Raw genomic sequence first — 72,089 nt, forward strand, 5'->3', positions numbered from 1 at the left:
GTCCATCAAGGTTTTAGCATACAAGATCAATATAAAAAAATCAATTGCATTTTTGTATACTTGCAAAAAACAATCCAAAGATGAAACTAAGAAAAACAATTTCATTTACAATAGCATCAGAAAGAATAAAATACTAGGAATAAATTTAATAAAAGAAGTTCAAACCTTATACTCTGAAAATTATAAAACATTGTTGAAAGAAATTAGAGCTAAGTAAATGGAAAAATCTCTCACGTTTATTTATTAGAAGACTTAATATTGTCAAGATGGCAATACTCCCCAAAATGATCTACAGCTTCAAAGCAATAGCTATTAGAATCCTAGCTGACTTCTTTGTAGAAATTGGCAAGCTGATTCTAAAATTCCTATGGAATTTCAAGAAGCCCCAAATAGTCAAAACAATACTGAAATGAAAAACAAATTTGGAGGACTCAGACTTCCCAATTTCAAACTTCGAAAGCAAGAGTAATCAAGACATTGTGGTACTGGCATAAGGACAGACACATAGATCAATGGAATAGAATTGAGAGTCCAGAAATAAACCCATGTGCCTATGGTCAACTTTTTCAACAAGAGGATCAAAACTATTCAATAGGGGAAAGAATAGACTTCTCAACAACTGTTCCTGGGACAGCCGTATAACCACATGCAAAAGAATGAAGTTAGACCCTTCCCTTTCACCATATACAAAAACTAATTCAAAATGGCTCAAATACCTAAGTGTAAGAGCAAAAATAGAATATAAAACTCTTAGAAGAAAACATAGGAGTAAATCTTCATGACCTTGGCTTTGACAATGGATTCTTAGATACAACACCAAAAGCACGAGCAACAAAAGAAAAAAGATAAATAGACTTCTCAAAATTAAAAACTTTTGTGCTTCAAAGGACACTATCAAGAAAGTTAAAAGACGACTCATCAAATGAGAGAAAATATATCATATATCTGATAAGGTATTTTATCTAGACTATCTAAAGAACTCTTACCACTCAATAATAAAAAATACAAATAACCCAATTCTAAAGCGAACAAAGGATCTAAAAAGACATTTCTCGGGCTTCCCTGGTGGCGCAGTGGTTGAGAGTCCGCCTGCCGATGCAGGGGACGCGGGTTCGTGCCCCGGTCCGGGAAGATCCCACATGCCGCGGAGCGGCTGGGCCCGTGAGCCATGGCCGCTGAGCCTGCGCGTCCGGAGCCTGTGCTCCGCAACGGGAGAGGCCACGACAGTGAGAGGCCCACGTACCGCAAAAAAAAAAAAGACATTTCTCCAGAGAAGATATACGAATGACCAGTGAATACATGAAAAAATGTTTGACATCGCTTGTCATCAGGGATGTGCAAATCCAAATCACAATGTGATACCACTTCACACCCATTAGAATGGCAAGAATCAAAAAGTCAGATAATAGCAAGCATTGGCAAGGATGTGGAGAATATGAACCTTCATACATTACAGATGGGAATGTAAAGTGCAGCCACTGTGGAAAAAAATCTGGCAGTTCCTCAAATGCTTAAACATTGAGCTACCATAGGAACCAGTAATTCCACTCTTAGGTATATATGCCCAAGAGAAATGAAAGCATATGTCCATACAAAAACTTGTACATGAATGTTTATAGCAGCATTATTCAAAATAACCAAATGGTGGCAACAACCCAAATGTATACCAACTGATGAATGGATAAACAAAATGTGTTATCTCCATACAATAGAATAGTATAAAGCCACAAAAAAGAATTGAGTAGGGACACATGCTACAACATGAATGAACCTTGAAAACATGCTAAGTGAAAGAAGCCAGTCAGAAAAGACCACATAGTATATGATTCTATTTATATGAAATAACAGAATAGGGAAATCTGTAGAGACAGAAAGTAGATTAGTGGCTGCTTAGGGCTGGGAGTGGGGGCAGGTGGAGAGGGAGAAGAAGAGGGAGTGATAGCTAAAGGACAGGGGGCTTCTTTTTGACATAATGAAAATGTTCTAAAAGCGACTGGGGTGATGGCTGCCCATATGTGTGAATATGCTTGAAACCACTGAATTGTATACTTTAAATGGCTGAATTGTTTGGTGTATGAATTATATATCAATAAAGCTGTCTTTTTAAACGATAGTGATAATACTCTTTGTCATCTTCATATCTCAAAGCGTGGTTAGAATTATTAAATGAGAGAATTTATATAAAAGTACTTGGTAGCCTATGCAATGCTGTGCAAATGTAGCCTATTATATTCTTGAAGAGGATTAATCAGCTTTTCACCAGCACCTGTCAGTACAAAACTGCCTGTCATAAGCTGCCATTCCTAAACCTACCTTTGCCCCCAATTAGATTTCCTTTTCTTTCATGGTTAAAATTCATTGACAGAGCCCAACCCTTGAAATAGTCCCCCATAATGATTGCTTATGGAATGCTTCTTACCCTCACAGCCTTTTTAAAAGAGGAAGTAACGTTTCTTCCATATGTTTTCACAAAGCTCAACTCAAGTGTGCATAATTCCTGCACATACCAAGCTCCCGGTTAGTCAGACCTGGAGTCCACGTGGGCTGTGTAACAGTTTGGCTAGCTGGTGATCGTTCCTTTCCTCTCAAATTCCCAAACCCTGAATTACATTTTGGCCACCACTGTGCTCTTTAAGCTGGGATGAGCAGCCGTCTGAATAAGCAAAAGGAGACGAGAAAAAATTTGCTCAAAGTGGCAAGTTTGAGAGTAATACTGAAGGAAGCTGGTTCTCAGCCAGGTGAGCCTATGAGCACTGCACCAACACAGCATTTTTATACGAGAGAAGGAGGGAGAAATCAAGTTCCCCTTTCTGGTGGCATTTGATTTGCTTTGCCTCGCCTGTCCTGTCCCATCCTGCTGTCTAAATACCCCTTTCTTTTTTTATCCAATTGTACAGCCTTGGACCCCAGCCCACCCTTTTTGGCTTGCAAGAAGCTGATGCCTTCATCATCTCTTTTTTTTAAATTTTAAAATAGTATTTAATGAGAATAGCTTTTTTTTTTAAGCTGTATGTGCCTGGCACGGTGCCAGGAAATGTTATGTGACTCTTTCCCTTAACCTTCACAAGTACCTGAAGAAGCAGATGACAAAACTGAAGCCCAGAGATAGTCACTGAACAAAGTCACACAGCTAGTGGGTGTGGCTCTGGGATTCAAACCCCCATTCCTGTCTGGGCAGTGTGGCCCTTGCCCTTCAACACTATTATTTGTTGATCATTGAAAACAGGTGCCCTGTTAACATTTCAAAATGATAACACATCAAGGCATTTTCAGAACTTAGGAAGTGTTCTTACCTCTGCTCTTCCATATTAATGCAGACCCGGGAGTGTGTGTTACCCTCTTTCCCAGAGGCATCCCTTGGCTGAGCCTCAGAAACAAAAGCGATGGGGGACATCCCTGTTAGCAGACGGCAGTTTTTGCAGGAAAATTGTGGGGTAGTAGCGCCCTCACGTGGTCATTCTCATTTTCTCACGAGGCCTTTGGCGGGGAGAAGGGCTAAGAATGTGGCGGTCTCCGTGATACACGTGATCCCCGGGAAGCTGAGCCTTCTTAGGACCCGGCTGTGGACTTGGCTGTGGATCTGGCCTGGGCAGGTTCCGCGGCCTGGACTCTCTCACCTTGGCTGAAACCAGAAATGGAGTCAAAGTCCCTGCAGGGGTGTTTTAGATCCTTACACACTGGAATCCGGAAGGCTCTGAGCCTTCATGGCCAGGAAACTACCCCCTCCTCCCACCCCAAACCCCAACCATTCCTTGACCCACGTCTGCGTGTCTGCCTTTAATCCCGTGGAACACCAGCTTTTTAGCTAATGATTTGTTCCTTTGCTGAAAAATAAAATCACCAACTCTGGGGTAGGGATCGGGGTGGCAACACTTTAATTCTTATTAATTATTCACATCTTGGTGTGAAATATGTCCATCTGACACCTACCTGGTAACAGGAGCTTTAAGAGATAGGAAAGAACCTTAGGATAATGAGATCCAGGAGTAGGTGGGGACAGCAAGAAATAGACAATGGCGGAAGAATCAAAGAGGAGAGACAAGGGGAGGGAGAGGAGGGAAGGAGAGAACAGGGGAAGGGAGGGCAGGGGAGGAGGCTGGCCCAGACCCAGGTGCAGTCTGACTCAGTCCTCATTGCCCCAGCCTTCAAAAGCCTGGGGAAGCCACAAGGGCATTTTTGCTCAATGCACCAGACGTTTCAATGTTTCCTACTGGACTCCCATCATTGCTTGGTGTACAGTCTGAGATCTCCAGAGAAACAAAATTAATAGGATAGATGATGATAGATAGATAGATAGATAGGTAGATAGATAGACAGATACTAGATAGATAGATTTACTATAAGGAATTGGCTCATACAATCGTGGAGGCTGTGAAGTCCAAGATCTGCAGTTGACAAGCTGGAGGCCCCAGGGAGCCAATGGTGTGGTTCCGGTCTCAGGACCAGGAGAGCTGATGATGTAATTCCGGTCCGAGTCCAAGTCTGGAGGCAGGAGAAGACCAATGTCCTAGCTCGAAGACAACAGGCAGAGGGAGGCCAATTCTTTCTTACTCAGCCTTTTATTCTATTCAGGCTCCCAACAGACTGGATGAGGCCCACCCATGTTGGGTGCTAACTCTTCCACCAATTCAAATGTGAATCTCCTCCAGAAATCCCCTCACAGACACACCCAGAAATAATGTCCAACCGATTATCTGGGCACCCTGTGGCCCAAATTGGCATCTAAGATTAACCATCTCGCTTGGCCACAGCTCTGGTTAGCACACTGCTTATGGTTGGTTGTGCCCAGATTCACCTTAGACGGTAGACACTGAGGGCAGATACAGTTTCCCAACATCATATCCCCAGCGTCCAACACATTCAGTGCTCAGGATGTTTGAAAAGTATAAAAATAGACAAACTCACAGATTTGGGCCCAATATAAAGAAAATATAGCGTTTGTCTGATTACACAGCCGTGCCCTCTACAGAAGACAGTGGCCACTGAGGTGGGGACTATGCAAGTCATCGCATTCCCAGCGCTTAGTGTGGTGTTTGACACATAGTAGGAGCTCAATAAATATGTGACGACCCAAGAGGGAATGGATCCATCAGTGAGTGAGAGAATGGGGGCAGCCGTCCACCTCCCTAGCTGCAGGGCTGGATTTGCTTTTCACTTAGAGCTGACCAAACACCACTCTTACTTAACCTCTGGTCAGAATCTGAAACAAGCTTTTACAAACTGGTATCTTTGACATTATCTTCAGAGCTGAGAAGCCTTCACTTGTAAAATTCCAGTCTTGCCTTGTTATCACTGTGTTATCACCACAGTTATCCAGAAACTCTCAGAACCTCATTGGACCCCTTCAGGGGTAAAGCCAGGAAGACTTTACAATTACTGCTGTCTGTGAAGAGCCTATGACAGCACCTTGAGTCCTTCCAGGGGAGAATGAAAATTCTGATTAAATGCAGAATGTCTGTCTGTCACAGCTGGCAGGTCTGCTGTGCTGACAGAAGATTTGCCCTAATGCTGTGAGACGGTTTCCAGAACAATTTGGAGAAGGGTGAAGAGACCCAGTCCACGTTCATCTTAAGTGCTAGAATGCTGTTCAGGAAATAGAAGGAAGGGAAATCTACCTTGGGGGATTCTGTGCCTCGGTTTTGCTTGTGAGAAGCAGGAATGGCGGTCCCAGAGAGACTCACAGAAGTGTGGGGAGGTTACCAACCCCCAACTCCTCAGGCGGGAGGCCCGGCTCGGGGGAAAAAGGAACCCTCAGTTACTCAAGCTTCTGCCAACTCACAGAGGGTACAGGGTAGTAGCGAAGTCGTGGGCTCTAGAATCAGAACTGCTTTCAGATCCTAGCTTGGGCCATTACAGTAGGGGCACCAAGAGGTAGCTTGGAGGGGATTTAGCCATCCATGATTCTCTCAGACCTCAAGCTATTCCAAATGATGATCATAATCATCATTATAAAAAACAGTTGAGATATTCTCGATCTTTTTTTTTTTTTTTTTTTTTTTTTGGCGGTACACGGGCCTCTCACTGCTGTGGCCTCTCCCGTTGCGGAGCACAGGCTCCGGACGCGCAGGCTCAGCAGCCATGGCTCACGGGCCCAGTCGCTCCGCAGCACGTGGGATCTTCCCGGACCAGGGCACAAACCCGTGTCCCCTGCATCGGCAGGCGGACTCTCAACCACTGCGCCGCCAGGGAAGCCCAATATTCTTGATCTTATGCAAAGTATGAATATAACCTTATTCGAAATTTTTGGTATTTTTGTTATTCTCAAGCTAAGTGAACATGATATACTTTTTGTGCAAACACAGCTTCAACCAGAACAGTCTCCCCAAAAGCCCAAACCAGATCATCACCTTAAGCCCCTTCTACGTGTAAATTCTGGAGCCAACACTGGCAAATCACTTGTCTTCTGTAAGCCTGTTTCCTCCTCTGTTAAAACAATAGAAGCTAATATAGTTATTGAGTACTTTCTGTTTTCCAGGCACTGAGCTAGATGTTTTTATGTGAATTATCTAATGTAACCCTTTCAACAACGGTATAGTCAGTTCTTATCTCTCCATGCCTCAGTTTCTGAAGGTGTAAGACAGAAATAATAAAGCCTATCTCTTGGAGTTGGAGTAGAGATCAAAAAAGATGATGTGTGTAGAATGCTTGGTGCTGACAGTACTCAATAAATGGAGGTCATAATGGTTATAATGATGCTAGAGAGGCTGAAGATGAGGGCGGTGGGGGGAAGAGGCAGATGAAATCATGTCTTCTGGTAGGCAGAGGCTCTAGCTCGTACCTGGACCCTCCCTCAAGTGATCATTTCAACCACTTTCTCTCCCGAGCATAAGCCCTGAAATGTCTCCCCAACGTCTCTTACGTGTTTTATTCATGTAAGCTGAATCCACACATAACTGAAATAAAGAGGGGGCCTGCAACATCTGTAAAGTAGGTGGATCTGGCCTTGAATGGCCCCAACGTGGGCTGTCAATGTTTTGTTTCTCTCTCTCTCTTTTTTTTTTAATATCTTTATTGGAGTATAATTGCTTTACAATGGTGTGTTAGTTTCTGCTGTATAACAAAGTGAATCAGCTATATGCATACGTATATCCCCATATCCCCTCCCTCTTACATCTCCCTATCGCACCCCTCTAGGTGGTCACAAAGCACCAAGCTGATCTCCCTGTGCTATGCGGCTGCTTCCCAATAATTTCGTTTCTTTTTATGGCTGAGTAATATTCCATTGTATATATGTGCCACATCTTCTTTATCCATTCATCTGTCGATGGACACTTAGGTTGCTTCCATGTCCTGGTTATTGCAAATAGAGCTGCGATGAACATCTTTTAGAATTATGGTTTTCTCAGGGTATATGCCCAGTAGTGGGATTGCTGGGTCATATGGTAGTTCTATTTTTAGTTTTTTAAGGAGCCTCCATACTGTTTTCCATAGTGGCTGAATCAATTTACATTCCCACCAACAGGGCAAGAGGGTTCCCTTTTCTCCACACTCTCTCCAGCTTTTATTGTTTGTAGACTTTTTGATGATGGCCATTCTGACCGGTGTGTGTTTCTCTCTTGTTGACAGCTTCTCCCATCAGAAGTCCCCCACCCTACCCCAAGCAAGTTTCTAACAGGGATTTAGAGAAAAGCAAAGAGAACCAGTCAGGAGCAGGCCAGGGCCGGGAGTCCAGAGAGAGCCACAGGGTTAGGGCACGTGTGAATGAGATTTGAAGGCCAATCATACAAGGATGTGAGAACAAACTCGGCATAGGATAAAGGACTAAAGGGGTGTGTGATAGGGACTCATGACTGTCCAGCTGTATCCATTCTCCCCTTCTTCCTTTTGGTAACAGGCCCTTGAAATTTTACCAGGCATATGGCCACTCAGCTGGAGATTACATTTCCTAGCCTCCGTTTTTTTTTAATTTATTTATTTATTTTTGGCTGCACCGTGTGGCACGTGGGATCTTAGTTCCCTCACCAGGGATCACACTCCGCGCCCCCTGCATTGAAAGGGCGGAGTCTTAACCACTGGACCACCAGGGAAGTCCCCCCAGCCTCCGTTACAGCTAATTATTGCATTGGAGTAAGTTCTGGCCAATGGAACATGAATGGAAGTGATGTGAACAGTTTACAGGCCAGATGCCTGGCTCTTCCTTTTCTACCTTCCCATGGACTGAAACCCAGACCTGGTCCTGGTGAGGCAGCTTCAGCCATGAAGACAAAGGCAACGGCCCTGGGGTTAGTGAAGCAACAAGATAGAAGGAGCCTGGCTTCCTAGATGACCTTAGCCTGGGCCACTCACTTATCTCTAGATTTTTCTTTTTTTTTTTTCCCCACCCCCGGTACGCGGGCCTCCCACCGCTGTGGCCCCTCCCACCGCGGAGCACACTCCGGACGCGCAGTCCCCGCGGCCACGGCTCACGGGCCCAGCCGCTCTGCGGCATGTGGGATCTTCCCGGACCGGGGCACGAACCCGCATTCCCTGCATCGGCAAGCGGACTCTCAACCACTGCGCCACCAGGGAAGCCCCTATCTCTGGATTTTTCCTTGAGAGTTTTATAAACTTCTATCTTAACCCTTTGGTCCTCTGGTTAAAGCAGCATAGCTTGTACACATTTGTCAATTGTCCAAAATGAGCCCAACATCCAGGAATGGGATGAGTCTAGCTAGAATCCCAGTCAGAAGGCCACCAAGTCCAAAACAGTCTTGGGAAGTGGGAGCTGGATCATTCCCACTTCCGAGTGCTGCGAAGTGGATACTAAAATCAGCTTGCTAGGCTTTTCTTGTCACATCATGGACTGGGGTACTCACACTGTCCACTGACATTTGAAGCGTGGTGTTGATCTCTCCCAGAGCCTCCTTGACCTTGACCAGGTTGGAAGTGGGGAGTGGCCAGGCTAACTTGAAAGGAGGAAGACTGGAGGGTACCAGCCCTGGGCCTGCGGGTTGGGGCAGGAGTGGTAGAATGGGTAGGAGTGGAAGCAGAACACATAGGAAACTGTTAGAGAATTGGGTCAGAAAGCTTTTTATCAGAAAGCCTGTGTGTGTGCCGGTGGTGATGGTGGCTGTGAGCACCATGGTATCAGGAAAGTACATGATGTCAGGGGAAAGTGATCACGGTCCACGCTGCCTACACATCAGGAGAGCCAACAAGAAGGAAAACAGGGAGCTTCCCTTCCCTGGTGGCACAGTGGTTGAGAGTCCGCCTGCCGATGCAGGGGACACGGGTTCGTGCCCCGGTCCGGGAAGATCCCACATGCTGCAGGGCGGTTGGGCCCGTGGGCCATGGCCACTGAGCCTGCGCGTCTGGAGCCTGTGCTCCGGAATGGGAGAGGCCGCAGCAGTGAGAGGCCCGCGTACTGCAAAAAAAAAAAAAAGTTATTTAGTTATCTCAGTTAACCTGCCTCATAAAATACCTCATTCCCATATTTCTGTAATTTTGTCTGCATTCTGTGAAAACTGGTCCCTTCCCATACCATGACATCAAGAGCAAATTTATCCCATGCTCAGTATCTGGGGGGTCACTGCCTTTAGTCTCTCAATCTGGGTGGTGCTCCTCTCTCAGAGACTTTTTCTCAGGAAGACTTTTTCTTTTTTTTCCCTCTTGGGCAGCTTTCTTCTCAGGCAGGCTCTTCACTGAATTGCTGCAAACTCAATCCATGACTGGCAAGTATTCACGTAATTTTGTTCCTGGAATATCAAAGTATAATATCATACTGTGTGTCTGCGCCTTTCTCTCTACCTATTTCATCCTTGTCTTCAGCAGGAATTCTCCTTTCCTTTTGCTAACTTCTTTCATTAGTCTGAACGTTTGTCCAGTTCCTCTTGGAGGTTTCAGATGCCATCTGATGCCAGTGTTGGATTGGATAGGGCAGTTAGCCTCTCTGAGTTTCAGAGTTTTCATTTATAAGATGGGGATAGCAGACACCTACCACATGGGTCATGAAGAGGATTGCAGAGGATGATATACATGTTCCTGCTCTGTGCGTTTGTGGGACGTTAGAGGTGCTCAGTAAATGGAACTTTTCCACCCTGGTCGGGCCTGCCCCAGAGAGCCCCATGTGGATGTACATGGAAAAAAATCTAGCTGTGGTGTGCAGGCCCAGCTAATGTGAGAAGCCCTGGCTCTGGCCAGCAAGTCTTCAGGGCCCTGTACGTGAGACCCAGGCAATGCATATTGCTGAGGGGCAGAATTGTTACCTCACTCAGTAGTGTAAGTTATATTTGGAACCTGATGTGGTTAGAGATATTAAACACATGAATGTCATACTTCTATGATGTTTCTAAGCTGGCAGGTATCTCTGAGGCCATTATATATGACTGTGCAGTGCACAGCTCAGTACAGCTGCAAGTCGTGGTCCACAGCATCTCCCCCTAGCCGTCCAGTCAAACTCAGTTCCTGCCTCCCTCGCTCTGGTCTCCTCTATTCCTTCCCATTCCTCCTTTCATCCTCTCATGAAAAAGGAGATCATATTATTATGAGGTTTTTAAGTAGACCAAAGTAGATGTGTCTAAAAATGCTTCACTAACTGCAAAGTGCTATATAGAACCTATGTTTTATTGTTTTATTTTTCAGTACAGGAACTACCATATATGTGTCACACATCCATTAACCAGTTAAAGTGCTGGTTTTATTTATATGGAGTGGTTTGGGTTATTTTGTTGGTTGGTTGGTTGGTTGGTTGGTTGGTTTTGGTTTTGGGGTTTTTTTGCTTTTTTCGTTGTTGTTCTGATTACTGTTTGTTTTGATTTCCGGTCCATACTGAACTAGTGGTATTTTTAAAACCTAGCAGTCCTCTTAGCATAGCTGAGATAGAAACATGACTTTCCTGAGAGAGAATTCTCACCCTGAAGCATGTTATATAGACTTGCCCACATGAGAAGTGGCTCAATTACAAATTCACACCTGGCACTCAGGGTGTCTGCCCTTGTGACTTTTGATTTGGGGATTGCCTTAGAAACCACGGTGTGTTTCCTTTGTCCTAACATGTAAGACTTGTCTCTCCAAATTGGCAGGTGCATGGGCCTCTGATTGAATCTCAAATTCAACAACTACGGGGCTTCCCTGGTGGCGCAGTGGTTAAGAATCGCCTGCCAATGCAGGGGACACGGGTTTGAGCCCTGGTCCGGGAAGATCCCACATGCCACAGAGCAGCTAAGCCCGTGAGCCACAACTACTGAGCCTACATTCTAGAGCCCTCAAGCCACAACTACTGAGCCTTCGAGCCACAGCTACTGAGCCCGTGAGCCACAACTACTGAAGCCTGCGTGCCTAGAGCCCGTGCTCCACAAGAGGAGCCACTACAATGAGAAAGCCTGCACACCGCAATGAAGAGTAGCCCCCGCTTGCCACAACTAGAGAAAGCCCGCGCGCAGCAACAAAGACCCAACACAGCCATAAATAAATACATAAATAGATGATAGATAGATAAATAATTTCAACAACGGCAGAGGACTCTTTGAGGTGCCCCCCAGGACTCTATTAGAATCTCAGTAATGATGTCTTGCTTCCCAGCCTGAGCTCTGAACCTATTAAGAAATAAGACAAAAGACCAAGTAATTAGAGACCAAAATGTCACATTTATTATTGACAAAGGTGAAGTTGGAAGAGCTCATGTGTATCTATGGGCAAACAGAAGCAGGCTTAGGAATCACCATTCCAAGGCAGTGCTGGGCCAGAGCAAGCCTCCTGATGCAGGGGTGGAGCCTGCCCTGGGGATGTTGAAGGGGACGCACTCCCAGCCGGTGAGCCTGCTCCCAAGAGGGAAAAGGCACTGAGCCAAATTCCCAGTTTTCCCTCCCAAATTCACCAAGTAGAAGGAACTTTGCCATAGACCAGTCCTGGTCAAGGACTATTCTTTTCCCGCAAAGTCTTCTTGGGACAAATGTTTATAAAAATGACAATTTCCTTCTAGAGGGACATCTGGTTACCCTATGATCTATTCTGTTCTCACATAGTGATTAAAATACCTCTATTCCATCCTCTTTCTGGTGTTTACCGCAAACCCAAGTTGCAGTCTGGCATTCACACCTCCCACCACTGAAGTCACTTCTTCCGTTTACCTAACATCCAACACCTACTCACACCAGCTGTCATCTGAAGGCATGCAGGACACAGTGGCTGGAGTTCACATTTCCTCTTAAACTGCTTACATGATACAACCTGTTCCTCTTTTGTCCTCACCTAGACACATTCTGTTGGCGGTTTCCATATTTTGGGGTTTCAACGTAGTTAAGTGTCACATGGACCCACAACAACAATAAATGTAAAACCTAATCACCGTGTGTGTGTGTGTGTGTGTGTGTGTGTGTGTGTGTTTCTTAAGTCGTTCCATTTAAATGAGTCACACCATTAAGTAAATACACAGTTTCCTTTAAACCTTTCATCAGTTATGTAAGTACCAGAGAGTTCACTCTGACCCTGTGTTATGTTAAGGTTTTTCCCTTGTTCTGTAAAATTTTTGTTCTTGGATTACGCATTTTCAGGGACAGCTAATTCCTCCCTTTGCCTTCAGTTCTCCAAGCATTGTGTGTGTGTGTGTGTGTGTGTGTGTGTGTGTGTGTGTGTGTGTTAATGTCAGCATCCTAGTCCTACAAATAAAAGTCACCTTTCCTGTTTTTCCAGCAACTTGGATCAATTCCAACTTTCTCCTGGATTTCCCTGCTAGCGTTTGGTACGCATACTTAGCTGGACTGTTCCAATAAGCTTCCCACTCTGCTTCGAACGCATCCAAGGTAAAGGGCATCGCATTGGAAAGAACTGAACTTTCTGATCTTTCAGAAGCTCAGCCTTCTCCTTGGAGGACCGAGCTGCTGGGCAGATGTTTAAGAGGACCTGGTTGGTAGTTGCAGCCTCCTCTGTACTCCCAACCATCTTCTCAATAACACTTTTTATTTCCTTCTGCTATGTACACACCACCTGTATTTTAATGACTTGCTTCTCTCTCTTTCTGCTCACCTGCTCTGTGAATTTCTCCAGGGCAAAAATTTTGTCCTATTCTTTTGATCTGTTCCAGCTAACTCCTGACTCCTAGTGAGAGCTCAGCTAATATTTGAGGGAAGGGAAAAAAAAAGAAAGAAGTGAGGGAGGTCAGGAGAGGATGGAAGGGTCCCAGTCCCCTTGAATATGCTGTACCCCTGTCTAGAAAGCTGTCCCCACACATTTCCTACAGCCAGCTCCTTCCTTATCTGTCATTCCCATCCACGTCACCCCCTCAGAGTGCCCTGCCCTGACACCCTTCTTAAAGAAGCCACCACTCGGCCACATAGGTATACATACACACAGTCAGGCTGTATCTTCCTTCCCTGTTTTATCTACTTCATGGCTCTCCAGTCTCTGAAATTATTTTAGCTGCCTGTTTATTTACTGTCTGTCTCCCTGCACTATAACATAACCTCCTGGAGGTACTACAGATTTAGTATCTTAAATAAGCGCCTGGCGCATGGTAAGTGCCTAACAAGTTCCCATGGAATGGATAAACAGAGGAGAGGCAGGAAGGAGGGGACTATCTCCCCTCTCCCTTTTGCCCTGTTTAATAAACTTTAAAATGTGGAGTGATGGGAACCTCCACAGAGAAAAAGGAGCTATTCTTCTGCCCTTTGCTGACCTGCCCCTTGGCGCTTCAATGTAGACTACAGGGTGCAGAGGCATCGAGAGGGAAAAACAGGTGAGGGAAGTGAGGAATGTCTCAAGCCGTTTGTCCTCCAAGTTGCAAAGAAAGACTGCTGTGAGGACTGTGGCTCCTGAGATGCGGAGCTTCTGATGGGGTAACGGGGATCCGGTTTGCTCAGACGCCCACAGGAGTTTAAGCAGAGATGGGCGTTGTTTTCGATGCATCAGGGTACCCGTGAGTAGGCGGCATAAGGAGGCCTGGAGCCAGACCTGGGAGGGCGGGGCCAGGGGCTGCAATGCTGCTGCTCAGCCTTCTGAATTGTCCTCCTTTCTCCTTCACTCTGCATCTGCTTCCTTCTCCTCTCTCACTGCAGCCCTGTGCACAGCAGCCAAATACCGCTGCTCAAGAGGCTCAGAGGCCCATTTCCGAATTTCACGGGGAAGAATCTGATGGGTCCAGCTTGAGTCAAGTGTGCACAGCCCTTCCCGTGAGCTGGGGGTGAGGAGGTCACGTTGCATGGGCATGGCAGCCGGTTCAGGGTGCAGAGGAGGGGAAATGCGGCTGGGGATCAGCCGAGGAGACATTTACCTTAGGCAACAGATGGTGTGCTCCAGGCTCCAACAACATCTGAGAAGCAATTTATTGTCATTTCCTTTCAATTGTCCAGATACTTTCCATCTGTTTTCCCCGTCATTAACTCACAGTCACCTAGCACTGGAAGCATAAAATATAAGAGGCTGCTCTCGGAAATATTTGCTGGGTCACTAGGGCATTAAACACTTGTTTCCAGTGTTAGTAGATCTAAAGCATCAGTCATGAGTCAATGAAACAGACATTTTTACTGCCCTAAATTGGCCTAAGGATGCCTAATGCTACACAAGTCCTGGGGGCAGCTCTCCGCTTTCCTCTTCTTCGATCTTGGGGCCTGAGAAAACAATTCCTGGAATGTACCCACTGAATCCAGCCGCCTCAACCAAACTAGACAGTGTATCCTGAATGTACCCAAGAAACACGTTTCCGTGGGTAATTATGAAGCCAGCGCACACAGACTTCTGTCTTTCTCGCTGACTATTTCTGACTCATCCAGAGAGCTTCCTGGCTATTTAGCCCAGGCGTAAGTGATACAAGGTGACACCAGGTGAGATCATACCTTGGGGGGAGTTTAGCTATTTTTCAATTGATTTACCTTTAAGCAAATTCCTCCTCTGTTGTGGGAAGTCTATTCAATACCCTGGGGGTGGGGAATTTAATAACAAGGTGGCTTAAAGGAGAAAAGCTTCTCTGCGCATTCACGTAAGGAGTTGTCATAACTGTGGACGGAGACATATTTCCTAATGATGCAGCTGTGTGTCTGCGACTGGCCTGGCTTTTTGAGAGGTTTCGGGCCAATTCTGTCTGGTCCCATGGTACTATTTGCCCAGGTACTACTCCAGGGAGACCTCTAGGTGACCAAGACTTTGATCCTGAGGCTTTTATGTGTCCTAGGCTGTTGGAAAAGAGCTTCACACAAGGTATGGGTGGGGCAGAGAGCTGAACAAAATCCTGGGGCACAGGTGCTGGGCTTTGGACCAAGCTAATCACCACTGTGACTGAAGCCCATGAGCAATCTTCGTCACAGGTGAACAGGACATCTAATCTAGGTCCTCAGGACAGGTTAGGTCTCCAGGGATGTGAGCTGATGGGCTGTGTACCGTGTTCCAGTGGAGCACAGCTACCTCTCTTTCTGCCCTTGAGGTCCTTCTCTGCCCTTCCCCCAGGCTGTGGAATCTTTAGTCTGGGGGATAGAGCTGCTTTGTAATTATGCAGTTATGCATCCGGCTCTTTCTTACACCTGCACCAGTGACTTTTGAACTTAAATGCTATAAATTGGCCTCCTTTATTCTCTGGTTTAAGAATGACAACCTTCCCCTAAAGCAGTGGCTGACATTATCTAGTTTTCCGGGCTAGGAGGAAGATTCTCAGGGTGCAAGTGAAGAAAATCAGAGAGCCCAGCCTTGGAAGGGTTGTGAGGATTGAGGGGAGGGGCACATGTGAGAACACAGAAGTAATTTTTTTTTTAATTTATTCAGAAGTAATTTTTTAAAATATTATCCCACTCCATGTGAATTAGAAATTGTGTCCAGAATATGAGGCTTATTATTGTTGAGTTGTGTGTTCTTGGTCTCATGTTTCTTGAAGGCCGCAGGACAGACTTGTGGACCTTATATGGAGAACAAAGAAGGAAAAGTAGCTTTGGGCCAGCACAATTTGGGCTGAACTATGGATGTCCTGCTGAAAAGTTGACTAAGGAACCCAGATCTTGGGAAATGTCTTGATATTAGGCTTTGCATTCTTTTGTCTTTGGAAGACCATAATGCCAGACCTCACCTCCAGTAGCAACGGCTCCCCTGTCAATCATTTCTTGGGTGAGCTGACCTAGAGCCAAGTGAAGGGGAAAACGTAAGCAAATACCTTCTGCTTTTCCCCGGGGTGAGTCAGGCCTAGCTTCTGAGGATGAGCACGAGTGGAACCCTCCTGCTTGGGGAGATGGAGTTTGTTGGTTAGGATGGCCTTTGCTTTGGGAGGTAGGAAGGAGAGAGTGTACCGGGCACCATTGTGCCCCTTCCCAATGCCTTAGCACCCATTGCTTCTTACTGACTCCCTCCCTGGGGCTCTCTCCAGCTCAGAAGCACACTCTCCTCTGCATGGGGCAGCCAGAAGTACCGGGGAGTTGATGCGCCCGGGGGAGTATTCAGCCAGTGATGATTTGGAGCAAGTGGATAAATATACCCAGTTTCTTCAATTTTCAGGTAGCACAATTCTGAGGCATGACCTACACCAACACTATTCAATAGAAATATAATTTGAATCACATGGAATTTTACATTTCCTAGTAGCCACCTTTTTTTGAAGTAAAATGAAACAGGTGAAATTAATTTTAATAATATATTTTGTTAAACCACATTTTTCTAAAATATTATCACGTTAATGTGTAATCGATACAAAAATCATCAATGAGATGTTTTACATTTTTTTTGTACTAAGTGTGAGGAAACTCGATGGTGTTTTACATTTAGAGTAAATCTCAATCCCGATTAGCCACATTTCAGATGCTCAGCGGCCATGTGTCCTTAGTGATTACCATATTGGCCAGGCAGCTCTATACTGTCTCTCAAAGGTTCCCAGTGGAACTGAGCCCCAGTTGCCCACAGTGGTAATCTTCTTATTGACACACCCAACCTAGACTTCCTTCCCTTCCCTGAATGACTTCTCCACTTTTCCCAATGCTTCCAACCAATCATCTGCCAGTGAACTACTCACACTCAGATGTGTGCCTGAGTCAGCTTCTGGGGAACATAACCTAAGACATAGTGGCACGTCTCATATTCGTTGTTACATTATTCTCAGTTTTGAACTTTCCTCCTGTTATTTTTACATGGAGTGAATCCATGCTAAAAGTTCCAGCAAGGTGTGTTTTATGCTGTGACAACTTCGGGGAAGGATCTGTCTATTTTCTAGCCTGAATAGCAAAGGACAGAACAATGTCCCCTCCCCAGAGGCTAGAGTGGTGATAGTAGTAGCAGTACCCACGGAGACACCTGTGCCCAGCAGAGGGGCAATTTCCTGAGGGCCACCAGCAGCAATGTGGCTAAGTGACAAGGAGGCTCGGGCAGAAGAACACAAGGGGCCTACTTGCTTTCCCACAAGATGTCTCTGGGGACCCTTGGACAGGCCAGGACAGTTTCTAGCCACCAAACCACTGGTGGGGGGATAGCTACCATAATTTTATATTTAAAAGGAAATTTTATTTTTGAGGGCATGCGTGGTAAAGTCAGGACAGGTGACTGGCTCAGTTAGCTGTGTCAGTCAGGATGCCTTCAGAGAATCCTCCATCCATGCCTCTGAGAGCAACTAAGAAAAATGATGGCCAGTTGAGCTGCAGATCAACTCTGACAGTGTTCATAAATTCCCCTAGAAGAGGTGCTTCCTTCTAGAAGAAGTGCGTGTTTCTAGGAGTCAGAGCATGACTTAAGATGTTGTCAAACAACACTTAACACATCTCTGTCACGGGATGGAGCAAAGATGAGAGAGAAATTTTATGTCAACAAGCACTAAAATATCCCTAGAAGAAATCTGACCCTGAAATGTCTACATAGATTAACAAAAATTTTTGTTGTTTATTTACCTAATGAAAATGAAATATCCATCTCTGCTTATTTGTACTCTGTCTCCAGTTCTCTTAGGCCAAATGGAACAGTTCTTTGAGAAACCAGCTGTATATTTCCAGGTATCTTTTTCTCTCGAGGCACCATCCTCACCAAATATAGGACAATATAGTTCACCTTTTGAGCCAAACATGATAAATGAACAAAATACTATACAGAAGAGCAGCCTAATCTTGTGGCCTTATTTCCTTACCTCCCCAAACCATGTTTTTCCAAAAAGTGAATTTAGAATGACAACAGTGGCAACATTTCATTTTTGCTTTCACAATACACTCTGCTGAAATTACTCTCAGGTCACCAGTGACCTCCTATCCTAAAACCAGGGATCGTCTCTGTGTTCTCATTCTACTTGAACTTCTGCAGCATTTAATATCTCGAACAGCCTTTTCTTTGTTCATTCCATTTCGATAAATATTTACTCAGCACCTGCTATAAACTGAGCACTATTATACGCACCATGGATACATCAGAAAATAAAACAAAGACCTCTGCCCTGTGGAGCTCACATTATAGCAGGCGAGACCTCATAAACCATTAGCCTCAGTAAATGACAGAGTATGCTGGACGATGGAGACCAAACTGCCCTTATGGAGAAGCAAGGAAAGGACTTGAGCTTTGGAGGCTCGAGACTGTGGGGCGATGTGTGATTTTTCACCTAACGTAACCCCAAACAGTCAATAAATTCCTAAGCATCAGAAGTTGCCAAACACAATTGGGGTTCTTATGGAAAACAGAGTTGGGGTGTTTCTTCACATCTGGGTCTGGCAAGTTCCACCAATTCTCTCAAAGTCACACCTTCCTTATGAGCTCAGGGCCTCAGCCTTCAAGCTGCTCTTCTTTCGAGCTCCAGTCTTAGACTCCTCTATCCTCCCCCCACCCCCTCACCCCAGCTTGCTGCCCAAGGGATTGTTCCCTAAAATACAAATCCAACCTGTCGCTGCCTTTTTCCTAAAATAAACGTCCTGAAATTGGTCATTTGCTTACCAAAGATGCCCTGAGAATATACACACTGAGAGATGCGGGCTCACTTGTCAATAGAATCATACCTAGAAAAAGTACAATGGAATCATCTCTTCTCTTGAAACAAGAGTAAAATGTTATTCTTATTTTAAAAGGTTTGACACACTTTTCACTGTTGTAGGAACTACCCAGAGTTGAAATAAACAGCAAAGATTCTAAGAAGTTGCAGGTGGCTGATAGAGCTAAACTGATTTTGACAGCAACCCAGGTAATCACAAGTGGTGGGCTTGGGGCTTTTCGAGCTGGCACCAAGCAGTTTAAAGCACAGCACTGCTTGGAGGTTGAAGAGCTGCGAGTGAATCCTCCCATTCAGCAGCTTGACATGACTGACAACGCCCGATCAGAAACACAGACTCAACAGCTACTCTTTAGCAATAGCGAGGTTTGTTTCTGCTCGAAGGGTAGGTCAGCAATGTGTGGGCGCTCCCCAGAGGGAACCAGCCCTAGGGTAGTGGCCTGGGGCCTGAGTTTCCTCGGGGCAGCACAGTGGAGGGGAGAAACTGCCTTGCGGCCCAGAGGAGTCAAGGTCATCATCAAGAAGAAGGTGCTGGGCTTCCCCGGTGGCAGAGTGGTTGAGAGTCCGCCTGCCGAGGCAGGGCACACGGGTTCGTGCCCCGGTCTGGGAAGATCCCACATGCTGCGGAGCGGCTGGACCCGTGAGCCATGGCCGCTGAGCCTGCGCATCCGGAGCCTGTGCTCCGCAACGGGAGAGGCCACAGCAGTGAGAGGCCCGCGTACCGCAAAAAAAAAAGAAGAAGGTGCTGACAAGCATCAGATCTGAATCGTGAGCTAATAATGACGGTAAGTCTCAAGAATAATGGAAGTGATAATTGCTAATATTTACTGCCTGTGTGATGTGTGCAAGAAACTAAGCACTTGATGTGCATTCAATCAATCTGAAATCAGATGTCGCTATTTCTTATTCTTCTTATGGTAGTATTTCCCAGCATTCCACCTTTACTTCTCTTCCCTTCACATAAAATATTTAAGCTTTTTTCCTGGGTGGACGAGAAACCTGGGGAACAGAGCAATTAGGAAACTTGCCTGAACTTGAAAAGTAAATAGTAAAGGAACGATTCAAGCCCAAGGGAAGTAAGGCTGAAAATCAGAGAATGAGGTGTGAGTCAGAAAGCACAAGGACGGAGGTCAGGATGGAGGAGAGGAAGGGATGGGATGGGGCAAGTGTGTAGCGCTAAGGCCGGGAAAAGTTACAGAGCACTGACTTCTCCTTGAGCTGTGGTCTGGTGTGTTACAGAAGGGAGAATGGCTGCTGAGGGGGGAGCTGCAGAACTGGATGGGGGTAATGGGAAAAGCATGCTGACATGAAGACGTTAAGAATATTTTATTTTTTTATTTTATTGTGGTAAGAACACTTAACATGAGATCTATCCTCTTAATAAAATTTTAGGTGTACGATACAGTATTGTTAACCACAGGCACAATGTTGTACAGCAGATCTCTAGAACATATTCATTTTGCATAACTGAAATTTTATACACGTCAAATAGCTTTTATTTCATCAGTCATTCAACATGTGTTTATTGTACACCTAGTATCTTAGTCCTTTGGCTGTTATAACAAATTACCATAGACTGTGTGGCTTATAAAAAACAGAATTTTATTTCTCCCAGTTCTAGAGCTGTAAGTCTGTGATCAGGGTGCCAACATGGTCCAGTTCTGCAGAGAGAGCCCTTCCAGGTTGCAGCCTGCTGACTTCTCGTTGTATCTTCCCTTGGCAGAAAGAGCAAGAGAGCTCTTGGCAGTCTCTGTCATAAGGGCACTCATCCCATTCATAGGGCTCCACCCTCATGGCCTAATCACATCCCAAAGGCCCCACCTAATATGATCACATTGAGGGTTAGGATTTCAACATATGAATTCTGGAGGATTCACAAACATTCATTCCATAGCACATACTATAGGCCAGGTACTGTTCCAGGAGCAGCATTGACAAAGTAACTAATGTGCTGGCTTTATTGAAGTTACAATCTAATTGAATAATAATGATTAAATTTTATACAATAAAAATAGCAGATCTGATATGCCCTGCTATCACAGCCAGCTCTTTTCTCTCTTTTTTGTTTAACATCTTTATTGGAGTATAATGCCAGCTCTTTTCAAAGCAAAACCCCAGTGGAGATGGATTAGGAAAATTAGGGGAAAGATAAAGGAGAAAAACAACAATTTTTTATCCTGCAGGCCAAGACCCTTCCTCTGCCCAGCAGAGACCCTCCAGGTACAAGTGACTCTGCCAGTATGAACACCACGGTCTTCCAGAGGCTTAGAGTTGGGAGCACTGTCAAAATCACTTAAGCCAACTACCTCACCTTCTGGTTTTTAAATTCCCTCCTAGAAAAAGTTGTCTGAGTTATTTTGAATACCCTGCAGGAAAGAAAACCTTTTACTTCTCAATACAACCCACTTCAGAGGAGTTCACTTTTTGTTTTGTTTTGTTTACCTTTATACTGATTCCTGTTAGAGTTCATCTTGACCCTGAGTCTGTTACTAAAAGTATTTCATGTTCTTAGTTTCGGGTTACCTATACATTAATTAAAAAGTAACTTCTGGATCACTGGTTTTCAAACTATACTCTATAAAGCCCTGGGTGAGTAAGTGAGAGAGGAAGCTTCTACAGGGTCAGGAGACCGGACCCTGAGAACCTGGCCATTCCTCAGTGGTCCCAAGAACAGCTTCCCTTTTTTCTTTTTTTTTAAAACTTTTACAGAGGATTTCATTGGGAGAAAGGGCTGTACAGTTAGAAAAAAGTTTGAAAACTCCCGCTCCAGATATTCATCCACTGAGGTCATTAGTATAAATGTTGAATTGAATAGATTTGAGAACAGGGTGCTAAGGCATATTCCCCTGCATGTCAATAGCAATCACTAGCATCTTGGGTATAGCTGGAAAACCATCTATGAACCATCCTCACTCTTCTACACAGATCCTAAGGGATTAGAAGTGTCTCCCTAAAGCTGCAAATGTCTCCCTGAAACAGTCAACATGTGTCCTGTGATTCACCATTCTGTCAGTATCACTGAGGATCACTGGTTCTCAACCCTGACTGTGATTCTAATGATCTCATTAAAATCAACAAGGAAGCTTTCAAAACCACCACTGCTCCTCAAAAGGTTAAACATAGGGTTACTGGGCCTTCCCTGGTGGCGCAGTGGTTAAGAATCCGCCTGCCAATGCAGGGGACACGGGTTCGAGCCCTGGTCCAGGAAGATCCCACATGCCGCGGAGCAACTAAGCCCGTGAGCCACAGCTACTGAGCCGGCGCTCTAGAGACCACGAGCCGCAACTACTGAGCCTATGTGCCGCAACTACTGAAGCCCACGCGCCTAGAGCCCATGCTCCGCAGCAAGAAAAGCCACCACAATGAGAAGCCCGCGCACCGCAACGAAGACTAGCCCCTGCTCACCGCAACTAGAGAAAGCCCGAGCGCGGCAACAAAGACCCAACGCAGCCATAAATAAATAAATAAAAAAAATTATTTTTAAAACAAACAAACAAACAAACAAACAAAAAACAAACAAACAAACAAACAAACATAGGTTTACCATGTAACCCAGTAATTCAACTCTTAGGTCTATGCTCAGGAGAAATGAAAGCACACATTCACACAATACCTTGTACACAAATGTTCAAAATAACAACATTATTTATAATAGCCAAAAAGTAGAAATAATCCAAATGTTCACCAGTTTATGAATCCATAAATAAAGTGTGGCATATTCATACAACGGAATATTTATTCAGCCATAAAGAGGAACGAACGACTGATTCCTGCTACAATGTGGATGAACCTTGAAAACATTATGCTAAGTGATCATGTATCATTCCATTTCTATTAAATGTCCAGAACAGGCAAATCTATAGAGACAGAAAGTCAATGAATGTTATGAATGTTTGCCTAGGGCTAGGAAAGATGGGAGGAGTAGGGATGAAGGCTAAAGGGCACAGATTTCTTTCAAGAGTGATGAAATATTCTAAAATTGATTGTGGTGATGGTTACACAATTCTGTGAATATACTAAAAAGCACTGAATTGTATACTTTAGATGAATTGTGCGGTATGTGAATTATATCTCACTGAAACTGTTAGAAGGAAAAAAAAAAAAACCCTACCACTACTCAGGCTTAAAAATTGGTTTGCAGTGGGACTTTAGCACCCATGTGATTCTAATAAGCAGCCCAGACCAAGAACCACTGATTCTAACCATGGCTCAGGGTAAGTGACTGATTTTGAGGGAGCCTATGGTGCCTCTCAGTGGTAATCCCCACCCTTCCACTCTAGACACGCGTGAGCTACTCCTTTAAAGACCCTTCCCAGAATTATGCCTGCATTGGAATCCAACCCACAGTTTGCAGTACCACCTTCTTCCTCCTTCTGTCGCATTATTGAGCCATTCCTGGTTTCCAGCATCGCCACTGTTGTACACAACGCCTCATGCATCATCAGCAGGATGAGGCGTTCTCATTCACAAGTTTCCTTCTACACCCTGAGGTACCAACTGACGGAACCATGAACCTATGAACTCATGTGAAGCTGTCTAGTTACCATCTCTTCATTCAGCAGAGGACAGTACATTTGCAGAAACTCACCATAGACTATGAAGTCCTCTTACTATGTTCCTGACCTTTGGCTGCCCTTATGCAGTTATGCTGTAGCTACCTTTCAGAATCCTGCTCCATCAATGACATCCCTAGGCCTGGAACAGTGGGTGCATTCCTTGGCCTTCCCCACGGCAGGATGCTCTTATAAGGCTGCCGTTCAGGGTCCGTCAAGAGCTCGAGAGCTCCCTTCCTGCCAGTCTTTGGGTGTTCTCCTTTGCATTTGGGGAGTTTTAAAATCCCATGATAAGTTTGCTGGCTTTTCTTTCTCCTACCTCAGACACAGCGAACAGACCTTGCCTTGCCACCGGGAATGTTTGAGTATCCTCTAGCTCCTCTGAATTACTATATCCTAAAGCAATTAGCTCAGTCTACAGCTAGTAATTAAGAACACTGGCTCTGTTATCAGAGAGAACTGAGTTGGAATCCTGATTCTGCTATTTGGTAGAGGAGTGGGCTTGGGCAAAACATATTATCTAAGCCTCAGATTTCTGACCTGTAAATTGAGGATAATAAAGCCTACCTGGAAGGACTGTTACAGAGGTTAAATTGTAACAGCAGAGGTGGGGTGCTTGGCTCAGAATGGGTGTGAAATAATTTGCTAGTGATTGTTTCTTCCCAGGCAGTTGTATGACTAGGAGATCTAGCTCTTTTCTCAAGATCTCCTTGCTGGTGTATGGGACATCACCGCACCTCGATTAGATCCAAGGTAGCTCGTCCCATAAACATGCAGGGCTTTAATACCAAATGCCTGTCCTTATTCTCCAAACCAATCAGTCTTCTGGGGGAAGGCAGTGGGAATGATCCCTTCTCTCCGGTTCCCTCATCAGCCCCAGCAATGTCTCAGTCTTGGGATGCACTTGCGAATGTCCTCAGAGGATCTGCTCAGGTCCGTGCTCACCACTCCATACCCTCCTGGTCCTTCCTTCTTAGGCTGTGAGCCACTCCTGGGGGCAGGACCTCCTGGAATCTTCAGAAAACTCCTGAGTTAAAACATCTAAACTCTACCGCATATCGCCTTGCCATTAAAACCCAGGAATGTCTGGCACAGAACTGTCCAATTTTCTCCTCCAACTATTTCCAGGAAATTTATAATTCAGATTACTTGAAATAGAATTCATTGCTCAACACAGCACCTGGTGTCTGGCAGGAAGTATTGGGATAAATCATTAAACAGCAGTTAAACTTGACCTACTAAAATCCTCTGGCCCAGTTTAAATGCACCTCTTTCACGTTGTCTCATCGGTCAGAAATGGTTTGCTCTTCCCTCCCTCTGCATTTCTATAACAGCTATCTTTATGGAATGCTTATTGATTGTTCCCAGCTCATATAGCTAATAATTGGCAAATCTAGAATTCAGCTATACTGAGTTGAATAGCATCCTGTCAAATGTCCACTGGAACCTCAGAATATGACCTTGTTTGAAAACAGTGTCTTTTTTTTTTAACATCTTTATTGGAGTATAATTGCTTTACAATGGTGTGTTAGTTTCTGCTTTATAACAAAGTGAATCAGTTATACATATACATATGTTCCCATATCTCTTCCCTCTTGCGTCTCCCTCCCTCCCACCCTCCCTATCCCACCCCTCTAAGTGGTCACAAACCACCTAGCTGATATCCCTGTGCTACGCGGAAGGGTAAGCTGTGACAAAGTGAGAGAGTGGCATAGACATATATACACTACCAAATGAAAACAGTGTCTTTACAAAGGTAATCAAGTTAAGATCATCCTGGATTAGAGTGGGCCCTAAACCCAAAGATTACTGTCCTTATAAGAAGAAGGACATTTGGAGACAGAGACATAGGAAGAAAACAGATAAAGCCATGTCAAGATGGAGACAGAGACTGGAGTTATACGGCCACAGCCAAGAAATTCCAAGGATGGCCAGCAACCACCAGAAGCTTGGAAGAGGTCAGGAGCAAGTCTTCCCTAGGGCCTTCAGAGGGAGCTTGCATGGCCCTGCCAGTTTTGGACTTCTAGCCTCTAGAACTGTGAGAGGATAAATTTCTGTTGTTTTATGTCCCCATTTGTGGTAATTTATCATGGCCACCCTAGGAAACTAATATACCAGTCTCAGTCTGTCAGATGCCTAACATCCTCATTTGTAACCACTATGATATACTGCCTTATGTTTGTAGCACCCAAACTGTATCCTTCATAGTACGTTGATCAGATGCCTTGTATGTCACAGTAAGAGGCAGATGGTGAGCCCAGAAGTCGAGGTGGGGATGGAGGGGGTGGGGAAGAGGTAGAATTATTGCAAGGTAGAGAATGAGCAGAGCGACTTTCTTGAATATATGCCCGAACCTCATTATGTCTGATCCTGTGATTTAGCAGAGAAATGGGAAAGAGTTTGCTTATGAAAGAAGTATGATGCACTAGAAAGCAAGCAGGACTAGGAATGGCAAGGCCCGATGCGAACTAGCTCTGTGATTAGGTACATGACCTTCAGATGTGGCTGCTTTGACACAGACTATGTGACTTGGGAACATTGAGACACGGCCTCAAAAACAAAATATTAACCTTTCAGCTTTTAAAACTTTCTAAACTTCTCACTCATTCCCAACCAACCCCTGATCCTCATTTCATAACTCCCACTTCTGACACACAGCAGACACAACTTTTTAGTTAAATAATGAATAAGGGAATGAATAAGGAAGATGGAAGAAAGCTGGAGGTGTCAGAGTGAAATGATGGTCAACAACAAGGAAAGAGTCAGATGCATAGTAAGGGTCATGAAAGAAGGTTCAAGAATCAAAGATGTCTGCCACTAATATTTGGCAGTCAAAAACCATAATAGATGCAAATGTGGCAAAATATCAATCCTTGTGAAAATCTTGGTAATGAACACAGGGTGTTTGTAACATTATTCTTTATAGTTTAGTGTGTTTGAAACATTCTGTTTAAAAAAGAACAATAGAGGACTTCCCTGGTGTTGCAGTGGTTAAGAATCCGCCTGGGGCTTCCCTGGTGGTGCAGTGGTTGGGAGTCCGCCTGTCGATGCAGAGGACACAGGTTCGTGCCCTGGTCCGGGAAGATTCCCACATGCCGCGGAGTGGCTGGGCCCGTGAGCCATAGCCACGGAGCCTGCGCGTCCGGAGCCTGTGCTCCACAGTGGGAGAGGCCACAACAGTGAGAGGCCCACATACCGCAAAAAAAAAAAAAAAACCCGAGTGCCGCAACTACCGAAGCCCGCGGGCCTAGAGCCTGATGCTCCGCAAAGAGAAGCCACCGCAGTGAGAAGCCCGCGCACCACAACGAAGAGTAGCCCCCGAAAAAAAAAAAAAAAAAAAAGAGTAGCCCCCGCTCGCTGCAAGGAGAGAAAGCCCGCGTGCAGCAACGGAGACCCAATGCAGCCAAAAGTAAATAATTTTTTTAAGATAAATAAATAAATAAAAAATAACAATAGAAGAGCAACCTCATAATGTCCTATGAAAATGGGTGTAGCGAATTGGCTTCGTTCAAATCCCTTTGCTTTGATAGGTTCTGAATCCCCTTCTTCATCAGCAAAGCAGGAATGGTTGTGGCAAAACAGTTCGTCGCTGCACACGGACGGACCAACACTTTGGAGAGAACCTGTGGAAATATACCTGAAAAGACAGAGAATATTCCTTTCACTGGGCTCTGTACTCCTTCTCCTGAGAACTTATGCAAAAGAAATGATAATTCAACAGAAAAAAGGCCTGGGGAATATGGAGATGAAAAATTCACGGACAAATTTGTTATAATAATGAAAAATTGGGAATAACTTAAGGCCACCATGGGGAAGTGCTCTCCACTGCTCCCAGCCTAGTCACATCACCCTCATCTTTGCCAGGATCACTCTGGTAGCTTCCAGCTGATCTCTCTGCTTCCACCCTTACATCTACAATCTTTTCTCTACTCCGCAGCCAGGGTGATTCTTTGAAAAGGAAATGAAATCACTTCCCTACTTCTCTTCAAAATGTTCTCACCACCCTAACTGCTTCCAACCCGGCTCTAAGCCAACACCTCCCGGGGCCTGGATGATGGTGCTAGACCCTAAGTGGTCTCCCCTCTTCCATCTTCCTGCCCCTCAAGGCAACAGTGAAAGTGCTCCTTTTTCAAATCATAAACCAGATCATGTCACTCCCCTGTTCAGAACACTCCAGTGGCTTCCCGTCTGACTCAGAGTATGCCCATATGACTCAAAGCAAAGTCAAAGTAAACTTTTACAGTGGCACACAAGGACCTCATCCCCTTCCCAGTCACACTGGATCCTTTTCATTGGCTGTTCCCTCTAATATTCTTTCTCCATATGTCTATATGGCTCATTCCCTCAATTCCTTCAAGTAGTAACTCAAATCTCCCTTTCTCAATGAGGTCTTCATTAACCACCCTACTTAAAATTTTACTAATCCAAACACCCTCATTCTAGTGCCCTGTTTTACATTTTCTCTTAGTATTTATTATTTTCTAACATAATAAATAATTTACATAACATTTTTCAAATGTCTGTCTGCCCTGCTCCAAACACACATATAGTAGAATTTAAACTCCAGGAGGAAAGGAATTTTTATCTGTTTTGTTCACAGTTGTTTCCCCAGCACCTAGAACAGTCTCGGGCACATAGCTGACATTCAATAAATACTTGTGAAATGAAAGAACAAATAGTTAAGTAAATTGGGTTATACCAAGAGGATGGAAGGTTAAGCAATCAGAAAAAATACTGTGTATCAATATGGAAAAAGACATGTGAGGTAATGTTAATGTTAAAAGTAGAACCCCCGTGTTGCAATAAAAAACACGTTGGTGTGGCTTTGGCAACGTTGTTCTTTTCTGGTTCTTTTGCTTTCTCTTCCCTTAAATGTTGGGGCTCCCAAGTTCGTTTTTGGTCCTCTTGTCATTTTTATCTACACTCTAGCTTCAAATACCATCTACTTTATTTCTAGTTTATTTAGCATGTTGTCCAAACAACCATCTTGAGCCCAGGGCTCTGTTTTGAGCTTTTCACCCACATTACTTTGTATACACCTCTGTTAGTAGCTAGAATACCATTCTGAGAATAGTGGTCTGTTCATCAGGCTCCCCCGATAAAATGGGAGAACTGTTACAGAATAAGATGCCTAGAACATATTAGTAAGGACTCAATAAATGTTTTAGTAATGTAAGGTGTGTACTGTGTGCCCAGTACCTCTAAGAACCTTACATATATCATGTCATTTAATTCTCACAGCAGCCCTGTGAGAGGCATGAGGTAGACATAGCTTCATTACACGGATGAATAAATAAGGAAATGTGTTTATAATAAAGTGACCCCAAAAAGTGCAGACGTTAAATTAGGTGTTAAAGTAGTGGGATCGTAGGCGGTTTTTCTCTTTCAGAAATTTCGTTAATATTGTTGATAGGCTGTATATGCGTCTTGTGTGTGTATGCACGTGTGTCCGTGTGAGACCAAATAATTTTAAAACTTGAGTGGGCAAACACAGCAACAGGAAATTGTTGGGTAGGGTCTGGGAAAAGAGGAGGAACCCAAAAGTACAGACAAGCAGAGAGTCGACTCCGCCTGTGAACTGTCTGCGCAGGCGGCGACGGCCCGCAGGCAGAGCAGCGACGCACCCCACCCAGGGAAACGATTCCTTTCAGTGAGGCCAACCCGCGGCCACATGCAAATGACCTGGAGGCTGTGGGCGGAGCCACTCCTGGAAAAACTCCGGCCGGGGGGCGGGGAGAAGGTTGACCCATGGGCTGGCCCCGATTGGCTCCCACAGAGACGGGGCGGGCTCTCCCGAAGGCCCGGCCTCACCGAGGGGCGGTGCCTGGGCCTGGGCCTCTTGGAGAGGGAAGGAGCGGGAAGCCGAGCTACGCGTCGGGAAGCTTAGGTTGGCTGAGCCCTCGGCTCCCAAAGGCAGAGCCGGAAGCGCTACAGTTTGACCCACGAGTCCATCTGTTTTCGAAGGCGTAGCCCTCTTCCTCCCGACCCTCTCCGCCTCCCCCTCTGCTCCTTCATCCGGAGGCCGAAGCCCCCAGCCTGGGCGGGGCGGCGCAGCCCGAGCTCCCGGACCCGGAAGAAGCGCCATCTCCCGCGTTCACCATGGAGCCCACTGCGCCGTCCCTCACCGAGGAGGACCTGACTGAAGTGAAGAAGGACGTGAGTGGAAAAGGAGGAGCCCGCGGTCTGAGAAGCGAAACGTCCGGGCACAGCAGGACCGCGGCGAGCCCTGCATCCGAGGGACCTTGGTGGAAGTGATCTGATCCCCGCTGACCTGTTAATCCACGTTTTAAATCAATAAAAGCAGGGCTTGGGTTTCAGAAATCTTGTTCAGTGGAGCGTTTCTTTACAGTCAGCTACTTGCCCACTGCTCACCCATCCCCTGGTGATTTCACCCCAGCTGCTCTTTGGAGCTGCGTTGTTAGGGATCGACGACTCAAGTTCATCCTTGAGCCAGACTGCCTTGGCTGCTGGCTCAACCTGGAGCAAAAGCTGGACCAGATAAAGCATCCCAAGCAGTGGATCAAATACGTGAAACTTGCAAAGGGGGTTGGGGGAAGCTGGACTGTTGAAAGCACAACCCGGAATTCCCCTAGTAAGCAAACGCCCACGTATTTAAATTGAAGGGGCGCGGAGGGGGCGGGGGATGAATACATGAAGCGGAGAATTAATTTACAGGTAAACGTTGGAGATATTCAGCAGCTAAATTACGCTCTTCTGCTTGGATGCTGAAGTGCACAAATCTTAGTATTTATTCGTAAAGAATGACTTTGTTGAGGTCTGCCTTGTTTCTCTTTTCCTTTGCTTTTAGTTAACTTGTTTTGCCATGTGAGACTTATATGAGTACCATTAAAATACTTTATATTAATTCAAAGTCAAAACAATATGAACATGAATTGTGTTCTGGCTTAACACTGCAGTACTTATACAAAATCATCTTTGTGAATTGGACAGGACAGCAGCTTTTTAAATGTTTGTGTGCTTCCTTTTACCCTCACCTGTAAGGTTTATTACACTGTGTACTCATAATTACAGTTGGTATGACTCATTAGCAAAAGGAGACTGGTTATGACTGTGTCTTAGTTTCCTCCTTCAACAGATAATTGTGGAGCACTTATATGGAAAGTACTGTCCTTGGGCCTGGAAAGATATAAAAAAATGACAGGCCCCTGCTTTACATTCTAGTTGAGTTAAGACTGGGACATTGATAACTAATAAAGAATAAATGAGTATTGTGTTTTTCAAGATTTGTGCCAGTAAAAACATGAACTTCAAGAGCTAGGCCTACTGTATTCCAGATACTCTGTCACACAATTTACAATGTTCTCATTTAATCTGTACAACAACCTCTGAGGCAGATAATTGTCTTTCCCATTTTATAGTTGATAAAACAGGTAGTGAGAGGTTACAAGTGGGAGGATATAAAGCCTGTACATAAACACAGATGTGAAGGGTGGCTTCTAGGTCTTTTTTTTTTCCATCAGTTCATTGATATTATCCATCTCCATGATTTCAATTTACAGCTATATAAGAAATCCATAACCTTGGGGAATCATGGACACGTTTCAGGACATCTGTGAAAAAAAATATGTGCACAATTTTTTCTTAGAAATTTTTTTCATGATGTTTTCAGAATCGTTCATGACCTTAGGAGTTTTAAAATTATAATCCACATATTTGGACTTCCTTCTTTCTCAACTCTAAGTGCTTATTTCCAAATATCTACTGGAAATCCACTTTTATATCCTTCAGATTCCTCACTTTGTCTAAAATTGAACTTTTTATCATCCTTCCCCCAAAGCCACTTGCTGTTTCTGCTGTATTCTCTTGTCGTGATGAACCCATGGGGATTGGCTGCTGATACCAAAATTCATGGATGCGGGCTTCCCTGGTGGCGCAGTGGTTGAGAGTCCGCCTGCCGATGCAGGGAACACGGGTTCGTGTCCCGGTCCGGGAGGATCCCACATGCCACGGAGCGGCTGGGCCCGTGAGACATGGCCGCTGGGCCAGTGCGTCCGGAGCCTGTGCTCCGCAACGGGAGAAGCCGCAACAGTGAGAGGCCCGCGTACCGCAAAAAAAAAAAAAAGAAGAAATTCATGGATGCTCAAGTCCCTTTTATAAAATGGCGTAGTATTTGCATGTAACCTACACACATCTGCCCATATACTTTGAATTATCTCTAGATTACTTATAACACCTAGTACAATGTGAATACTGTGTAAATAGTTGTAAATACAGTGTAAATGCTATATAAATAGTTGACCCACACAGCAAATTCAAGTTTTGCTTTTTGGAACTTTATGGAAATTTTTTTTAATTTATTTATTTTATTTATTTATTTTTGGTTGTGTTGGGTCTTTGTTGCTACGCGCGGGCTTTCTCTAGTTGCGGCAAGCGGGGGCTACTCTTCGTTGCAGTGCGCGGGCTTCACACGCGGTGGCTTCTCTTGTCGCGGAGCACGGGCTCTAGGCGTGCGGGCTTCAGTAGTTGTGACACGTGGACTCTAGAGCGCAGGCTCAGTAGTTGTGGCACACAGGCTTAGTTGCTCTGCGGCATGTGGGATCTTCCCGGACCAGGGCTTGAACCCGTGTCCCCTGCTTTGGCAGGAGGATTCTTAATCACTGTGCCACCAGGGGAGCCCCTGGAATTTTTTTTTCCAAATATTTTCCATCCACTATTGGTTGAATCCGAGGGTGCGGAACCTGCAGATACAGAGGACCGACTGTACCACCACTTATCCACATGGAAGCTTCCACTTCTTTTTTTTTTTTTTTTCAGGCTCCCACTTCTTCACTATACTCCTTCTCCCTGTGTGCTCCATCTAGTTGTTTACCTCTCTTTTGTTGAATTTAGTTCAGTTTCATAAATATGGACTACACACTGTGAGACTGATACTGCCATTGATTCTAACAGTTCAGAAATTAAAAACTAACACACAATCTTAGTTTGAGAAGAGCTCAGCTTCTTGGGGGGTGGGGGGGACATGTAAAATGACAATTGCAAATCACAGAATAAGTGCAATGAATTTTACATTCATCCAAAACATTATCTACTTAGCACTCTGCTAAATGCAGGATATACAGAGTTGAACAGAATGTACCTGGTTCTTGCCTGCTTTTAACATGTGGGTTCTTAAGGTTGAAAACAAATAAATGTATAATTCCAAATTATGGTAAGTACTATGAAGGAGACAAACAGGTGTTGAGCCAATAACAAGATAAGAGGGGAAATCTACTTGAGATAGGATGGTCAGGGAAGGTTATTAACGTTTTTAAAACTGGTTCCTGAAGGCTATGACAGAACTGGAGAAGAGCATTCTAGGCAGAATAGAATTTTCAAAGGATCTAAGGCAGGCAAGATCTTGGGGAAATTGGAAAAAGGCAGAGAGTGCCTAGAGGTGAAGTTAGGATGGTGGGCTAGTGCCAGATTATGAAGGGTCTTACAGATGGTAGTAAAGTGGGATTTTTTTCCCAAGTGTAGTAGAGACCTATTGAAGAATTATATTTTTAAAAATCCCTCTGCCTAATGTATGGACTGGAGCGAGCAAAAGGGAGAAGAGGGAAACTAGTGAGGAGAGAGATGATGGTGATTCGGATCAGGGTACAGGCAGTGGAGATGGATGGAACAGGAGAATTCCAGATGCATATTTTAAACAGTAATGATAGGACTTGGTGACGGTTTGAATGTGGGAGTTGAGGAAGAGAGTGGAATCAGATTAGTAAGTGGAAATGTCAAATCAGCAATTAGACCTATCAGTTTGAAGATCAAAAGAGAGATCTGAGCTAGAAATAAAAGTGTGGGATTAAGTGAGTTTACCTGGGGAACTTGAGGGCTAGAAGGGAAAGGGAGACCATAGAAAAGTTTTAAAAAGTAAGAAGTTATGGCCGCAGAGATGGGAAGAAAGCCAGGAGAGTGTGGTATTCACATAAGACAAGAAAAGAGTATTTCAGGAAGGGAGTGATCAACTGTGTTCACGCTGCTGAGAAGTGAGATGAAGACTGAAAAGTATCAGATTTAGTGATAAGGAGACCCTTGGTGACTTTGAGAAGAGTAGTGGAACAGAGTGAAAACGTCTGGGAGTGAGTTGGGAGATATAAGTGGAGTCCTGTTGTATAGAAAAGTGAAGTGCATACACTGGGTGCTGTAAAGGCAGGAGAGGCGTACTCATTTGGGGGAGTTTAAGTAAAGTTACCTGAAGGAGATGACCACTGTCCTGAATTTTAAAAGATGAATAGGGATATGGGAAAAGAAAACAAGGCAAAGGTAACGACTTAAAGAAATGTAGTGGAAAACAGCAGTTTTAGGAAGAACATAAAGTTCCAGAACATAGAGCAAGCTGGAGAGGTAGGCAGGATCCATACTATGAAGCACCTGCCTGCCATCATCAAGTAGCTGTGATTTGTTGAATACCTACTGTGTCAAGCCTTCATATGCACTGTCCCATTTAGTCCTCCTACAGGTCCTGCTAGGTATTTATTATTTTTTTACCAATAAGGGACCTGAGGCTTAGAGAGGTTAAGTGACTTACCCCAGCTCTCACAGGAGTATGTGGCAGATTCAGGATTTGAACTGAGGTTGGTCTGAGTCCAGAGCCATGCTCTTCACTTCTCTGCTATTCTGCTATGGTTGAGAAACTTTATCCTTTAAGTCGAGGTGGAACACAAGTGTTTTAAATTTTTTAAAAATTAACTAACAACATTTCAATATTGGTAGAATTCATGCAACACTCCAGATTTCCATTTTTTCTTGAAAAATTACAAGGTCTGATAGATGTGTGAAGGAAGAAGTTGAGCGGGGTGGGGAGAGAAGGAAGAAGTACAGCTAGGTGTCTTGTTAATAGTCGATGCAAGATATATAGGGACCCGAACTAGGACAATGCTAATAATAGGGATGGAGTGAAGGGGCAGCTTAGATAAATATTGGGGTAGATTGGCAGGACTTGGTGGGTGGGTGATCTGATCGAATGTGCCAAGTGAGTGAAAGAGAGGAAAAGTCAAGGATGAGTTGTAGGTTTATAGCATGGTTGGATGGATGGTGGTACTCGCAAGTGAGCTGAGAATGTCAGAGGAAAACGATAGGGGAAGATAACAAAATTGGTTTTGGACATGTTGAATTTTAAGTACCATTGGGATCTCTAGGTGGAGAAAGTCTTGATCACACAGGAAAATTTAGAAATCATCAACGTGTGGTAGAAATGACAACAAATGAGGTTTTCCAAGGAGTTCATCTTTTAAATCTATTTTTCTCTCTCCTCATCCCCACAGCTTAAATTCGTGCACTCAGCTTATCATATGTAAGGTATTGCAGCAGTCTTCTAATTGCTCTCCTTTGACCCCAATTTTTGCTTTCCCCCAACCCTCTGTAAAAGTTTTCTTATTGCCTCTTATTTATAAACCTTTGATGAGGTTTTGACTATAGGGAAATGTAATTTCCCTCATTGCCTACCTTTCATGCCTCTAGGTCAGGTGTAGTCTCTGTAAATTTCCCAGGTCCTGGAGGCAGAGTTGATTGCTTCCCCAGTACTTGACCTATATCTTTTTTTCCAGGTCATATTCCATTGTCTCATAATTTTTAGCTTGAGTTGATAATGTATTCTTCAACTAGGCCATGTGCCCTTTGCATGCAGGTTTCAAGTCTTGTTCATCTTTGCATATCCACTGCTCAGCACTTGGCATATTTGGCATTCAGATATGTGAAATGTTTCTCGTGGCAATTCATTGGACTGAGAACTGTAGGAACCCTTCACCTAACCTACTTTTCTGCCACCATATACTCTCATATACTTTGAAGATTTTCCATTGTCTTTAGTTCATCATTGTCAGTGTGAATCAAGTTAGTCATCATTGTCATCATCGCTAACATTTACTCATCACTTACTATGTACCAGGCACTTTCTCAAGTGCTTTACGTGTGTTAATTTATTTCTCATAACACCCAGATGAGGAAACTGAGGCACAAAGGAGTTAAGTTACCCAAGATAGCATATTTAGTAAATGGAGGAGCTATAATACAGTCACTCACATCAAATTGTTAATACCATTTATTAGGACCCACATTGATTTTTGACTAATTAAGCCTCATTAGGCAATTCTCAGGTCTAGGCCTGTGTATGTGATTTCTTTTTATTTCTTTAATTTTTTCCAATATCCACTATTCCTTTAGGTTTCTTTCCCCCCATACCTTTCTACCTTCCTTCTACCAAAGCTGAGTTAGACTACAGTCTTGCCAACTGACTCCAAAGATAGACCCAGTATGGTCCCTTTTGTTTTAGGTTCTTTCTTTTTATTTCTCTCTCTCTCTCTTTGTGTGTGTGTGTGTGTGTGTGTATATGGTTTCACTCTAGAAAGATGGAAAATTAATGACATGAGAAAGTTATAAACTGTGAGTTATCCTCTCTGGTCCTGACTAATCCTGGATTCCTTGCTAAATGGAAACTAAAATGTACAGTAACCTCTGCTCTCAACTTTACCTTTGAAGGCCCTCAGCAGACCTCCCTATTTCCACAGACCCAAGCCCCCTAGATTAGACGGGCCCCCTCCTCACAGCAGTTTGGTCTTGGTTTATAGATATGAAGATGAGATCAGAGCAGTGAGGAAGCAGTGAGGAATATCTAGTCAGGGACCTACTTCTGTCTAACCGGACCTTCATTTTAATAGCATGCCTTTAGTAGGGCTGAGCCTCCTGACTTCAGGATGTTTTCTCTCACCAGTCAGATTCCTAACTAATCAGTCACCTTTGTGATTTCCTTAGGTGTTAAAAAAAAAAAATACATTGAGGCATTTTTTATATCTTTTAGGCTTTAGAAAATTTGCGTGTATACCTGTGTGAAAAAATCATAGCTGAGAGACATTTTGATCATCTACGTGCAAAAAAAATACTCAGTAGAGAAGACACTGAAGAAATTTCTTGTCGAACATCAAGTAGAAAAAGGGCTGGAAAATTGTTAGACTACTTACAAGAAAACCCCAAAGGACTAGATACCCTGGTTGAATCTATTCGGCGAGAAAAAACACAGAACTTCCTGATACAGAAGATTACAGATGAAGTGCTAAAACTTAGAAATATAAAACTAGAACATCTGAAAGGTAAGATATCTTAGTTATCCAAAAGTTCATTTAAATGTAACAATGCTTTTATAAGTAGCATGCAAAACAAAACAAAAACCTAGAAGTGATCATTTTGCTTTTATTTAAAAAGTTCAACCTTCAGAATTACATTCAATTTGCATTTTTTTACCTTATATGATGTCATTACATTGCAAAAGTGAAATATCACTCAGTGTTCTGTATTTATATTCGTTTAACAACACATTTATAGAAAACAAATACAATGAAATCCCAGTATACACAGGAGTTTGTTTCTAAAGTCATCAGAATGCAAGATTAATCTGTTCAAAAGTAACCCCTGAAAATGCATATCACGCATAAAGAACAGTGTATAGGTAAAGTATTTTACCTTTGATAAACTCTGATAGTTTTTCTCCCACCAGTTGATTACATGATGGAGTAGTTGGCTTATGTTGGTAAGAATCGTGTATAAGTTATATATAACTTTAAACACTGGAATCACACTCAGTGTTGCAAAATGAGAGAGGCATAAAACTGAGATTGATTAAGGGAGTAGCAGATTTACCTCTTCGTCTCACCCTCACCCCAGAGCACACACTCACTAAATTGGAATGCTGTGTAGAATTGTTAGCATGATTTAAATCCCCCTCTCCCTCCAAACCCCCATCTTTCTCTGTCTCTCTCTACAGAGCACTTAAGATAAATGTGCATGCGATACAGCTCTATTCCAGCTGTTCTAGGCAAGGGAAACAGAAATTAGTAATTTAGGGCTTTTCCCTTAAGGAACTCAGTCTATAAATCCATGTTGGAACACAGATGAAGTTTCCCCTTGAGCCATATTTAAGAAAATAGTTTCTCTTTCATGGGACAGAAATGCTGACTGTATTGTGAAGTTGAAAAACTAGTGGAAAAAATTGATGTACAAATGTACTTTACAGACTCTGCAGGTTTTACATAAAATCTGTCAACTCAGGAAGTTCTGTGCCTGTAGACCATTGGGTTGAATATTTGCTGAGCCTAAAAGAGAGATAAATTGTATTTGTGTTTATTCTTTCCACACTGAGGCTAATTGTTGGCTATACCCTTTGGATATGATAGAATTCTTTGTTCAGAACAACCTCTGTCATTTAAGTAAACTGTTAGGTTGAGAACCAGGACATTCTCTATTTAATGTGAAGAGGAGACCTGGGTTCTAGCTGTCCCCCTTGCATGAAGTAGTCCTGGAATGTTGGGCATGACTTCACTGTTCCAGGCCTCTGTCTTCTCGTCTCTAATAGTGAGAGGCTATCCCGGATGACCTGTAGAATCCCTTCCACTTGTAACACCCCATGATTCAAGAATTGGAAGTAAGAGAAATGGAAATAAAAACAAAAATAAATGGGACCTAATGAAACTTCAAATCTTTTGCACAGCAAAGGAAACCATAAACAAGACCAAAAGACAACCCTCAGAATGGGAGAAAATATTTGCAAATGAAGCAACTGACAAAGGATTAATCTCCAAAATTTACAAGCAGCTCATGCAGCTCAATAACAAAAAAACAAACAACCCAATCCAAAAATGGGCAGAAGACCTAAATAGACATTTCTCCAAAGAAGATATACAGATTGCCAACAAACACATGAAAGAATGCTCAACATCATTAATCATTAGAGAAATGCAAATCAAAACTACAATGAGATATCATCTCACACCAGTCAGAATGGCCATCATCAAAAAATCTAGAAACAATAAATGCTGGAGAGGGTGTGGAGAAAAGGGAACCCTCTTGCACTGTTGGTGGGAATGTAAATTGATACAGCCACTATGGAGAACAGTATGGAGGTTCCTTAAAAAACTACAAATAGAACTACCATATGACCCAGCAATCCCACTACTGGGCATATACCCTGAGAAAACCATAATTCAAAAAGAGTCATGTACCACAATGTTCATTGCAGCTCTATTTACAATAGCCAGGACATGGAAGCAACCTAAGTGTCCATCATCAGATGAATGGATAAAGAAGATGTGGCACATATATACAATGGAATATTACTCAGCCACAAAAAGAAACGAAATTGAGCTATTTGTAATGAGGTGGATGGACCTAGAGTCTGTCATACAGAGTGAAGTAAGTCAGAAAGAGAAAGACAAAATAACATGTGCTAACACGTATATATGGAATTTAAGAAAAAAAAATGTCATGAAGAACCTAGGGGTAAGACAGGAATAAAGACACAGACCTACTAGAGAATGGACTTGAGGATATGGGGAGTGGGAAGGGTAAGCTGTGACAAAGCGAGAGAGAGGCATGGACATATATACACTACCAAACGTAAAATAGATAGCTAGTGGGAAGCAGCCGCATAGCACAGGGAGATCAGCTTGGTGCTTTGTGACCACCTAGAGGGGTGGGATAGGGAGGGTGGGAGGGAGGGAGACACAAGAGGGAAGAGATATGGGAACATATGTATATGTATAACTGATTCACTTTGTTATAAAGCAGAAACTAACACACGGTTGTAAACCAATTATACTCCAATAAAGATGTAAAAAATTTTTTTAATAAAAAATAAAAAAAGAATTGGAAGTAATTAACTCATAGAATTTTAGCATATACCCAGTTTAAAATTGGGGTAAATTTTTTTTGTGTGTGCTGGAGTGCTAAAGAATATTTTTTAGTTTTGAAAGCTATTTCTTATTTTATGAATAATTTTAGGGGCTACTTTATTTTTTCTAGGTCCTTCAGTGGTTAAGTATAAATACACAGATTGAATGTGAATTGTAGCATGTCATTTAGCTTCCTTCAGATTATTCCTATATCTAGAAAATGTAAATAATAGTATGCTTCATGATTGTCAGGAAAAGCAGATAAAATGTGAAATGAATTATGGCAATTTATAAACTGCTATTTAAATTTGTGTAATCTTTAAAAAGTTCAAAGATGGGTGTGGACTCAGTTTTCTAGTTACTTTTCATTTACATCTGAATAATTTTATTGTAGGACTGAAATGTAGCGGCTGTGAGCCTTTTCCAGATGGAGCCACAAACAACCTCTTTAGATCAAATTCAGATGACAGTAATTTCTCTGAAAAACTGAGAGCATCCACCGTCATATACCATCCAGAAGGAGAATCCAGCACAGCCCCCTTTTTTTCTACTGATTCTTCTCTGAATTTGCCTGTTCTAGAAGTAGGCAGAACTGAAAACCCCACCTTCTCTTCAACTACGCTTCCTAGACCTGGGGACCCTGGGGCTCCTCCTTTGCCACCAGAGCTGCAGTTAGAAGAAGAAGGAACTTGTGGAAACTCTAGTGAGATGTTTCTTCCCTTAAGATCACGTGCTCTTTTGCGGCAATGACAGTTTACTGCATTTTAATTTTTTTAATGATGACAAAAAATATTTGAAAGGATATGAATCATCTTATAAAATTGCTATAATGACTTATTAACATTTGATACATGTCTTATAATGCAACGTAAACATACTTTGTAAATAGAATTTTTTAGAATAAAAGAAGTATACTTGTAGATAGCTAAAGTAAGTCTTGTTGATCATGTACTCTTCAGTATTTTCTCTTCATTTTTGAGGTAATTTAGTGTTTTCACTTTTTTTTATGTTTTAAGACTAATTTTAATAGAGAACATTTCTCTGTTTGAGAATAGAGTCTTAGGCTGGGAACAATGTTTCTTCTCTGTGCATTTGTGCTAGTAAGTTTCACAGTCTAATAGTCCTTTCCAACCATTCAACAGTACATTTTCAGAATTAAGCTGTTCCTATTCGTAATAAAGCCAAGCACTGCTGGGAAAACTGCCAGCTACAGAAAAGAATCTTTTTCCCACTCAGTTGGGCTTACAGACACTTAGAAAGTCCCCTTCTGATTCAGAGAAATATCTAATGGAGTTTGAGCCACCTATGGTGCCAATTTGCCAAAATACATTTCTTATTAATCTTACTAATTAATACTACTTTCTTAAGATTTTCACACTCTTTGCTTTATCATTTTCATTCCTAAAGAAAAATCTTGGCATAAACTTCAGTTATTACATGTAATTTAATGAGATTTTAAAAATACTTTTTCTGTACTTTTTGTTCCCTTTTAATGAGGACCACTGTACAGTTGAAATAATTAGAACAAAATGGTTTTTATGTGTATATATGTGACAATTCTGTTTTTAGTACTATTTGGAACAAGCAGGCCATTAGCTAGATATGTCTTTTTGTTCTATGACAAAGTTTGACTAATTTTACAAATTTATAAATCTTCTTTCATTGTTTTCATTAAACTATATCTATTTCTAGATATCTGTCTCATATATATTTCCACTACTTGCAAAAAGCAGAGATGGAAATATGCTATTAAGAATAAATGTTTTTAAGTTGTAGTGCTGTGTTTTGGAAGTTTCAGATTTTTCAATAGGAAATAAATACCTAAAACTTTTTTTATATGCACCAATTTTAATAGGAAACATTAATTCAGGTTGTAAGATGGAGTTGCACTTCTGGATGGACTGATGAAATTATCAGTCATGAAGAAGACTGGCATATTGACTTTTAAAAAATTTTAAAGACTGGGTGATTTTTGTAGTATAAACATTTTCTAACGATTATGAAGAAATATGTTTCACCTCCAGGGTAGCATAACAAAATAGTGGCAATTAAAAAAAAAAATAGTGGTATAATACTTAAACCTTTTTCAAAAGCAGAAGCAAGCTTTCATTTCATTAATTAAAATAAAATTTGATATGCAGTTTTTTAAAAATTTAAATAGGATTTATTTGGAATCAAAGATCATAATTTAGATATGGTTTAGCACCTATATTTATAGTTTTCTTTCAGACTGTTGACTAACTACGTAGAAATAAAATTAAGGTTTTAACAAACTTAGGCTTTTGGTTTTCTGAATCCTATGAAATCAGTTTATTTTTCATTTAAACACTGAAAACCAGCTGTTGCCAAAAATGTATAAACTTGAATGATACTGTGACATGACATAGTGCAATTGGTTATTGGGTTGGTTAATGCAGCAGTGAAAATTATCACTTAATATAAAAACAACACCTTCGAGCTCACTTTTTAAAATTGCTTTTTAAAAAATTGAGACTTTATTTTTTAGAGCAGTTCTAGGTTTACAGAAAACTTGAGCAGAAAGTACAGAGTTCCCATATACCCCCTGTTTCCTATATTAACATCTCACATTAGTGCATTTATTAGAATTGATGAACCAGTCTTGATACATTATTATTAACTAAAGTTAATAGTTTACATTAGGAGTCATTCTTTGTGTTATACAGTTCTATAAGTTTTGACAAATGCATAGTGACATGCATCCACCATTATATTATCACACAGAATAGTTTCACTTCCCCAAAAATCCCCTGTGTTCCACTTATTCATCCCTTCCTCTTCCCCCCAGCCCCACCCCTTCCCATCCAGCCCTGGCAACCACTGATCTGTTTATTCTCTCTATTGCTCTGTCTTTTCCAGAATGTCATATATTGAATGGTTGGAATCATACAATATGTAGCTTTTTCAGACTGGCTTCTTTCACTTAGCAATATGCATTTACATTTCATGCATGTCTTTTCATGGTCACTTTTTCAAGAGCTAATTCCATCTTTGGTCAGCATGTCATTCCTAGTGCAAGGGCAAACACTGGCAAATTTGGAACTTACCAGGATAATGGCAGGTTTTTTGCTTTCAATTTTTTTTGTTGTTTCGAATTTTTTTATTTTGTTTGGGAGGTTTTTGGTTTGTTTTGATAAACATTTTTTTTTTTCGGCCATACCACTTGGCATGTGGGATCTTACTTCCCTGACCAGGGATAGAACCTGTGCCCCCTGCAGTGGAAGCACCGGAGGTGCGGAGTCTTAACCACTGGACTACCAGGGAAGTCCCTTGATAAACATTTTCTAAAATTTAATTTAGTTTAATGATTAGTACTTTTGTGGTTAGTGATTTTTGTCTCCTGTTTAAAAAAATCTTTGCCTATCCTAGTGCTGTGATGATAATCCCCTATGTTTTCCTCTGGAAACTTAGTTGTTTTCATTTCACAATTAGCTCTATGATCCATTACAAAGTAATTTTGTGTACAGTATAAAGTAGAAGTTAAGTCTTGTGGCTACTGTCCTTTTACCTAAGCAGCATGAAAGGGAGCAGGAAGTTTCACGCTCTGTCCTTATCTTGTATCACTGCATAAATAAGTACGTTGTTGATTTTGGAGGGAAAAAAAATAGCTAACCAAGCAGGGAATCGATCTTTGTTGTTAAATGTAATCTTTTGAGGGCTTTCTGAAAGAAGAGCTAAATTTAAGCACAAACAATATGTGGGTAACTTGAGTGTTGCTCCTAAAGGCCTTACTCTGATCTTGCCACTCTATTTAATTATCAGACAGTTGTCCTTCACTGTGGTGGTTCCCAAACTGCTGCCTATTTCAGAATCACCTGGAGAGCATTTCTTTTTTTTTTTTTTGCTGTACGCGGGCCTCTCACTGCTGTGGCCTCTCCCGTTGCGGAGCACGGGCTCCGGACACGCAGGCTCAGCGGCCATGGCTCACGGGCCCAGCCGCTCCGCGGCACGTGGGATCTTCCCAGACCGGGGCATGAACCCGTGTCCCCTGCATCGGCAGGCAGACTCTCAACCACTGCACCACCAGGGAAGCCCACTTGGAGAGCTTTTAAAGATCTGGATGCCAGGCTGTGGAAGCCAGTCATCAGAAGTGGGTAAAAATTTCTAGGTGATTCCAACGGGCAACAGTGTTTGGAAACCACAATCTTACTGGATGCCAAATACAGTGATTGGTGTTTCCACATGTGTGATCTTGTTTTTAATCCTAATAACAACTCTGCAAGGAGGGTTTTATTGTTAATTTTTTTTACCACATGAGAAACAATCTCAGGATAAAGTATATGGCTCAAAGTATGTGGCACAGCTCTTTAAAATTAAAATCTAGGGCTGTTTGACTCCAAGATCAGTGTTCTTTCTACAACCCCATGCTCTCTTATTAACATTTCCTAGACAGCAGAAAGGTAAGAGTGGAGATTGTGTATTTTTTCACTCATAATTCAATATTTATTGATTACCTATCATTTTAGGTGCTGGCGATACAGTGATAAAACAGACAATGTCTATGTTCTCATAGAGAACTCACATTCTAGTTGGGGGAGATAGTTAGAAAATAAACAAGGAAACCCTGATAATTCTAGTTGCTGTGGATATAAAATAGGGCATGTATGAGCTAAACAGTAACTTGGACCAAAGTGTTTATAGCATTATGAGGGAACTCCTCTCAAAGCAGGCAACATTTGAGCTGAGGCCTAAACCATAAGAAGGAAGGAGCCAGCTGTGTAAAGTTCTAGTAGGAAGTTTAGGCAAAAGTAACATTGAGTGCAAAAGTCCTGAGGCAAGAATGAGCTAGTGAGGACCACCCAGGCCTGTATGGCTGGAATGTAAGTATGAGGGGTGACGAGGGAACTCAGGAGCCTGGACTGAGATGAGGTTTCATAGATAGCGAGGACCAGATATGGAAGGATTTACAGACCATTGTGAGAAGTTTGGATTTTCTTCTTTCTTTTTTGTATATTGAAATAAAAGAGCTGTATTAGGGACTAGTATATAACATTTGCATACATTTTCAGGGTATTATACTATATTCCAAAAAACTGTTAATGCTCAAGGGGCGTTGGGCCATACTGTATCAGCTTGACCTATGGAGGGGCTGGAGGCTATGTCCACATGACCAATCCCCAGTAAAAACTCTGGACGCTAAGTTTCGGGTGAGCCTCCCCAGATGGCTCCATGCATGTTGTCACGTCTTTGCCGCGGAAGTTAGTACTGTCTACACCTCCACTGGGAGAAGACAGCCAGAAGCCCTGCATGTGGAAGGCTCCAGCACTCTGCACCCTGCATCTCTTCCCTTGGCTGATTTTAATCAGTATCCTTTAGCTACAATAAACCATAATCACGAGTAAAACAGCTTTCAGAGAGTTCTGTGAGTGCTTCAAGCAAATTACCAAGCCTGAGGATGGTTTTGGAGGCTCCCAAACTTTGCACTTTGGGACCATCATTTTCCTTTGTCAATGTAGGTACTTGGGTGGAAAATTTTGAGAAACAGATCTACACCCTCATAAATTATAATCCACAATACTTATTGATCATCTACTCAATGACAGGCACTGAGCTAGGTACTAGGAATATAAAAATGAACAAAGCATACTCCAACTCCTCCCCAGAAGGAGCTCACAGACATTGTGCTATGGAACTGGGAAAGAGTGAATGAGACATCTTCTCTGCCTCCTGGAGGTGAGTGTATCGTGTAAATGAAAAGGCATCCTGTGAACATTTACACTGATACCAACTTCACTGCTTTCACTTGGGTATAATTCCCTCTGAGTTCGTGAGGAGGAGTCAAAGATTTCTAGTTTCCCTTGGTGGCTAGGCACATGGTTATATCATTTATTGTACTAAGAGAGGGAACACAAATGCAGAAGCAAGTTATATGTAAAGGCAAGTTACTGATCTTTAAGTGGGTGTTTGAGACCCCAGCACGATGTCCATACATAAAGTTTAAGAGCCAAATGGAGGTTTGATCCAGAACTTGAGAGGTTGGAGTTGGAGACCCGGATTTGGGAGTCACAAGCATTAAGGTAGTTAATGCCCTGGAAAGGGATGGTCTGACTTGCAACTTTGTAACACCCTCTACAGATTGTTAGTAAGTGTTGGTGAAAGCTGGTATAATATGTTGGGAAACACCGGCGTTTAAGGGCCGTACAGAGAAAAGCAGGCATGGAGGGAGGCTGACAATAAGAATCCAGAGAGTTTGGAGGACCCCCAGAGTGGTGTGATGCAATACAAGAGAAGTTCCATCAAAGGAGGCTGTTCAGAGTGCGCTGGAATGAGGTCAAGCAGGAGAGGATTCACTCTGGGACTTGGTAAGTCCACTTACCCATAGAGGTGTTCCATGACAACTGAGGGAAGCACATTGAGAGTAATTTTATTTCGAGGAAGAGATGCAGCAGGATCAGAAAGAAATCCTGATCTCTCTGGGCAAGGGCTTTAAGGTGGCGGTGAAAAGACAAAATTTTTAGCTTTTCTGTGCCTTTAATAAATTCTTACTGAATCTGAAAGTTTGGTTGGACCACTACCTGAGGATCTGTCTCTTCTCAGGAGTCCTCAGAAAAGAGCATTAGAAACCTCTGATTGAGGACGTGCGCGGCCCCGCCTCCAGTCCTTCAGCCCGGCCGCAGTATCACGGCGCAGCCGCCAGGGGGTGCAGACTCCGGGCCCATCAGCAAGACTTGGGGCGGGGCCAACTGCGGGGCGGGCCCTGGCACGGCTTCCGGTTTCCGGCGGAGCCATCGATCGACGCGCGCAGCCGTCATGGCAGCGGAGGAGAAGGATCCTCTGAGCTATTTCGCGGCTTACGGGAGCAGCAGCTCAGGCTCCTCGGACGAGGAGGATAACAGCGAGCCGGAGGAGACAAGTCGTAAGGCCTCGGATCCGGCGAAGTCGGCGGGCGGCTGTGGGAACAAGGCGGAGAAGCGGCTGCCTGGACCCGACGAGCTGTTCCGGAGCGTGACTCGCCCGGCCTTTCTCTACAATCCGCTCAACAAACAGATCGACTGGGAGAGGCACGTCGTCAAGGCGCCAGAGGAGGTGAGGTCCCCGACCCCGTTTCCCAGTCTAGGTCCCGGCCTCCGCCCCCTTCCTCCTGAGGCCCCTCCTGGGGACCAGCTGTCCGCCCCACACACGCAGTCACCCCCTGCGGGATGCCGCACCACCCTCTCCCACCTCCAACCCTGGGGAGCCCGGGCCCCCTCCCCCAGCTTGGTGGGTGTCAGACCGGATCCGCAGCCCCGCCCCCTTGTGAGGAGACCCAAACCTCCGCGCTCGGTGCCCTGACCCCGCGCGGCTAGGACTAACGGTGGTGACTCCCCCGCCCCCCTGCTGCAGCTTCTCCCCGAGACCCCTTCCCTTTGATGCCGAAGTGCCTGCGGTGCTGCCTCCAAGACAGTGTCTGCTGCAGCCTCCTGAAGGGGTCAGCCTTGGCGTAGTATCTCTGAGACTGGATTCTTCTTTGGTAACTAAAAGTTAATAGCTTTATTCGTATAGGGAACCCTTTGGCTTTTCACTTAACAGTAGTGTGATTTTGATGGAAAAATATGTCTTTAAACCTTAAAAAAGAAAAAAAAAAGTCAGCCTGAAGAATAAACGAACGGCAGGGAGGTGCATGTGCCCATACCGATTATAGGAACCTCGGTTCGTCACAGTGTTTCTTAATGTGTTTGCTTAACAGCCTCCGAAGGAATTCAAAATATGGAAGTCAAACTATGTACCACCTCCGGAGACCTACTCTACTGAGAAGAAGCCTCCCCCTCCAGAGTTGGATATGGCAATAAAATGGTCTAACATATATGAGGACAATGGTGACGATGCCCCACAGAATGCTAAGAAAGCTAGGCTTCTCCCAGAAGGGGAGGAGACAGTGGAATCAGGTAAGGAAAGTCAGACTCCAGTGGTAATGCCTTTTGGTCCCTGTGATGAGTTTTAAGAGAACGAGATGTTTAATGAATGAAACTTAAATCTAGTCAGTTAGCAAACTGATTGTGATGGTCTTTGGGTGTCTTTTGCTGTGTGTGTGTGTGTGTGTGTGTGTTTAACATCTTTATTGGAGTATAATTGTTTTACAGTAGTGTGTTAGCTTCTGCTGTATAACAAAGTGAATCAGCTATACATATACATATATCCCCATATCTCTTCCCTCTTGCGTCTCCCTCCCTCCCACCCTCCCTTTTAATGTGTTTTTGAAAAACATCATAAAATATTCAGGATTTAAAGTGAAATCTTTGATGTCTCAACCAGTAGTATATTGATTTATGATGCCTTATTATTAAAGCAGCATGAGTTATTTCATGAACTCTTTGTTGTGACTGCAGTTGTGAAGTGCTGATGGCTTCATTTTATATTAAAGCAATTGTGCTTTACAGCCAAAATTAGTGTCACAAAATGGATTTAACTGAGTATTACTACATAGTAATTAACAATAGTAAGAAGATAATGACTTAGTTGTCTTGCCTTAGTTCATAATATCATAATTCCACCTTACAATTCCATTATTGTAAGTAATCACAGTAATCTCTGCTTCCATACTTTTACCCACTTACCCCCTTGCCTCACTTGCTTAAAACCCTTCACCAGCAGCAGAGTGAGCCCTCTTTGATAGGCCCTGCCTTTTTCTCCACCCTCATTTCAGATGGCTCCCTTGTAGAACTTTAAGATCTTAAAATTCAAAACTGAATAGACCATGCTATTTTATGGTTCCATGCCTTTTAATATATGTTCCACCTTAGTCGGGAATGTTTTTCCCTCCCTCTTTGGCTGGTAAACTCATTCATCCTTTAAAATCCAACTCTAAGAAAAAGAGAGTTGGTAATATCTAAATCTCAAATATTACCTTCCTCTAGTTAATTATTTGCTCCTCTATACCCTGTATGTGCTAATGCTATTGATGGCACTTACCACCTTTTATGTGATTTTTTTTGTTCGTAAGTCTTATCTGCTTTACGAAGATGAGTTCCTTAAACAGCAGGGTCCAGGTGTTATTTATGTTTGTAATACAGTTTGTAGTATATTGTGAGTATTCAGTGGATTATTGGACTAAATATTTTTGACTATCATTTTTATGAAAGAGTGTGCTGTTTTTGTTAAACAAATTTCTGATCTTCCCATAATACAACTGCTACTTATTTAGCTCGTTTTACAACTGCAGAGAATTTTGTTTGTTTCAAGAGAAAGGGTAACAAACTGGTAGGAGTTCTTACTCCAATTTTTGTTTTTTTGTTTGTGTTTTTTTAAGGAATAGGATATTTATTCAGATCTAAAGTGTCTCTTCACAAAATTAATGCTTGTTAATTCCAAATGGGAAAAAAATAGTAACTTCATTTTGGAGTTACTTCATTGTGGAGAAGCCTGGCAGACCCCATTTTAATCAAGCGATTAAAGTGATCATAAATAACAGGACAAATCAAAACTGAGTGTCACTTGAACACAGCATCACGTTGGTGATATTCCTGCCGAACACAAACACGCACAAATTGAGGGATGTTCCACAAAATAACTAGCTGAATCTTCAAAAGTATCAAGGTCATGAAGGTCAAAGAAAGATTGAGGAAACATTTTTGACTACAGGACACTAAAGAGATGTGACGATTAAATGCAATACACATTCTGAAGTGTATCCTTTTTTTGCTATAAAGGATATTACTCTTCAGTTTTGATTCTACCTGGCTTTCCCATTTCTTTCACTGACTTCCCAGTGTGAATTAGAAGTCACTAGTGAAGGTACCTCTTCAGTAAATGGCATCTTTTTGGACATGCCAAATGAAGTGGACATTAAAAATACCTCATATTTTATAGTATCTTTATATAATTAATAAAAAACACTTTTGCATAACTTGCATTTAATCCTTACAACACCTTGTGAAACCAGATAGGGAAGTGTCAGAATGAGAGCTTATGTGACTTGTCCAAGATCACAAAACTAGAAAATGCTGAGCTCTAAAATAGTACCTTCACACAAGTTTTCTAATTTGTTACTCTTAGCAACCTAGTACAGAAGTGGTACATGATTCATTATTACTGTTTTGTAGACAAGAAGACAATCTCAGATTAAGAATTGCCCAAATTCACACAGCTAGGAAGAGGCAGAAAAGGAATTCAAATTCAGATCTTTAAATGGAAATGATGCCATATTAAACTGGGGTTTAGTCTCTTGATGTTTTGCAAGTGAGAGTGCTTGAGGAGTAGCTGTCCTGTGGGAAGAATGGCAATAAGGCCACTAGAGTTGATATTCAATCTAGGGTGTCATAGGCTGGTGCTCTCCTATCTTTGTTCCTATGTGGAAAAGGTTTATATACCAAGACAAGTAAGTAGAAAGAATTATCTTTTTTTCCAGCTTGCCTTTTAAGTTCAGATAGCAGGAAATATGTGTGAGAGAATGCTGCTATTCCCATAGGTAATTTCTGACCTTTTGATCATATGATGGTCCTCCATTAGAAAGTGGATGTTGGCAATATCAAAAAAGGACCCCAGTGCTCAGCCAACTTAAAGCTGGATCATAAGATTAAAAGATAATACTGAAATCTTCAATTTTGACTTTAATGTTGGTTGTTGAATGTAACTATCTTCTTTTTGTAATGAATACCTTTCTTCTTAGAAGTGATTTTTGCCATTTCAAACTCCCATACTATGTTTACAGATCAATTTCCCAACATCTTTTTTTAACCCCCCTTTTTTTTTTTTTTTTTTGCGGTATGCGGGCCTCTCACTGTTGTGGCCTCTCCCGTTGCGGAGCACAGGCTCCGGACACGCAGGCTCAGCGGCCATGGCTCACAGGCCCAGCCGCTCCGCGGCATGTGGAATCTTCCTGGACCCGGGTATGAACTCGTGTCCCCTGCATCGGCAGGCGGACTCTCAACCACTGCACCACCAGGGAAGCCCAACCCCCTTTTTTTTTTTAATTCATAAAATATCTTGTATTAGAAGCTCCACATTCTTTTTTGTTTTGTTTTGTTTTCAATAGGAGATGGAGCAATCTGCTCTTTTTTTTTAAATTAATTAGTTTATTTTTGGCTGTGCTGGGTCTTCGTTGCTGTGCTCAGGCTTTCTCCAGTTGCTGCGAGAGGGCTTCTCATTGCGTTGGCTTCTCTGGTTGCAGAGTACAGGCTCTAGGTGCACGGGCTTCAGTAGTTGTGGCTCGCGGGCTCTAGAGCGCAGGCTCAGTAGTTGTGGCACGCGGGCTTAGTTGCTCCGCGGCATGTGGGATCTTCCCGGACCAGGGCTCGAACCTGTGTCCCCTGTGTTGGCAAGCAGATTCTTTTTTGTTTTCTTGTTTTTCTTGTTTTTCTTTTTTTTTTTTTCTGCAATACGCGAGCCTCTCACTGTTGTGGCCTCTCCCATTGCGGAGCACAGGCTTCGGACGCGCAGGCTCAGCGGCCATGGCTCACGGGCCCAGCCGCTCTGCGGCATGTGGGATCCTCCCGGACTGGGGCACAAACCCATGTCCCTGTCATTGGCAAGTGGACTCTCAACCACTGCACCACCAGGGAAGCCCCCGCAAGCGGATTCTTAACCACTGCGCCACCAGGGAAGTCACAGAAGCTCCACACTCTTAAATATAAATCTCATTTTTAGATTATCAAATTACTTTGTTTTTATTTTTCCTTCTCATTTTCTGCCCTTTGGCCTTTTTTGCCAGTTAACTCCTTCCAGGTAAGGAAGCTGGGAAAAATTCAAAACTCATCATAAATCCTTACTACTTATCAACACTTGTTTAGTGGTTGTAAAATGTAGATGATTAAGGCTTAGATATTTATTGTAGCTTAATTAACATGTAATTAATCTTGAAGGTCTAACTAAAGTAGCTAATGCTTTTTTTTAAAGAATTTTGAACCTTAGTTTCTATTAATAATTTAAGCTTGTTTACCTGAAGTGACATGAATTCCATAATATAAAAATTGTTTCCTTACAAGTGCATCTGTAGTATATGGCACAGAGTAAGAAGCTCAGTAAAGTTGATGATCGAACATTTCAAGATTTTTTTTTTTTAAGACAATGCCTTGTTATATCACTAGATGGCATTAGCTCTTCTGTTCAGTGACTGGTAGGAAGTTATTTTTCCAACCTCAGTAGTTTGTGTTTTTATTGTTATTCAGTAAATGAACTGGTAATAAGTGACAGATTAAAAGCAGAAGTGTCTCAGGATGGTCTTTTTAATATATGTTAACACTGCATTTTCTAGTAGAGTTAGAAAGTAATTTCAATTTTTATATTACTACTGAAAATAGTCTCAAAAGTCAAGCATGATGATAATTAAGCACCAATTAAAACACAAAGGCCTTGGCTTATTTAAACTGTATGCCTTATCAGTTGGTTTGTAGAACAGGTATTTTTTTTGTATACATGATAAACTAATGATTAAAACTTTGCTTTGTAAATTCCTGGGATGATTTGTTGATCTGAATTGTATTTTATCATACTGGGTACATAAATCTGTAGTGCTCTATTAAATATATGAATAACATTACTATGCTGTGTTTCAAGATGCATTACCTGCTGTTGATACCAATTATTGTCCACATCAACAAAGGAAATATTCTGAGTCTGGTAGTTAGCAGAAGGGAATTGAAGGCTTAAGGTTTTAAGTTTATTTTTCCCATAATGAGTTCGTGATCTGAAAAACAAAACAGATGAACAAACAAAACAAAACAGATGAACAAACAAAACAAAACAGAAATAGGCTCATTGATAACAGAGAACAAACTGGTGGTTGCTAGAGGGGAAGGAGTTGGGGGGACAGGTGAAGCAGATGGTAACTAGACTTATTGTGGTGATTATTCCATAATATATAAAAATACCGAATCACTATGTTTATACACCTGAAACTTAATATTGTGTGTCAATTATAATCCAATAAAAAAAAAGAATAGGACAGAGCTCCCCAGTCTCTATTAGAATATCAAGAAATAACATGTAAAAAATGACTGTAAAGTCCTTTTGCAATGTGAAATGTTAAGTAATAACAATAAAATTGACATTGTTTGTTTTTTTGATTGTTAATAAAAGGGACGTTGAAATGAGAAAAAAAAGTTTATGTTCTGATATCAATGGCTTCCCAAATTTTTTAATATGAAGTCCCCTTTCAACATCAAAATATTTTATAGGCCACCACATGGTAGTTATTGAACTTTGAGTATCTGTTGATCGAGAAAATAAAGTACAATGAATTCAGTAATGTGCTTAAAATAAATTTGTATTTTATAAATCATAACATCTTCTACATGTTATGTATTCCATCTACATGGAGTTCTTAAAATAACGCCATGCGTTTGTCCAGAGGGATGGGGATTAGCAGCTGTTCTGTGCAACCCTGTGTTTTGTTGGAACATGTAGTTGGCTTGTTTTAATTGAACAAAAGGGCCCATTGTTTCAGGTTTTACAATCTTTTTATTTATTAATTGGAAATTTTCTGTGAGTACAGATACTAATAATATTTTAGAAAAGTGTAAAGGACATGGTTTTAATTTGAGGTTCTTCTCCCCTCCCCCCCAAATTCTCCATAATATGAAGGCAGAGAAGAAGTCTGTTTTTCTCTTGCCATTGGAATATTCTGACCATCCTAGGAGGGGGAGAATGTAGAACTACCTACATAGGACAAAACTGAAAATACAGTTTCAGTGAAACATCTACTTGTGAGAGCCTTTTTAACTTCAAAATGCATGTGTGGGGCTGGGGGTGGGGAGATGAGATGGGGGGAGGTGTTTGTGGGGGCCGGAAAGCAGATTGCAGGAGAAAGACTAGCTGATAGACACATAATGTCATGGTTAAATTGACATCTTTTTTTGTAAAAAAAAAAAACAAAACGGTATGTGTTCCATTCTTAACATGTAGATTATATATTTAAATATCCACCATGTATATACTGTAGAATATTTGAGAATAGCTTTATCAGAACAAATTTTGATTTTCTCATTTTAAACTACCTTAATATAGCACTAAAAGATCACTGTTATATATTATATATTTTGTTATATATTTTGTATAACATTACAGTTGAAAAAATTCCTTATTTTTACTTGCAATTTAAAATCAGAGTTCTGAAAGTTATTTTTGTGTTTTTTATTGGAAAACTTTGAAAGAAACATTAGTTGAGGATAATGATTTTGGTATAGAGTCAATGAAATTTTAATGCTTAACATTTTTTTAATATTACTGATTGAAACTCTTCCTTTCCTATTTAAAGATGATGAAAAAGAAGAGCATACTTCTAAAAAGCGCAAAATAGAACCGGGAGAACCAACAAAGAAGAAAAAATAGAAAATAAATGACAAGAATTTTTGGACTGTGAAACTTTGTTGAAATGAATTTTTTTGGCAGATTAAATTGATTGTAAAATTGTAAATTATTATGAAACAACATCTCCATGAAAGTATATGTTAATTAACTAATGAGTTTTGGTGCAGGAACCTTCCACTGTAGAATTCATTTTTTATTTAAAACTTAAATGTATTTAAAAATCAAATGGTGACTTGTGATTGTGAAATTGACAACACTTGGAAGCATTCTTGCTACCACAGAATTGGTGACATGCTTTGAGTTTCATCCCATGTTGACATGCCAATGTTCTATGAACCTTTTATAAAGGAGTATATTTTTAAAGTAAATATATTGTACTGTGAACTTGTAGGGTGCTTTTCAGCAGTGTTTGTACAGTGTAAATAGATCATGGAAATAAAATTATCAATATTACTATATTACTGCATAACATTAACATTTGAATATTTGTGACAAGTACCCTCTTTGCCATGTGACATTCTGATAGTGGGTATTACCATTTAGGGAGTGCCTCCTGTGTTCCAAGTGCTTTGTGCATATATTATCTCTGATCCTCAGCCTAATAAAGCAGGTATTAATAGCCTCATTTTATAATAGAGATTAATTTATCCACGGTTACACAGCTAATGAGCAATGAATTTGAGATTTAACTCAGGACACTTGAACTCCAAAAATATCACACTAAACCACCTCTCAGCCAATCAGAATTTAGTCATCTTTGCTCAGGGGGAAATTCCTCTGCCCTCCTTATTTCTGTAATGATCTATACGGCCTGAAGACCATTAAAAACATTACTGAAGGGCTTCCCTGGTGGCGCAGTGGTTGAGGGTCCGCCTGCCGATTCAGGGGACACAGGTTCGTGCCCCGGTCCGGGAAGATCCCACATGCTGTGGAGCGGCTGGGCTGATGAGCCATGGCCACTGGGCCTGCGCGTCTGGAACCTGTGCTCCGCAAGGGGAGAGGCCACAACAGTGAGAGGCCCACATACTGCAAAAAAAAAAAAATTACTGAAATAAAAGTCATATTTTAGGAACTGTAGTTGCCATCTCTTCCAGGTACTCTTCTGTGGTAATCAGTAGAGATCTTCTCCCCTGATTATATTACTGCACTTATCATATATGCCTTATATTATGATCATTGATTTCCCTGTTAAATAGTAAGCTTGCCAAAGATAAGGATCTTCTACAAAGATTTGCTAGATGTAGCAAATGAAATTACGGGATATCCAGTTAAATTTGAATTTTAGATAAACAACAAATGATGTTTTAGTATATGTGATATTTGAGAAATACTTATAGTAAAAATTTATTTATCTGAAATTCAAATGTAACTGAGCATCTTATATTTTGTCTGGCAACCCTACGCCTATGTGTTTTCTCTATCCAGCTCCTGTTTTAATGCTTTGCATATAGTAATAAAATCAACAAGGGGTATTTAGGAAGATTGTAATCTTAGATTTGACTTCTGCAGTCCAAAATGCAGTGAAGTTATTTGTAACATTTTGAAAGATAAAAAAGAGCGGTTATATACTGCGTCAGTCTTTCCATGATTCTTACATGCCTTTAAGAGACAAGAGTTAATTACAGGACATTATTCAGTTTTTTAAAATCTCCAGTCTGATTGTTTTCCCCATGCTGGAAACCAACATTTGAAAAACTATAAAATTTGTTGAGAACATGAATCAAGTAGATTTAAGTTTGTAAAAGTCATTAAAAGTGTACCAGTCATAGTGTTTTGTGGATTGAGGAAGGGACATGAGTATGATGGCTTCCACTGTATCTTCAACTTACAAATGCAGTTCTGCAGCTGATTATCCTCTAGGTTTACAAGTATCTGAATCCCAAAGTTGAAATAATTGATAAATCAAGAAGCTTTTTAAGGTTGAAATCTTTGTACATGAATAATTGGGAGGGCAGTGGTATCATGTACTAGGGAGTGGCATCAACTGGTAAAGCATGAGTCCAATGTGACAAAAATGGAAATAGGAGGTTGTGATTCCCAAATCTGGAAAAATCTATAGTCTGGATGAATGTATTGGTGGAACAGATACCTCGGAAGTTACTGAAATATTACAAGATTTAAAAAACTAGCATGAAAATGAACCTCATACAAGAAAAAAAACACCAGCAAGCCACTGTCTGAAAATCTTTTTAACCTCTTTTTACCACTCATTGTTTCAACTCCTATCTTGTATCAATCAGTTTGTGACAGAGAACAAAAGATCACTAGATCGGTCTCTAGTGGTGCTTTGAGCCTCTTCTAGAAGGTAGCAGAACTGGGAAGGGGAGAAACAAAATACCACTTTTCTTTGGAGGGGGTAAATATTCTGATATTTTAAACAGGAAAGATAGTTGCTACACTTGTGAGATTATTAAGCAACTGCTGGAAGATGTGCACCTATGTGAGTACAGGTCAAGCCAGTTTTAGGAGTGGGAGAGAGAATTTAGGAAGAAGGAGGCTAAATATTTTGGGGCAGTCTGACTCAGCCATTTGTATCTCGGGTTTCTTTTCAAAGTATGGCCAAGTAACAGAAGGGGAAATGAACTTGCTTATGGATTGCTTCACCTTCTGCAGAAACATCCCTGGTTGGAAAATGGACTTTCATGTCACTACATCTATCACCACATTAGAGAATGGATTTTTTTCCCCCCTTCAGAGATGTCCTGGGAACATGTGTAAGTGTCCATGTGGGTACTGTAGATAAGGCGCTGTTTGGTTCAGGTAGTGAAAACCCAGTAGAGAAGGATCTTCTAAAAATCCATGAAGATTCAGAAAATCCTCTATCCAAGTTGCTTCCTTTTTAGAGAATCAAGTCACTTGATATTTCTGATTGTTTCCTCATCTTTAAGATAAGGAAGTTAGGTTGCATCAGGCATGAAGGACTTCTTTTGCGCAAAGACAAAATTTGAGAAAAGAACTAAGCATTCGTGGGCCATATTTTAAAATTCAAAGTATAAATAACTTTATAGAGTTTTATGGAAAACTGGAATCAACATTACTGAGAAAATTTACCCTGCTTTGTAGCCATTAAGATACTAATATTGGGCTTCCCTGGTGGCGCAGTGGTTGAGAGTCCACCTGCCGATGCAGGGGACATGGGTTCGTGCCCCAGTCCGGGAAGATCCCACATGCCGCGGAGCGACTGGGCCCGTGAGCCATGGCCTCTGAGCCTGCGCGTCCGGAGCCTGCGCTCCACAACGGGAGAGACCACAACAGTGAGAGGCCCGCATACCACCAAAAAAAAAAAAAAGAAGAAGAAATAAAAGATACTAATATTACTTGGACTTGCTTCTAATCTTAACCCTTAATGCTGTGTAGTGCTTTTGAATTGACAGAGTTCAATCATATAGTAGTATTTTATTTGCCAAAAACCTAATGGGGTAGGTTTTATCATTTCCAAATTAGAGAATGGAAAATAGACCCAGCAAGATGAAGCAATACACAGATACACCAAGCTCTGAGCTTCAGAGCTCAGGCTAGAATCTGCATCCCATTCCATGCAAAATTTATGGAGAACCTGTTGGGTGCAAGACATTATGATAAGAACAAAGGACTCATCTTCATTTTGGCAAAATCACATTGGCGGCCATGAGGAGGATGTATATGTAGGTTACTAGTCGAGTCAGAAAGACTGGTTGCTGTAGTCTAAATAGAGTGATAAGTGTCTGAGTGAACTAAGGCATTGGAGAAGAGACGCTGATTGGAGAGACGGACAGTGCTTAGTTGGATATAATGGCTGAGAGTGAGGTTTCCTTTTATTGCAAACTATGTACTTTTAATTAAAATATGAATGTAGCAATGCAGGTTTGGACATGACCTACATGTAAAACATATTGCCATACCATTCAGTTAGAAACAAAGCCCCACTGGGGATATTTGAAAAATGTAATTATTTTTATAGGTATCTGAGTGAACCCAGCAACTTTGATAAGTTAAAAACGGTGACATTTAAATCCACACTGGGCTTTAAAACATATCATTGGTGGTATTTTGGATTTTAGAGTTTCATATCCGTAGTGAACTGCTTTCACACCTCCATCATCACTTAGTGCAGAAGTTCAGACATTCCAACAGAAAGGCGTTATGCTCCCAGCAAATGTTTTGAACTTTGCATAGTATTCTGAAGTTCTCTCTCTTCATCTCCCTCTACACAGTTTTCCTAATTTGAGGTATCACATTTGCATTTTAATGCAAAAAGAGAGAGAGAGATAACAAGAAGCATTTGTATGTACAGTCCGAAGAGGAGGGATTTTGCCTGTTTTGTTCATTGACTACAACAGTGCCAGCACATAGTAGCACTCAATATAACTGCGAAGTGTTGATGGTAAGAATTCCTCACCCGGGCTTATGGGTGATCCTCTTGAGGCTTGTGTTTTCAGTTGTATGGGCCAATAAATCTTGAGAATTTAAACCAGTTTAAGTGTTGTGTCATTTTCCGTCAAAAACATCCTAATTGATGTGAAACTCTTTTCCCCTTTGGTTTCTTCCAGGGTCCCGTGTTCTCCTGGTTCTCTTTATTTCTTCTCTCTGGCCCCCTCTCTTCCAACTGCCCTCAGATGCCACTGTACCCTACGTTGTTCTCTTCTGTACACCGGTTCTTGACAGTGTCAACCAAGTTCATGGCTACCACAATCAGTAACCCTGATGGTTCCCTGCACTGTATGCTTACCAAAATGCTCTGTAAAGCCCCAAATCTATGCATCCGATTGTACACTTCTGCTTGGGTCTCAAAGTCCCCTCACATATTGTATGTCCAAAACCAAACACATCGAGTCAAAACCCACACCACCTCCTATAATTTGTTTCTGGTTAATGGCATCACAGTCAACCCAGAAACCTGCCTTCTGCCTTACTTCCTTCCCATCATGTGGGTTTGGTCAGTAAATCCTGAGGCTTCTCTCCCCTCATTCTGACACACTTCTTAATCCAGCTCTAATGAATTATTTACAGTTCCCCAGATACACCATCGAGTTTAATCATTCTGTGCCTTCACTTTTACCATCTGCTTGGCCTGGCCCTTCTCCGTCTGCTTAGTGAACCTCCCTTTTTCCCTCCAAGAAGCAGTTCAAGTATTCCCTCCTTTATTCACCTTGTTCTATTTATCTCTGTATCTGCACCTGAAAGTTGGTTTTCCCTATGCTCAGTACTAAACAAATAGCCAACATTTATTGAGTACTTACTATGTGCCAGGCATTGTTCTCGCGCTTTCCATGTATTAACTCATTTAATTTGATGAGGTGGGTGCTAGCACTACTTTTCAGGGGAGAAAACACGTACAGAAAGGTTAAGTGATTTGCTCAAGGTGGGAGAGCTGGGAAAGGCAGGCCGTCTGGCTCCAGGTTCCTTCCTCACTGCCCTGGAGTCAATAGATTGGTGGTTTTTTTGTTTTTTTTTTTTGCGCTACGCGGGCCTCTCACTGTTGCGGAGCACAGGCTCCGGACGCGCAGGCTCAGCCTCTCCGCGGCATGTGGGATCTTCCCAGACCGGGGCACGAACCCGTGTCCCCTACATCGGCAGGCAGACTCTCAACCACTGCGCCACCAGGGAAGCCCGATTGGTGTGTATTTGACTCAAGGACTCTTCTTAGCCCTAGAAGGCACTCAGAATACAAATACTTGGAGAATTAATGACTACAAAACCAGTTCACTAACTGGAGGCCCAGCATTTGTTTAATACACCAGAAACATCTTTCAGATGGATCAGATTAATGTAAAAGGAAAGTCAGTGCATGAATGTTTTAAGAAGACCGATGGCTATTTCAGTGATTTAGTAGCTTATTTATCACATAGTTGGAGTGTTTTTGTTTTTGTTTTTTTTTGCGGTACGCGGGCCTCTCACTGTTGTGGCCTCTCCCGTTGCGGAGCACAGGCTCCGGACGCGCAGGCTCAGCGGCCATGGCTCACGGTCCCAGCCTCTCCGCGGCATATGGGATCTTCCCGGACTGGGGCAGGAACCCGCGTCCCCCACATCGGCAGGCGGCCTCTCAACCACTGGGCCACTAGGGAAGCCCTCAGTCTACTTTTTTTTAGCAAAGCAAGATAGCTTTAAGCCACAAATTGTGCCTCAAATTTCATTGTTTTCTCTAACATTTCAAATTATGGCTTGAGTTTATAGAGTCATAGCACCAGGGCATGGGAAGGCCTCCAGAGGTCCTCTGGTACAGCATTCCCAGAACATAGGAATGTCTCCTCTGTGATCGTTCCTCTCTTTTCTAGGCTCACAGGCAAGCCCACGAAATGAGAGGTTTACAGGCTGGATTTGAAAAGTCATTTCCTGTACGTCTGTAATATTTGGTACCCGGGGTCTGGAACTCGTCCTTTTCCTTTCCCTGTGTTTACCATTTTCTGAAAAAAGGAGAAGAAACAGAGGATTTGGCACATATCATTGAAGTAAAAGTGCAGCTCTATTCCTGGCATAATTACCTGTCTCCATTTCTAAATGGGACCAAAATTCTAGCAAACCTCCCCAGCTGACTGTGGAGTTTAAATTTAGAATTCCTGAGAAAAACTGCAATGAAATAACAAAACAATCACTTCCAACTAAGGAAGTGACTTGTCTGCCAGCAAAGCTATAAGCAAGCCAACTCAGAAATAACACCCACACCAAGGGGATTTTTTAAGACCCTGGTGCTAGTTTTTGCTAGTTTTCAATCTGGAGACCCACACGCACACAGAGTCATTGGAACCTTCTCTTTTTTACCATGTTCTGCCGTCAGGCCTTCCCCTCCAGTCCTCTCCTTAACTACAAAAAGTGACCTAAAAGACATAGCATTGCAGTAAAATTTCTTCCGTAACATCTGGAATCCATATGTCAAATCCATAAGGCATAAACTCTTCATTGTTTTTCTTTTAATTTAGGCTTAATTACTTGAGCTCCAAATCCCCCTGCCCCGCCTCCCTCCATACCAAACTAATTAGAGCAATTATCTGAGCCATCCTGGGCTACAGATCTGTTAAAGCCTGTTATTGAGGTTAACAAATGAGAGGGTTAATTTCTCTAGTCTGCTCCATAGTTGTCAAAGAAAGATAATAAGCCCTTACATTTGTAGGGTGCTTTTGCGTTTTCAAGGTCTTTTTTCTGTACACCAAGCTGCCACCCAGGAGAAGGGTTTACTTTGGGGGTTCCAGACTGTCCGGAACCCTTGAGGTAAGTGACTTAATTCTGAACTGAAGCACTTGGAATTCACTGCTACAACATGAAAGAGGCTCCCCGGGCCTTGCTGCTTCGACTGTAAAAAAAAAAAAAAGATTTTGATGCTTTTTTAAAGAAATAGGATTGCCAGGTAGTACCTCTGGCGCCAACTTAGAAATGTTGACTTCAAACCTTAGACAGTAAGTGGCTTTTTTTTAGATAATTTGACCAGGGCTCTGAGTATTTTTAACTTATTTAGAAGTTGCTGAATTCATCTGGTTGCTTTGGCTAATTATGAGCTGCTTAGGTTTTTCTATTCTTTTTCCACTTTTGTTTCCACTGTAACAGTAGCAAGGCTATCCTATATCAGTCTTGCTAGGTAGCTAAACTAAAGTTCCTAATTTAATCTTTTGCCCTGAAGGTTCTTTTTAGATCACCCAGCCTAGTATTAATTTTTTTCTTTTTTAAGCTCAGGAGAATTAGTTGAAGGAGGATTAGATTTTCTTAGCATTTACCATGATTTCAACTAATTTTTCCAACAAGGATTTGTGAAAATGTGGTAAACGATGGAGAACAGATTTTATTTTTAATGTTCTAAGAGAAATTACAACTTTATTGCACTAAATTTTGAGAATGTGTTGCCTGTACAAGAGTTTAAATTGGAGAATAGATTTTCAATTGCCTCACATAAGTGCCAAAAGGAAAAAAAGTCCATATGTTTCATAAGCACAGAAAACAAAAACTTTTAAGCGTTTTTTTACTACAAATATATTTAGCCTTTTCAAGGACAGGAACAATGTTTACACCAAAAATACAATAACAATTCATTATATTTATCACATTGTTTTAATTCATTCTCATAACATATTGTACATTATTATAAATTCTATTATAAATTCTATATAATAGTAATGTTCATTTAAAATTTTTCTGATTATGAAAATGATACATGCTCATTGTAGAAGTTCTGAAAAAAATAAAAGAGAAATCATTTTAGTAGTGAAATCCAGTTAACATTTTGATATACAATATTTTCTTAGAGTTTTTTCCTATGCATATGTGTACATATTCTACACAATATAGATATTTCATATTTTACTTAACATTAAGCATCAATTCCATTAAGAATTCCTCAAAAACCTAATTTTTATTTTATTTATCTTTATTGTTATTATAACAATATCATGTCCATATTTTTCAGCACTATAAATAACGCTAAGATGAACATCTTTGTAATTAAGTATTTGGTTGTAGTATTTGACTGTAGAACTACTTTTGTGAGTAAGAACTCAAGATGGAGTCATATGTAAAGTTATCCAGTTTGCTTGACTTAATGTTCCTAACCTCTTTTTTTTCTGTTATCATTATTGCTTTTTCATTGCTTTTTAAATTTATTTTACTGAGGTATAGTTGATCTACAATGTTGTGTTAATTCCTGCTGTATAGCAAAGTGATTCAGTTATACATATATATACATCCTTTTTCATATTCTTTTCCATTATGATTTATCACAGGGTATTGAATATAATTCCCTATGCTATACAGTAGGACCTTGTTGTTTATCCATTTTATATACAGTAGTTTATATCTGCTAATCCCAAACTCCCAATCCATCCCTCCCCCACTGTGCTCCTAAACTCTTGAGACCACATTTAAACAAGTGTTTTCAAAATTTTTGTACATCTCCTTGAAAGTCCTAAATGTTAAGTCCCTTGCCAGAAGCCAGCTTTTTATAATAGCAATTTGGCATTTCTAATACATCCTCTTTTTAGGTGCTCTGAAAAACCACGTTTCCTTTTAGAATGCTCCAAAAAACTGTTCAGATTTTAAAAAGCCACTTACCAGTGCTCAAACTGAGAACCTGGTTAATTTGCCTTCAGCAAAAGGAATTGGTGGCCACACGAATTAAAACAAATTTGGGGGACTTCTCTGGTGGCGCAGTGGTTAAGAATCCGCCTGCCAGTGCGGTTCGAGCCCTGGTCCAGGAAGATCCCACATGCCGCGGAGCAACCAAGCCCGTGTGCCACAACTACTGAGCCTGCACTCTAGAGTCCGTGAGCCACAACTACTGAAGCCCGCGCGCCTAGAGCCCATGCTCTGTAACAAGAGAGGCCACCGCAATGAGAAGCCCGCGCACCGAAACGAAGAGTAGCCCCTGCTCGCCGCAACTAGAGATAGCCAGCGCACAGCAACGAAGACCCAATGCAGCTAAAAATAAATACATAAATAAATAATAAATTAAAAAAGAACAAAAACAAATTTGGAAGTGAAAAGAGGACTGAGGGAAAAAAATAAAGCAGACTCAGCTTTTCTCCCCCACTTCTGCATTATTGACAATATTAATGCAATTAACAGAGAAAAACCTTGGGTGGAGCCAGAAGGTACTGAAGAAATACCCTCTGGTTTCAGACCGGCCAGGCTTCTCAGATTCCCCACAGCAGCTGGCCTGCCCCACTGCAGGAGGCACCCGGAGCCAACCAACTAAGGGAGAGTGCCAGGGAGCATCTCCCAAAAAAAAGGGCAGAAAGAAAATGCCTCCTTATCGTGACTTGTGGAATTGGGGAAATTCCACAATGGGAGCTCCCAGTAAAGCTTTACCAGAGGGTTAAACAGCAGACTCCCAAGAGAGGAGCTCCCTGGGAGAAGTAACCTTATCCTGCCTCTCATCTTGTCACTTAATCACACTTACATTGTTACCTCACTGCTGACATATCTTATCTTCTTAACTGGATTAGGGGCTGCTGCAAAGCCAGCAGGGCCTTATATTTCTTGTGGGGCAAATTCAAAGATCCGGCACAAAGCAATAAATTTAGAAATTGTTCAATGAGTAATTGAATAAAAGAGAAACTCTTAGCATCTCAGAGCAAATGAGTTTTCAGGGCTTTTCCTGCCAGCCTATTTTCGATGGGGGACTGAGCAAAGCAGCCAAGGGAAAAGAGGACTAGTACAGAGCAGGTTACCAAGGTCCTTATTTCCCTGGGCTGGCCCTGAGGGAAGCTCACCAAGTCCACATTCTGATTCCTGTATCTCAGTTAATCCATCCAACCTTCAATTAACTGAGATCCTCACCCCCACTTCCTCAATTTTTAGAAAAAAATAGTAAGAAAACAATAGAAATTTTTTATTTTATAAAACAACTAAAACCACTTTTCAGAGTTGGCTGTTGACTAGGTATAAATACAACCCAACCTCCTAAACAAGAAGTGTGTTCCAAGAAAACTACTTGCATGTGCTCTCAAAAAAAAAAGAGCTCCATTGACAAAGTCTATCATTCTTCCCTCCTAGAGATTCACCCTGAACCTGACAGGTACAAAGCCTCTGAGGGGCCATTCAATGAAGAACCCTCTTCACCTTCTTGGCCCGAGTGCCTCAAACTTATTTGAGCGCAGAACTCTTTTGAGGACAGCTGGTAAATTTTGCGGAATAAGCTTGAAGACATGCTGCTCTCCACCATGTGGAATGACAATACTTATTTGGGTTTACCCTGGTGAGGAGGTCCAGTGGGGGCAGGGATGGGGGTTGATCATTGATGACTCAAGGGGTCAGTAGCTTCAGTAGAGGCTATTTCTAAATTAATTTTCAACACAGTTGTTGAATCTAAAAGATATTTTTAAGATAAACGCAAACTAATACTACTAGGAGATATTATTTCTCACCAACTGGATTGGAAAAATTCCACTTGACAACACACTCTGTTAATAAGACCACAGAGACACAGCATGCTCATACAACACAGGTAATAGGGTACAATGATCCAAGCTCTATGGAGAGCAATTTTGCAAAATCTATAGAAATTACAAATACATTTACTGGTTGACCCTGAAATCTCACTTCTGGAAATGATCCTGTAGAAGATATGCCTACACATGTGCAATATGATATATATATATATATATCATATATAATATGTACATGATATCCGTGACTATTTATTGAAACATTGTTTATAATAGCAAAATATTGGAAGTAAATTAGTGTCATAGGGGTCTGGTTAAATACCTATGATTTATCCACTCAGTGGAATAGTATGCAGTGGGAAAAAATAAGGATAGTAAAGAAGCTCTTTGTATAGATATGGAAAGATATCCAGGATACACTGTAAAATTTGAGAAAGGAAGTTGCAGAAGGTATATATACTATCCTACTCTTTACTTTCTGTGTAAGAAAGGGAAGGTTAAGAATATATATTCACCAAACAATGGAATATTATTCAGTGCTAAAAAGAAATGAGCCATGAAAAGACATGGAACAAACTTAAGTGCTTATTACTAAATGAAAGAAGCCAATCTGAAAATAACTGTATGATTCCAACTATATTACATTCTGGAAAAAGCAAAACTATGGGAACAATGAAAAGATCAATGATTGCCAGGAGTTGGTGTGAATGGAAAGGATGAATAGAGAACAGAGGATTTTTAGGGCAGTGAAAATACTTTGTATGATACTGTAATGATGGATATACATCATTTTACATTTATCCAAATCCATAGTACGTACAATAGCGAGAGTGAACTGTGGAGTCTGGGTGATTATGATGTGTCACTGTAGGTTCATCAGTTGTTACAAATGCACCCCTCTGGTAGGGGATGTTGATAATGGGGGAGGCTATGCATGTGGTGGGGCACGGGGTCCAAGAGAAATCTATGTACCTTTTTCTCAATTTTACTGTGAACCTAAAACTTCTGTTTAAAAAAAAGTCTTGAAAAAAAGAATATATATTCATATTTACCTGTGTTAGTATAAGGTAATACTAATCCTGTAAAGTAGTCACCTATAAGAGGGCAAGGAAAGTTTGGGGTAGACAGTGACAATGTTGAACTTTACCTGAGCCCTGTGTTCCAGCAACCAGCAAAGGACTGCCCTCCTGTCTGAAATAAGGCCCATCTTCATCCTTCCTTGGAACACCCATGAGATTCCTGTGGATGACTCCTTGTTTACCAGCCACCTTCCTTTTCTTTGAGACATTCCTCATTAATGAACATTCTCTCTATCGTAATAGCCAGAATGAAGTCTTTAATTGTCCACTGCATTTTCACAATAGGCATGGAGATAGAGGTGGGAGAGTTCTTTGGGTAAATCTTTTTCTATCATTTAGATTTTCAAACAATGTGACTGCATCACCTGCTTTTTAAATTTTTAATTTAATTAAAAGTACAAAACAAGCAAAAGATATTTCTGATTAACTAATGGCTAAATTGAAAGTTCCATTAACCAGCCTCTTTCAGTCTCAGCATCCCAGTGAGTAATTTCAGGATAGAAGCATGTCCCACTTTTCAGTCTTTTCTACTGACTGATGAAGTGCTGGCTCTCTAATACTTTCCCAGCTTTCCTCCCTCATAAGTACACTCAGTAATGACAGCAGTGGAGAGAAAGGGAAAAGGCAGGGAGCAGTTTTGTCCTCTGATGTATACTTTTTTAATGCCTGGCTGATGAAATTCCCTACTTTGAGCCCATCATCTCTCCTCCTACTGCAAAAACAAAGGAATGTCATTTTCTCTTCTCATCCTCCACACGTCCCTGCCCTTTGGGTCTTCTTTATCTTTCCCTGTGGGTTGTCATTAACATTTTGGAGGCCTGAGCCTCCCTATAACTCATGCATACTCACTCCCCTGTCCCTGCTGGCCGGAGTGGAGTGGGATGTGGTGCCCGGCTTTGCTGACGAGCCCTGGGAGCAGGCACAGGAGTGGAAGGAACCTGGGTCCCTGAGTGACAGTGAGGAACAAAGCTGCCCTGAGGACCTGCACATTCACACTGAGACTGTTACATGAGAGAAAAAGAAACTTCTTTTCTAAGCCACTATGCGGCTTAACTTTATCCTAATGAACACAGTTTTTTTTCAAGAAAAGTGAAAGGGTTGTTCTAGATAATCTCTAAGAAGCTAATTGATGTGAATCAAAGCGTGATTTTGCTACTTTAAGGGTTATAGAGGCTTTGAAGCAAAGCTGCGTTTAGAGAGCATACCATTGGGCACAGCTGTGATGCATGTGTTACTCTGTGGCCTAATGGATAAGACCTGGACTTTGGGTTCCGCCCTCATAACTTCACTTCCTGTCTCTGCCCCTCACCACCTGTGACCTTGGGTGAATTGCTTAAGCTGTCTGAGCCTCACTTCCTTATCTATAAAATTCAGATAATACTAGGAAATCTTTCACAAAGTGAGATAATCCAGGAGAAGTTCTTGACTAATAATAAATGCTCAATAAATGGTAGTTTTTATCATTGTGGTTGTTATTATGACCTTTGTCAAGAATACAAATCCCAACTGTAGTACTACTTGTATGAACAAGTTTTATCCACATTCTGATTATATGCTTTGTATCATCATTTTAAAGAATTAACAGATAAAAGCATCATAAAAGATTGAAATTCCTGTGCAGGGTGAGGGATTGGATGTGGAAGAAACTTCTACTCTTTGCCCTGTATAGTTCTCCTGTCTTTTCTGGGAACCCTAGAGGGCTATACTTCCCAGCCCTCTTGCAATTAGGGCCTCATGACTAGTTCTCATTAAGGGACAGTGAGTCAAAGTAATATATATGACATCTGGTGCAATGTATTTCAGAGTGAATGTGAATTCTCCCTGGTCTCTCTTCCCCTGAAACCCCTGGTTGAGCTGGCAGCATCAAACAATGATGAATCCCCTATTGACCTAGATCTTTGAGGGATTAGGTAGAGCAAGTCCATTTCCCACCCTTGACTTCCCACTCCTCACATTGGACATATGGGATGAGAAATAAATCTTGTTGTATTGACACTGACTACACTATTACATTACCTATCCTTTTCTAGTATAACAGGTAATGACCAAGTCACCATAATATGCAAAATACTTAAGCCTTTGAACTGAATTGAAATGCCAACGTGCCCACCATCTGTCTACTGCTATAGGCCCTTGCTTGAAATCTCCATGACTAAAATTCCTAAAGGTGATGTAAGACATAGAAATTCTAATTATTTCTTTAACAAACATACAGAGATAAAAAAGTTCCAGGACTGATTAATATGGAGGTTCTATGATTAGAGCCACTGGTAGTGTAGGGAAAAACTATTATAGTTTGTGACTGATTGTATTGAGATGATTTTTTAATGCATTTTATTACATAGAAAGTCTGACTTTCGAGTCAGACTGCCTAGGTTTGAATTCCGACTTCATTTCTTATTTTGGGCAAGTTCCTTAACTTCTCTGGGCCTCAGTTTCTTCATTTATAAAATGGTTTAATGCACCTCACTTAAAAGGTTGTTATAGGGATTAAACAAGTTTATATATAGTTCTTCGATTACACATGACACATAGTCCTATATGTGTTAACTATTATTATTCTGATGCTTATTTCTAATAATCTAATGATTTCTGAAATCAGAAATCATGCCATATGGTCCTGGCATAGGAATAGACCAATAAGTCATTGAATAGACAATAGAGAACCCAGAAATAGATGCAAGACAAGACTGCTATCCACTTGGCTTGAATGGTGTCCCTGTAGCAGTGATTTACAGACAGCACCTGTTCTGACTGGCTTGTGTTCATGCTGTTTTGATTGTTTATATTTTGAATACACCCTTGGTCCCAGGGCATATGGAAATTTAGTACATGCAAAATGTACTTCAATTCAGTGATTAAGGACGATTTATTTCACATATATTGTTCGGTTTTTAAAAAATATTTTTTGATGTGGACTATTTTTAAAGTCTTTATTGAATTTGTTACAATATTGCCTCTGTTTCATGTTTTGGCTTTTTGGCCAAGAGGCATGTGGGATCCCAGCTCCCTGACCAGGGATGGAACCCGCACCCCCTGCACTGGAAGGTGGAGTCTCAACCACTGGACTGCCAGGGAAGTCCCAATTTCACATATATTGTTGACAAACACCTCGTTATATATAAGGTAGAATAAAAAGTATGACCATTACCTTATATAAAAGTACATTTTAGACAGATTTGAGATTTAAGTGTAAAAATGTAACAATGAAAATTTGGCTCTAAACATTGGTTGGAGAGTCCTTTAGTAGGAAACCCAGAAGCTGTACAAGAAGAGACAGATAACTACCCAAATATTAAAAAAAAAAAAATATATATATATATGGTATGGAAAAAATACCACAAACAAATTCAGTAGACAAATGATAGATTAGAAAAAATATTTACAATGCATGTGACAAACGAAGGGTTAAGAGTTTTACTATACAAAAGCTGAAAGAAAAAAAAAAGGTAACCTAATGGAAAATGGACAAAATGTAAAAAGGCCAATTCGTGTAAGAGCAAAACCAAGATGGCCACTAAACACAGACAAAGATAGCAAGATGTCTGCCTCATAAGGAGTCAGGGGATTGCAAATTGAGGTAACCATGAAATATCCCTTTACAGACATCAGATTGGCAACAATAAAAAAGAGAGATAACAGCTACTGCTTTCAGGAATATGTGGAAAGGGGCACACTCACACATTACTAGTGGAAATGTGAAGTGATAGAGTATTTTGGAAAACAAAGTTAAAATAAAAAATATACATACCTTTTTCCTAGCAATCCTACTCATATGAAGAATTTTTCCACTTAAATAGAAGCACCAGTATGAAAGAGTATATGTACAAGAATGTTTATCGTATCCTTGTTTGCCATTAGGAAAAAATGTAAAACTTAGGCATTAGGTTCATCCATTCAATGGAAGAATAATGCAGTCATTAAAAAGAATGTGTTTAGGGCTATACCAGTTTTCTTGAAGGGATCTCCATGGTATAGTTTAGATAAGACAGGTGAAATACAGAGAAATGCCTGTTATAAACACACACAAACATACAAGCACAACATAAATGTATCTGATCATATGAATGTGGGGAAAGAAAACATATCCATACTGTATTTTTTTTTTAATTTAATTAATTAATTTATTTTTGGGTGCATTGGGTCTTCGCTGCTGCGCGCGGGCCCTCTCCAGCTGCGGCGAGCGGGGGCCTCTCCTTGCCGCATTGTGCGGGCTTCCCACCGCTGTGGCCTCTCCCGCTGCGGAGCACGGGTGCCAGGCGCATGGGCTTCAGTACCTGTGGCGCACAGCCTCAGTAGTTGTGGTGCACGGGCCTAGTTGCTCCGCGGCATGTGGGATCCTCCCGGACCAGGGCTCGAACCCGCGTGCCCTGCCTTGGCAGGCGGACTCTCAACCACTGCGCCATCAGGGAAGCCCCATACCGTATTTTTATATTGATTCCCTGGGATGAGAATACAACCAAAGAAGCAATTTTTTAAAAAAGAATTTTAAGTGACATAATAAAAATAGCATGTATGGGATTCCATTTACATAAATTTCTATATAGATAAGTGAGATGCATAAAAGGATGAGCACCAAAATATTAACTGTGGTTATCTCAGACAGGGTGATGAGACTTCAGGTCATTTTTACTTTCTTCCTTACATGTTTGTATATTGTTTTTTGATTTTTAAAATGTATTACTTACATAATCAGAAAAACATAAAACTATTTTCATTATTTGGGAAATAAGTAAAGGAATGAAAATCCTCAGCAAACTTCTAGTTAAATTAGATATTAATTTAGGGAGAAACTTGAAATGTTTTCATAGAAACACCTAAGTAATATTGAATAATCTCCTAATTTATTTAAATTTGATTTAAAACAATAAAAATATTTAAGTATCTTTTAAAGATTTTGTTCTAGTTTTCTCCCTTAGATAATAAAATGTAGCAAAAACCTCAGGTCATTTGACCTGAGTTTTTGTTATTCAGAGAGAAATTTTTCACCATGATTCAAAAGAGCTTTTGTTAAAAGGTTTTGTTAAAAGTTTTCTTTTCATACTTTTAATGAAATCCTTTAATTTTCTTCTTTAATGGGTCACTTCCTTGTATCCTGGTGTTTTCCTCATTTCTGGAGACCTGCTAATTTAATGGTTTTATTCCCCCACCCTGCTTCCTTAAATTTGACTGTATACTTTGTGGTAATCAAATTACTACAAGCTTGTCATAGCACACTTTGTCTCTTTATGGTCTCAACACAAAGGATTTATAGTGTTTTCAGTTCTTATCTTGTGAGTCCATTCATATGTATATGAAACCGTTGAAAAGCTGTTTATAAATGAAAAGCTAAATTATAATCCTGAAAGGACCTCTACCCCTTACGCTAAAAAGTGGTATTATAGTAACATATAATATTATAGTAACTACACTTCGGTAAAACTTAAATAAATAAATCATTTTTTTTAAAAGGAAAAAAACGTGATATTATAGGGAAAGAACAGTAGGCAGCAAAAGCACTGTCAGAATAAGCCTGCGAGAGCGATTAGACTGGGTGAGATACGGGCACAGTTTCAAACAGCTTAACTAGACACATACACCACATTTTTCTCTTTTCTGGCTCCCTTGGGCTTCTACATTCCAGCCCTCTCACCATTGTCTACCCACTCAGTCTTTTTCTTTCTTCTTTGACTGAAACATCTTCGTGGTTTTCTTGAGTATTATGTTCCAGTAAATTTTTTTTCACAATGAGAAGCTTATTGGTATCTAATTTTAATAAATGTGTTCTCTCTTTAGTGACCAGTGTATTGAAAGCAAAAAGTATAAGCACAGCTGAATTTCTCAAACCTTCTCTGGTCCCTGGAGGGAAGTGTTAGTATGAAACCATGGATCAGGTCAGCGCTAGACAGCTCCACTCCTCGCTAGCAGGAAGCCTCACTTTGTTATGAATTGTGGGTAGGGCACTCCTTTGCTCCTTGACTTAGGCCCGTTCTGCCTTTCTAGAGGCAAGAAAGCTCATGCTGATGTCAAAAATGGGATCTGCAATACTTATGCAATAGGGAAGTTGTAAAACTTAAGCCATATTTTTGTAGTATTTTCCAATCCATTGCTGAAAGAGTTGCGGAAATCCAATGTTAGTCTTGTTTCTACCGCTACTGTGATTCATTTTGTTTCAGTGATGCAACAGGTAAAAATACAATCGTTGCTGATGATCAAGGTAAGTGTGAGGTTTGCATATGACCTAAAGAAGCAAAGAATTGTCAACTGTCTTTCCGTAACAAAAATCTTATTCAAAGGGTTCTCTGTAATGACTGGATGTCAATGTTTTTTCAAATTGGAGAATCTGTTTTGATGCTTTGGAAAATTCCAGTCGCTTTCTGCAGTTTCCTTATTGACAAGGGCTATCAGGCTTTCCGAGAGGGTCTTATCTGCAAGCTGCAGCAGTGGCTGATCGAGCTGCCAAACAGGTTCAGTGGGATTACACAGCTGCCTGGGAGCTGGAGGCCAGGCTGGGTGAGCTCCCAGCTTTCTCCTTTCAAGGTCTGCAGGCTTTGACCTGTAAATAGGTGCCTACACAGGGTCTAATCTGTCACACAAATATGTCTTAGCAAAAGTGGTAATGCCCCTTATTACCTGGCTTAGCAACAATCCCAAGACACATATTTAGAAAGGTACCTGTATAAATTGCTATACTTGAAACTATGCCTGGTATTTCTATAAAACCCTCTTAAGAGCTGATATAATGATTCAAAGTTATTTATAGTAGCCAATGAGAACAAGTCCCTTCTTATAACCCCAGCTCTCAAGAGCAGCCCTAAAATAACAAACCAACACGTATACTAGGTGGATGCCCTTTAGGCTGAGCTCAAGTGTTCTGTTCTTGGGGGTTGCGTTTT

At 41.6% G+C, this 72,089-nt stretch overlaps 2 protein-coding genes across 2 annotated transcripts; both read left to right on the forward strand.

Annotated features, from left to right (window-relative positions):
* The first annotated feature begins 29,362 nt into the window (after positions 1-29,362).
* On the forward strand, positions 29,363-41,829 carry BCL10 (BCL10 immune signaling adaptor). Its single transcript, XM_024767870.1, has 3 exons — positions 29,363-29,547; positions 36,185-36,473; positions 39,442-41,829. The coding sequence occupies exons 1-3, from the start codon at positions 29,491-29,493 to the stop codon at positions 39,795-39,797; spliced, it is 702 nt and encodes a 233-aa protein (XP_024623638.1). The 5' UTR covers positions 29,363-29,490; the 3' UTR covers positions 39,798-41,829.
* Positions 41,830-45,602: 3,773 nt separating this feature from the next.
* On the forward strand, positions 45,603-53,913 carry CUNH1orf52 (chromosome unknown C1orf52 homolog). The gene is made up of 3 exons (XM_024767890.1): positions 45,603-46,091; positions 46,732-46,930; positions 53,236-53,913. Exons 1-3 carry the CDS (start codon positions 45,816-45,818, stop codon positions 53,307-53,309), a joined length of 549 nt encoding a protein of 182 aa, XP_024623658.1. The 5' UTR covers positions 45,603-45,815; the 3' UTR covers positions 53,310-53,913.
* The last annotated feature ends 18,176 nt before the right edge of the window (positions 53,914-72,089 follow it).

This window comes from Neophocaena asiaeorientalis, unplaced genomic scaffold (genome assembly GCF_003031525.2).
Source record: "Neophocaena asiaeorientalis asiaeorientalis breed wild unplaced genomic scaffold, Neophocaena_asiaeorientalis_V1.1 scaffold546, whole genome shotgun sequence".
Classification (NCBI taxonomy): Eukaryota; Metazoa; Chordata; class Mammalia; order Artiodactyla; family Phocoenidae; genus Neophocaena; species Neophocaena asiaeorientalis.

Coding starts and splice junctions, on each gene's coding strand:
- CUNH1orf52 (XM_024767890.1), top strand. CDS start 45,816: ATGGCAGCGGAGGAGAAGGATCCTCTGAGCTATTTCGCGGCTTACGGG. Junction 46,092..46,731: donor TCGTCAAGGCGCCAGAGGAG/GTGAGGTCCCCG, acceptor TTTGCTTAACAG/CCTCCGAAGGAATTCAAAAT. Junction 46,931..53,235: donor GGAGGAGACAGTGGAATCAG/GTAAGGAAAGTC, acceptor TCCTATTTAAAG/ATGATGAAAAAGAAGAGCAT.
- BCL10 (XM_024767870.1), top strand. CDS start 29,491: ATGGAGCCCACTGCGCCGTCCCTCACCGAGGAGGACCTGACTGAAGTG. Junction 29,548..36,184: donor TGACTGAAGTGAAGAAGGAC/GTGAGTGGAAAA, acceptor TATATCTTTTAG/GCTTTAGAAAATTTGCGTGT. Junction 36,474..39,441: donor AAAACTAGAACATCTGAAAG/GTAAGATATCTT, acceptor ATTTTATTGTAG/GACTGAAATGTAGCGGCTGT.